At 43.3% G+C, this 72,089-nt stretch overlaps 1 long non-coding RNA gene across 2 annotated transcripts; it reads right to left on the reverse strand.

The window, feature by feature from the left end:
- Positions 1-12,385: 12,385 nt before the first annotated feature.
- Positions 12,386-50,097, reverse strand: LOC102444291 (uncharacterized). 2 transcript variants are annotated; one of them, XR_332011.4, is made up of 4 exons: positions 49,789-50,097; positions 47,145-47,195; positions 42,671-42,733; positions 12,386-12,817 (listed from the first exon to the last, which is right to left on the reverse strand). It is a non-coding gene; the product is annotated as an uncharacterized LOC102444291 (long non-coding RNA). The 2 variants fall into 2 exon arrangements; XR_012902395.1 differs by lacking the exon at positions 49,789-50,097 and adding an exon at positions 48,601-48,855.
- Positions 50,098-72,089: the final 21,992 nt, after the last annotated feature.

Consider the following 72,089-nt stretch of genomic DNA (forward strand, 5'->3'; position numbering starts at 1 on the left):
AGAGTGAGAAAAATCATTTAAAATGTGATTGTAATTATGCCTTTTTAACATATTACATTACTTTATTGCAGAATACACAGCATTCTGTGTTGCTCTAATCTGGAGGCAAATAGCATTGGATTTTAGGTAGTAAAACACATTTCATTAACTTTCTTTTATTTTTCTCTTTTATGTCAAAGTTTTACAAATTGATTTTCTAGAGAACCATTGGGTTGTAGGACAAAGAAACCATGCTAATAAATGACCTCATAATGCTTTGGGGTTTTTTTTCCATTGGGCTTGTAACACATTTGTGTTTTTTCTGCTTTGCATACAAAATCTGTTGATCGCAAAATGAAAAATAGTGATAATAGCGTGATGAACTTAGCAATCCTATTTAGCTCTGTAAGTAGGCTGTTAAAATATTGTTTCTAAAGTACAGATGAGCTTTCATCTTTCAATTCCACTTATATAAAACCGATGGAGTTTCACTCTAAGACATAATGAAAATTAAATAAATTTGAATTTGATGTACACCTTATTGATTCCAGACCCCGTTCAGTAGATGGTGACACTTCGGTGACCTGAACATTATAATCTATATTTTTCACAAATGTTTTGTACCCAAGACGTGAACTAATGCCTTCATTGGCAACATCCCACAGAAAGATACAGGCAGAAGACTAAAGCAATGAGTGAAAGAAGAGATATTTTCCAGATGATTGTAATGGCCATATTAAGGAAAAATAATACTTTCATTTAGGGTTGCCAACTGTCTAATCACACAAACCCAAATACTTTTGCCCTGCCCCCTACCCAGTTTCTTCACTAAGGCTATGCCCCTTCCCTGCTCCTTCCTTGAGACCCCCTCCTGCTCACCCACCCTCCTCCCTCCTTCATTTACTCTCCCCCTTCCTCACTCAGGGTATGTCTACACTACAGCACTAATTCGAACTGACTTAATTTGAATTAGTTAATTTGAACTAAGCTAATTCGAATTAGTGCATCTAGACCTAAAAACTAATTCGAATTAGAGTTTTGCTAATTCGAAATAGCATGACCACATTGAGTGGACTCTGAACCAAAGTTAAGGCTGGCTGGAACCAATGCCGGCAGGGCATCATGTTAGGACTTAGAGTGTGTAGCTGCTGCCTCAGGCTAGCCGAGGGCTGTGCTTAAAGGGACCTGACTCCCATCCCGGACAGACAGTTCTCAGGGTTCCCCGCTTGCTTGTCTAACTCAATGAGGGACAGCAAAGCAGTCCTGAGTGCCCACACTCGGCACATCACAGCACTCGGCCACCAGCCCGGCTGCACTTGCTGCAGGCTGCCATCCAGGAGGGCCAATCAGGGGACTGTCAGGATCCAGGAGGCCCTACAGGAGAGCTTCCACCCCGTGGAGCCCGCAGAGCCACCTCAGTCCTCCTCATCGGGGAACCCTAACCCCATTCCTCCCTCACCTCCTTCCACTTACCCTTCCCTAGCCCTCCTTCCTGATGTAAAAAATAAAGACATGTGTTCAAAAATAGAAACTCTCTTTATTTAACACAACTGGGGGGGGGGGGGAATTAACCTCTGGGGAGACTGGGAAAAGGAGGTGGGAGAGGGGAGGTGGAAACCTGGGAAGAGGGAGCTGGAAGGGGGAAGCCAGGGGAAAAAGGAAGAGGGGAAGTATAAAACTACGGTACGCCATATCTTCAGTACTGTGTACAGATTTGGTCTCCTCATCTCAAAAAAGATATTTTGGCCTTGGAAAGGGTTCAGAAAAGAGCAACTAAAATGATTAGGGGTTTGGAACAGGTCCCATATGAAGAGAGGCTAAAGAGACTGGGACTTTTCAGCTTAGAAAAGAGGAGACTGAGGGGGGGATATGATAGAGGTATATAAAATCATGAGTGGTGTGGAGAGGGTGAATAAAGAAAAGTTCTTAAGTAGTTCCCATAATATAAGGACTAGAGGACACCAAATGAAATTAATGGACAGCAGGTTTAAAACTAATAAAAGAAAGTTCTTCTTTACACAACACATAGTCAACCTGTGGAACTCCTTGCCACAGGTGGCTGTGAAGGCTAGAACTATAACAGAGTTTAAAGAGAAGTTAGATAAATTCATGGAGATTGGGTCCATGGAGTGTTATTAGCCGGGGGTAGGAATGGTGTCCCTGGCCAAAGTTTGTGGAAGGCTGGAGATGGATGGCACGAGACAAATCACTTGGTCATTGTCTTCAGTCCATCCCCTCTGGGGCACCTGGTGCTGGCCACTGTCGGCAGACAGGCTACTGGGCTAGATGGACCTTTGGTCTGACCCAATACGGCCATTCTTATGTTCTTATGTTCTAAGCTCAAGGCTCAGGGTGGGGGTTCTCACTGGACCAACTTGATTTTCATGCAAACCTGCTCCTCGGTTCGCATGTGGCCTTTGGTGTCCAGGCTGGCAGCTATCCTGCCCTAGACGGCCGCATTCCTGTGCCTAGTGCAGAGGTCGTGGATGTTGGAGGCCTCCCCCCAAACCTCGATGAGGTCCACGATCTCTGCACTAGACCAGGTGGGTGCCCGCCTCTTGCGGCCCCAGGCAGGCTCCTGGGAGCCACCAGCCTGGTTCTGGGAAGAGGCGGAGGGCTGGGTGGCAGCGGGTGGCTGGCTCATGCTGTGCCAGGTGCAGGATCTGCTGGCTGGGTGCTGGCAGGCTTGCAACTGGCACAAGCACTGTAGCCAGACTGTGCCCCATTGAGGGCTCTGGAGCCGGGAGGGGGGCAGAAGAGTTTCCTTGGTTTGGCCCAGAGTGGCCACCAGGGCAACCTGGGAAGGGCTAGCCTCCAACTAGTTCAAATTAAGTGGCTACACAGCCCTTAATTCAAACTACTTAATTCGAATTAGGCGTTAGTCCTCGTAGAATGAGGTTTACCTAGTTCGAATTAAGCGCTCCGCTAGTATAAATTTAAATATGTAGTCCCTATTGAAGTTAATTCGAACTAACAGCTGTTAGTTCGAATTAACTTTGTAGTGTAGACATACCCTCACTCTCACCAGGACAGGGCAAGGGATTGGGATGTGAGCTCTGGGCTGGGCCTGAGAGGTTCAGGGTGTGGGCTGAGCCTGAGGTAAGTGGTTGGGCTGTAGGAGGGGGTATGGAGTGCAGAATCTGGGAGGGAGTTTGAGTGCAGGAGGAGCATTGGGACAGGGGGATTTGGTGAAGGAGGGCATTCAGGGGATGGGGGAGTGCAGACTACAGAAGGGGGCTCAAGGCCGGGACAGTGGGTTGGGATGCAGGAGCAGGTGTGAGTACAGGCACTAGTAGGGTTATCATATTTGAACTTTCAAAAAAGAGGACTCCCCTGAGAGGAAGTGGATTTGTATTAATATCTACCAACTCACGTTGTATTAATATATAATGTATACTATATAACACATGAATACAGTGTGAGTTGGTAGATACTGATACAGACACACTCCCTCTCAGGAGTGTCCTCTTTTTTGAAAGTTCAGATATGGTAACCCTAGGCTCAGGACTGGGGTAGGGAATTAGGGGGCAGGAGGGGATGAATTGTATTGGCTCTGTCTGAACGGTATTTACCTTAGGTGGCTCCTGGGTGGCCAATGGGAGTTACAGAATCAGGGCTTAGAGTGGAGGCAGCACACAGAGACCACCTCCTTCCACCCTCTCCTCTACACTGGGCCACAGGGAACTGCACAGAGCTAGGGTTTGCAGGGAATCTGCGTTAGCCCCTCTGTGCTGCTGGACTGTTAACAATTAAAAATCTCCAGGATATGAGTAGCCTCTGGGAGATTAAGCCCGATTTTAGGAGACTCCCGATGAACCACGAAAGTTGGCAACCCTACTTTCATTCTCAAGAACAATCTAATGGGAATTACACGGGATATGGAATATACTTTTTGAGTAAATAGATTTTAGGGGGACAATAAAGATCTCAGGATATATATGAATCAATAATAGCTTTTAGTGCCACTGCAAAAACATAAGTATAGTAGCCTTGTCTCAGTGAGCTTATTAGTATAATAGAGGCCTTATATCTACTTTTGGTCTCTTTTCAAATCCTACTCATCTGAATAGCTCCATTGTCATCAATAGGACTAAGCATGTACATCTCAACTACCTGCAGGATCAAGGATTGGTGGGATTGGGCCCATTGTCTATACAGTAATTCGTCATTTAACACGGTAAATAAGTTTCAGAAAATGATCGTGCTAAGTGAAAATGTGTTATGCGGGGTCAATTTTCCCATTGAAAATAATGGAAATGGTGGGGGTTGCGTTTCAAGCCCACTTGCGCTTGCAGCTCCAGCCTGCACTTGTTAGCAGCTGGGACCAGGACATAAGGTTGGGGGAGAAAGGGGACTGGGTTATAGCAGGGAGGGGAGGGGAAGAGAAGGACAGAGGAGGGGGCTTGCAGCCGGTGGCTGGGTTTCCCCAGCTGGCCCGTCACCGGCAGCTGCGTGAGGCTTCCTCTGCCTCCTTACAAAGCGGCAGAGGTTTGCCACTCACCACGCAGTTCCCTGGTGACCCCCTCTGGCCGGACACAAGGCATCTGGCCAGAGGGGGTCACCGGGGAACGGCGCGGCGAGCAGCAAACCTCTGCCACTTTGTAAAGAGGCAGAGGAAGCCCCGGGCAGCTGCGTGAGGCTTCCCCTGCCTCCCTGCAAAGTGGCAGAGGTTTGCCGCTCACCACGCCGTTCCCTGGTGACCCCCTCTGGCCAGATTCCTTGCGTCCATCCAGAAAGGATCACTGGGGAACGGTGCTGCGAGTGGCAAATCTCTGCCGCTTTGCAGGGAGACAGGGGAAGCCTCGTGCAGCTGCCAACTACCAGCTGGCCCTAGGGGAAGTCATGTTATTGTGGGGACGGGATTGTGTTGTTTGAAAAATATTCCCTATCGCGAAAACATGTTAAGCGGGCATGAGTTAAGTGAGGAATTACTGTACTGCCAGAACTGCCATTATGAGGAGAAACTCACGCATTATTCATGACTTTCAATTTTCCATCATCCCTTAATTCTGTAATTTTGAGGGTAGCAGCTTTTTCTTAACAGCAGCGCCAGAAATAATAATCTGAAAATGCATGTTTATGAAATGAGGTCTTAGTGACTTATTAGGATCAACTGGGCTTGAATTAACATTGGCTAACATTCAAGAGGACTGAGCAGTCAGAATAAAACATCAAATATTTTGGAAACATTGAAATGGCTGTTTGCTGTGTGTCCCCAAAATATTAAAAACATATGAGCACATCAGATAATAATTTTCTCATATAGTTATATATAATGTATATACAGTAGAAAAATAAATTATTTTGCATGTTCATATTCTTCTCACATTATCTAATACCTCTTTCATTAGCTATTAAAATCACCCTCAGGTCCTGATCCTGTTCCCAATTAACCCAATGGCAGATGTTCTATTGCCTCCAGTATGCACAAGATCAGGCCCTAAATCCTGTAATGAAAAACTGAATTGTTAAACTAAAAGTCTAATCAAGCTCCAGTCAAGGCCTAGAGGAGCTTTGACATTGTCTTTAATGGGTGCGGAAGCAGACCCTAAAATGGTATAATTTGATGGGGAAAATATTCTTTATAGGATGATTGGGCACTAAAAATGGTTGGATAGGGTGGCAACACACAAAATCAATATATCATTGCATAGTTTGAAATTATAGCTAAAGACACTAGATTTTTGATACATCCCTTTTCACTGTCTCAGATTCAGCTGAGATTGTTAGACCTAGAAAGTTCTTAGTGTCTGAGGGTTCTATCATGATCTGTGAAAAATGAATTGCTGTGGACAGGTATTCATCTTTCATTCAGCAAACTAAACTGAGGCTTAAGTGGGGCTTAAATAGTGTATAAGCTACTTTGTGTTAGGCCTCTGCACACCTTCTCGGTAACTGTGTCACTTTAGTCTCTATCATCTGAGTTTAGTGGCCTCACAGTCAGTCACTTCTGTTCTATCAGTCTATTTAAATTCGCTTTGAAATAAAAGATTTGTTTCATCTGTTTACACCCTTCACAGAAAAAGCAGATGGTATTTATGATTTCAAAACTTATCTTTGTATAGACATGGTTAATTTTTGTAGGTAAGCCATAAAGAGATACATGTCTGTTTATTGTATTCAATTCATTTATTGGTCACCTCTCACAAAGTATCTAAGGACTGCACTATAAACCAAATTCTGAGATGTTTAAAGAGAATCAAAATGTACCAACTAGCCTCAATAGACAAAAGACAGAGAGAATGAAGACACCGACATGAGAAGCTCAAAGACAGTCAACACAAACAGACTCATCATAAAGGGATCGGTTCCCAATTGATAGAACAGGGAAAGGGGAGGGAATAGAAGGGAAGGAGTAGAGAGGCAAGATGGGCCAGTTAAAAGCGATGAGACATAATGCTTGCAAGTCAGGGTGGACCTCCTCCAGGAGGGAATTCCACTGCTTGAAGGCCACAGACTGAATGTTTTGCCCCATCTTTGCTACTGACCAAACCCAGAGACCAAAAAGAGACTCATTTCAGTTGATCATAACTAATATGGTGAAGCAGGGGGAGAGAATAAAAGTGTGGCAGGGGGCATTGGCTGAAAACCAAATTTTTAAAACAAAAAAACAATGGAATTCTAGTTTTGCATCATAAAAATGGAAAATCTTGACCACAACAAACTTTTCTGATCCCAGTAAAATGTTTCAACAAAATAACTGACTAGCTCTAATAAATAAGGAACCGAGGTGCAAGACAATGGTAAATTGGGCCCACAGAGTATCAATTTCACCATAGGTTAAGTTTCTCCAGGGATAGATTTAACCCATACATTACTCAGTTAGGATGTTCCAGGCTTCTCCTCACCTGCCCTTTGGCCACTCCCAAACATTCCCCACAGCTGCTGCAGAGGTATCATCTCTGAAGTTTAGCTCTGAGCCATGAAAATCATGCTTTACAGTAAACTCAGAGACATGCTAATCATAGAATGATAGAATCAAAGACAGGAAGGGACTTTGAGAGGTCATCAAGTCCAGTCCCCTGCACTCATGGCAGGTCCAAGCCCCATCTAGACCAGGGGTCTCAAAATCCCAGCCTGTGGGCCATCCCAGACCAGAACAGTTATGCAATCTGGCCCAAAAGTCCCATCGAGTTGGGGGGGGAGGGGCTGTCTTTTCCCATTCCCAAAGCACCACCCCTTCCTGACATTGTCCTGCCCTCTTCTCACCATGTTATCTGAGGGTGAGGCCTGAGGATTACTGTGGGGGAGGCCATGGAGGCAGGAGCTGCATGGAAGTGGAGCAAACGTGCTCGCCTGTTTAAACATATCACAGCTTAAACATGCAAATTTAAAGCTGTGATATTAAAGGTGCTTGCCAAATTTTCAAAGTTATTAATGCTTTTGGATGCCCTTCAACAGTCATCCAAAAGGAGGCTGATTTTAAGATGTTGGGTGCTTTTTTTCAAATAAGGTCTTTTGGAGGTACCTCCAGCTGAGTACCTTAAACTAGAGGCATGCACAATCAGTAATTCTGCCCAAATATCGTCACCACTTCATAAAATGCAATGTCATGTAACCCAGTTCATTGCAATTGTCATACATTCCACTTGATGCATTTAATGATGTACAAAACAGCACAGATAAAATGAGGAGATAAAAACAGAGATAACAGGATAAATGTAAACTAAAATTTAGAAACTATAAGAAGTACTGGTGGGAAATAAGACTCAGAAGTCATGTTTATGGAATGTTCATGAGTAAAAAATGTTCCTTTGAAAGCTATATTATCTTGTTATTTTCAGCTCACAAGTCTTAGACTGCATGAGATGAAAATGGTATTTTGGAGTAAAAAAATTGAACTGTTGGGTCCACTCATTACTCCTGCCTTTCTCAAAAGAGCTATAAGAAGAGACATTAACTGAAGGACAGAGAGAGAGGTTGCCCAAGTGGGCTGGGAAAATAGAAGAAGCACATATCAAATTATAAACGTAAAATAATTTCTCCACTCCATTTCCTAATTCAGTTCCCAAATAATCTTGAAAAAGGAGACTTAGGTCATTTGAAGTCTCCAAAGAAAATAACCAAAGAGAGAAGATGATACAAGAAGTTCAGCAACTAAAAGTCTGACATCCAAGTTATACTGGAACAACACTCACTGTGCAACATCTGAGGCCATATTTACACTATGAGATAAGGTCGAACCTTTTATGGTTGATTTCTGGTCTCCTGATTTTGCAAAATTGAAGGTCCATCTCCTCACTGCGGGAAAGAATCCAATATACTCTGCAGTAGTCTGACCCCATTAGGGAGCCTTCCGTCAACTCAGAGAGTGATGCACCATGGGTAGCTTTGCACTCTGGGCTATGCTCCTGGTTCTCGCTTGGACAAAACTGTGAGCAGGTGGTTATGGGTTCATGTCATCAGCATCCCATAATGCATTCATCTAGTCCCTCCCTCCCCTTGCTTGATATAAATGGGAAGCACTCTTCGCTCCTTTTTGCCCTGGTTGCCCATGCACACGCCATAGCAGGGCAAGCATGGATCCCGTTTTGCAGCAAACCATTGTGATGTTGATGTCTGCACCGGTGCGCCTAATGATGCAGTACTTCAAGAGCATATCCTTGTCACTCCACCAAGAAGAGGATGAAGACGAATCTCAGGTTGGCATGGAGTCACTGTTCATACAAGCCCTGGTGCTTATGTAAGCGCAGCCATGAGCCAATCCTGCAGGCACAGTGATATGCTGGTTTTGGCACTGTGAGACAATCTCCGACTCATGGGACTACATTGTGATGCAGAGACAGGACAATCAACAGTGGCTGCAAAACTTCTGAATGCACAAGGCCACTTTCTTTGAATTTTGTGAATGGCTGCAATAAGCTATTCCCCTGCCCTGAAGAGACAGAATACCCAAATGAGACTCACTCTGACTATGGAGAAGTGTGTGGCAACAGTCTGGAAGCTTTCAATGCCAGACAGCTATTGTTCACTTGGGAATCAAATCGGAGAGGGGAAATCTACAGTGGGAGCTATTGTTATACAAGAAGACAAGGTGATGATCAATACCATTCTACTACAGAGGGTCATGACTCTGGGAAATGTGGATACCATAGTGGATGGTTTGCCACAATGGGGTTCCCTAACTGTGGTGGAGCGATAGACGGAAGACCTATCTGCATCTTGGCCCCTGACTTTGCCAGGGAGTACAAAAACCACAAGGGATACTTCTCTATGGTGCTGCAGGCACTGGTGGATCACAAGAGCCATATCACCCTTCATCAACATGGGATGGTTGGGAAAGGTGCATGAAGCTTCCATCTTTAAGAACTCCTGCCTCTTCAGAAAGATGCACACTGGAACATTTTTCCCAGAAGGGAAAATCAGAATCAAAGAGGTGGAAATGCCTATTGTGATCTTTGACAACCCAACCTGCCCTTGCTTCTGTGGCTCATGAAGCCATACAGAGACAGCCTGGACCCCAGCATGGAGCAGTTCAACTACAGGCTAAGCAAATGCAGAATGGTAGTTGTATGTGCTTTTGGACATTCAAAGAGAAGGTTTAGGACCTCAATAAGTGCAACATTCTCTTTGTGATGGCAGTTTGTTGCGTATGCCATAATCTTTACGAGAGCAAGGGGGTAGGGTGGAGTGCTGAGGCAGAGCGCCTAGCCAGAAACTTTGCACCACCTGATACCAGGGCGATAAGGAAAGTAGAGCATGGGGCAGTGCAAATTTGGAGATGCTTTTATGAATGGACAGTTTTGAGACTCATGTACATTGTTCTCAACAAGTTGCCCCTTCATTCCCTGGGGGTACGTCTACACTACAATGTTAATTCGAACTAACTTAGTTCGAATTAGTTAATTCAAACTAAGCTAATTCGAACTAACGGATCCAGACTAAAAAACTAGTTTGAATTAGCTTTTTGCTACTAGCATGTCCACATTAAGTGGACCCTGAACCGGGCTTAAGAATCGCCGGAAGCAGTGCCAGCAGGGCATCAGAGGAGGACTTAGAGCGTGGAGCTGCTGTCTCAGGCTAGCCGAGGGCTGTGCTTAAAGGGACCCGACCCCCACCCCGGACAGACAGTTCTCAGGGGTGCCCCGCTTGCAAAGCAGTCCTGGCTTGGAGTGCCCGGAGTGCCCACACTCGGCACATCACAGCACTCGGACATCAGCCCGGCTGCACTTGCCACAGGCTGCCATCTGAGGAGAGGGGGCAATCGGGGGGCTGCAGGAGAGCTTCCACCCCGAGGAGCCTGAAGAGCCAGCCCAGTCCTCCCCATCGGGGGCTCATACCCCATTCCTCCCTCACCTCCTTCCACTTACCCTTCCCTAGCCCCCCTTCCTGATGTACAAAATAAAGGACACGTGTGGTCAAAAATAGAAACTCTCTTTACTGAACAAAACTGGGGGAAACTGGGAAAAGGAGGTGGGAGAGGGGAAGAGAGAGGCTGGGAGAGGGGAGGGGGAAAACTGGGAGGAGGGAGCTGGAAGGGGGAAGCAAGGGAAAGGAGGGGGTGGGGAAATTCAAGGATCAGGGGTGGGGGTCTCGCCGGGCCAACCGCCTCCCAGCACGGCGAGGGAGGGGGCCTCGGCTTCCCTGGGGGGATGGGGTGGAGGGTGCAGAGGTTGAGGTGGGGGGTGTGGACATTGAGGAAGAGGGTGTGGGGGCTGAGGAGGAAGAGGTGGGAGGGGAGCAGGAGTGGGAGGAGGGACAGCAGTTGGGGGGGCAGCAGGCGCAGGACCAGCACGGGGCACCATGCTCTGCAGCAGGAGCTGCAGGTTTGTGCTCAGCCCTCGGACTTCAGCCAGCAGCTCGTGGCGGAGCTGCAGGTCTTCCCGCATCCAGGCCTGCAGTGTGCGGTGCACGGCTCGCAGGGCCCCCTAGTGCTGGTCCCAATACTCCTGCTCCGTGGTGGTGGTCCGGAGCAGGCCACGGGTGCGGGAGCATGTCCTGGGCAGGGTGGTGCGCCCTGCATGAGCAGCTGGTGCAGCTGTAGAGAAAGAGGAGAAGTGGTCAGTTCTCCCTGGGGACGCAGAGGATGATGCCCAGCCCTCTCCCCCACCCCGCAACGTGAGGGTGACCATGTCCTGCACTGTCAGAGCCGCTGTGCTTGTACAGAGGCCATGGTCAGGATGTCTGGCTCTCCCCGGGACTGGGAGCTGCCCCAAGACCACACCCATGTCCCTGTGCCATGTATAGTGTGGCCGGGGTGGCGGGGGGGAGGGGGACATCTCCCCGCCTCCGTGTAGAGGGGACATGTGAAGGGAAAGCATCCTGCTGGGTCCCGCCCCGGGGTCGGGAGCATGTCAGGTCTCTTTGCACAAGCATGTGCCTATTGGGCCATGGTCCCTGGGTGTCACGCAGCTGGAGCCACCTGCTCAAGGGTGGCATGGCATGTGCTCGCACATGCACAGGTGTCTGCGTGATCCGTGGAAGGCATGGCCCACGCGTGTGGTCTCTGGTCTCCCTCCCGCCTCCTCCCCCCCCCCCCCGAACTACTTAATTCAAACTACTTACCCGGTACGGTCTCCCTGGACGCTGGGACATCCTGCGGTGGCCCCTCCGGTGTGCCCAGGTCAGGGCCCTCTGGTCCCGGCTCGCTGCCTCCTGGGCTGGTGCGGACCGCCCTGCCCCCCAAGAGTTGGTGGAGGGCGGGGAAGTAGGGGCAGGTGTCATCCCGTGCAGCAGCACTGCCCCTGGTGGCCCTGGCGTACCCCTGCCGCAACTGCTTAACTTTAATGCACACCTGCTCCCGGGAGCGCCTGTGTCCCTTGCGAGCCATGGCAGTCGCTATGCGGCTGTAGACAGCCACGTTCCTCCTCCTAGTGCAGAGATCTTGGAGATTGGGGACCTGCCCCCAAATCTCAATGAGGTCCATGACCTCCGCACTAGTCCAGGGGGCCGCGCGCCGTCTACGGCCCCTGGCTGGCCCCTGGGTGCTCGGGGACTGGGCAGGGGACGGCTCGCTGCCACTGGCTGCCTGGCTCATGGTGGGGCCACTCGGTCAGGGGCAGACACTGCTGGCAGGGCTGGCTGTCTCCAGTGCCGTCTGACCAGAGTCTACCCCTTTAAGGGCCCGGGGCTGGGGGAGAGGAGAAGAGTTTTCCTGGTTGTTCCCAGAGAGGCCACCAGGGGGAACCTGGGAAGGGCTAGCCTCCCACTAGTTCGAATTAAGGGTCTACACAGTCCTTAATTCGAACTAGTAAGTTCAAAGTAGGCTTGATCCTCGTAAAATGAGGTTTACCTAGTTCGAACTAAGCGCTCCGTTAGTTCGAATTAAATTCGAACTAACGGTGCGCTAGTGTAGCGCCTATGAAAGTTAGTTCGAACTAACTTTGTAGCGTAGACATACCCTGGGTTTGCCTTTAATTCCCCACTCCACCCCAGCAATACAATACAGACACTGTTGTTCAGAGAACATGCATTTTTATTTAGGGAAAACAGCAGTGAAGTAAATGGGAATTCAAAGTGGGGAGGGAGTCTCAGAAACACGTGAAGGACAACCTTTTGTATCCCGAGGTCCTAGAGGATAAGGCTGCCCCTGAGTTCACCCCACCACCACCCCGGGGTCCTGGGGCCTCAGCACTTCAGGGGTGAAAGCAATGCAGCTGGAGGAGAAAGAACAGGTATTTTGATCCAGGCAGACAGGGTTCTGGGAGAAGGCCATATTTAGGCATGCAGTCAAGCACTCCATAACTGTCATCAGGGAGGCAGAGATGCTCTACTGTTGCCTTGCCTGCAGCTCGCTCCTTGAATATATCGTCCCTTGTCCATTTTCACTTGTGTATTTGCACCAGGCGGACAAATGCTGGAGCCAAGGAAGTACACAGCAAGCTGGCTTCTGTTCCCACTATAAGGAAAAGTTACAAGGGCACAGATTACAGGAGATACATTGTGTTAAGACTAGCCCATATCTGCTATCACATAGTGAAGGTCTTTGTAAAGACAATCGAGATGTGTTCTATGCAAGGCCACATGTTTGCTTTAAAGCAGCCACTTTGCAGTAGGTGCTCAGAGTTCTCAGAGAAGCATGTGGACTCATACAGTTAGAAGGCAGGCAGGTATGCATGGTAAGGGCAGATTCAAAGGCAGGCAGGAGAGGACGGGACAGGGCAGCTTCTCTCTGTGTCTGGCACACATTGTGTCTGGCACACGTGGCTTCCCAGGGCAGTGCTACTTTCCCAGACCACAGGAACCTGCAGGTGGGAGAGGGATCTTCACATGCAGTTTCCTGGGACGGTGCTATTTTCACAGCCCGCAGGAGCTTGCAGGTAGAGGTGGGGAATGGGACAGGGCAGCTTCCCTCTGTCTGGCTAAGATGGAGTATTGTGTCCAGTTCTGGGCACCACATTTCAGGAAAGATATGGAGAAATTGGACAAGGTCCAGAGAAGAGCGACAAAAATGATTCAAGGTCTAGAAAAAACATGACCTATGAAGGAAGACTGAAAGATTCAGTTTGCTTAGTTTAAAAGAGAGAAGACTAAGGGTATGTCTACACTACGGCGCTAGTTCGAACTAGCGGGGTAATGTAGGCATACCGCACTTGCAAATGAAGCCCGGGATTTGAATTTCCAAGGGCTTCATTTGCATAAGCGGGGAGCCACCATTTTTAAAACCCCGCTGGTTCGAACCCCGTGCAGCGCAGCTACACGGGGCTCGAACTAGGTAGTTCGAACTAGGATTCCTATTCCTACACCTCGTTCCACGGAATAGGAATCCTAGTTCGAACTACCTAGTTCGTGCCCCGTGTAGCCGCACTGCACGGGGTTCGAACCAGCGGGGTTTTAAAAATGGCGGCTCCCCGCTTATGCAAATGAAGCCCGAGAAATTCAAATCCGGGGCTTCATTTGCAAGTGCGGTATGCCTACATTACCCCGCTAGTTCGAACTAGGAGGGTAGTGTAGACATACCCTTAGAGAGGACATGATAGCAGCTTTCAAATACCTAAAAGGGTGTTATGAGGAGGAGGGAGAAAAATAGTCTCCTTTGCCTTTGATGATAGGTCAAGAAGCAATGGGCTTAAATTTGAGCAAGGGAGGTTTAGGTTGGACATTAGGAAAAACTTCCTAGCTGTCAGGGTTGAATAAATTGCTTAGAGAGGTTGTGGAATCTCCATCACTTAAGAGCATTTTGGACAGACATCTATCAGGGCTGATCTAGATGGTGCTTGGTCCTGCCATGAGGGCAGGGGACTGGGTCTGATGACCTCTCAAGGTCCCTCCCGGTTCTAGTGTTCTGTGATTCTATGATTCTATATGTGGATTTAGTCCAGAATATTTAATTTTTGACTCACTCACAAGTTTCCCTTTTGAGATGCCATGATTTATAGTTACCAGAAAGAGGAAGGTATCTTAAATGAAGGTCATATACACATTCTTCATATTTCAAATATGATTCAGTTGCTTAAGAAAAAATGGTATGGGATACTTAGTTTGAGGTTTGCAAAATCATCAGTTCAGTTCTGGGCTGACTTTAATATGTCTCCATGGGACATTTTTCCCTTCAGAAGCCCTCCCTGTCCTCATTAGTTCCAGATTGCTTTCAGACAGGCACAGAATTCATAAAAAAATATAAGCATTACACAGCAAATCACAGGCACCAACTTTCTTTCCCTTGCAGATAAATACACCATTCCATAGACTAAAGCCCAACGGAAGTCTCCCATGGAAGGCTGCAAAACTTCAATTGAACTCTGCAGGAGTAGACCCAAAAGAAGTCTTGTCTCTCTTAATAGGGGCAAAAGCTGGCAAGTTTTCTGCCATAAGCCATGACAAGTGGTGCTCACATGCTCTCTCTTTCTCCCTACCTCCCACTTTCTGACTATTTTCACTTGCAATCACTTAAATCCTACTTTTTATACTTAATAAAAATGCTTTTGTTTATTATAATTGTTTATAATTTAGATACGTTTATAATTTATATATTTGTTTACAATAATTGTTACCTGGGGGGAAGAAACTACTGTGCATATATCTCTTTCATTGATAAGGGTGTTGATCTTATGAGCTTTCACTGTGTAAAACTTTTAAGGTATGTCTACATTGCAATAAAAAACAAAAACAAAAAAAACCATGGAGTGATTCTCAAAGCCTCGGAAACTGACTAGGCTTATGGGGCTCAGATTCCAAGCCTAAACATAGCAGTGTAGACATTCAGGACTCTGAAACCCTTCCCCCCCCCCATAGAGTTTCAGACCCCAAATCCAAAAGTCCACACTGCTATTTTTAATGCCACAGCTTGAGCCCACATCAGTGATCAAGGCTCTGACAGCCACTGCTATTGGACTTTTATTACAGTCTAAACACACCCTTAGACTTAGTTTTAGCTGTGCACGTATAGAGTCACTAATTCAGGATGACTGTTAGGGCACAAATAGCAAGGAGGAGAAACAGGAAATAAAGACAGTCTTGCATTATCCCAACCCTGGGTGCTGTGTTTCTATAATCACTACACAGTGTAAGAACAGGATTCAAAAAGACCCAACAGATAATAGAATGCCCCTGGAAAAAGGAAAACAGAAAAGCGAGTCCTTTAGCTCAGTCAAAACAACCTAAAAGCTGCACAGAGTGTGAAGCAAAAAAGTGAGGAGGCCTAAAAGCGTAGAAGGTCCAAAGAAATTTTAAAAAAACCAAGACGTTACTACTCTATGTGAAGTCTGATGGTTACAGAGATACCAAGATGAATTTGAGAAATTTAAGGTTTTATAAAAATCTACATTTAAAAAAAATTCAAAGGCTATACTGTGCCAGAGAGGGATAGGCCCATGCTGGATTATGGCACAATCTCTCCTCTTCCACAGCATAACGGTAAAGTGCACACACACACCAAGAAGCACATCTCACTGAGGTAATGACAATCTAACCCTTTTCTTACTTTCTTGCCTGCCTAAAGCTGAAGACGGCCTAAAACAATAGCACTAAAAATGTGAACTGTCTATTCTTCTCTGTCAAGGGCACTGTGATCCCACAGTCACAGAACTGAGCTTTTTTTCTGATATTTCACAGTATTCTGCATTTTTATCATTGCATTTGCCATTTTCTGCAGTCAAATACCCAATATTTTACTTTTTGTCTTCCTTGCCACACTGGGACCTGCCAAAAGCTGTCTCTTGTTCCCAAGTTTTCTACTCGAGGGGAAGTTAAGTCCATTGGCAGTGATGCTGATACTGTTCCATGGAGATAGGACATAGGTTAATCACAACTACCCTCCCCTTTTTATCCTCTCTTCTGTCCATTGCTTACAGCCCAACTTTCTTCTCTGGCAAACTCAGGACAAAACATGTACCAGAAAGTTTGTTAGCTATCACAGTACTTCAAAGGTTACGGTAACTGGCTAAACAGTCTGGACGTTGTTGTTTGGTTGTTTTTTAATGAAAACAAAGATATTCAGGCAACAACCAGATTCCAGCAGCCAAAGCTTTTAGAAGACCATCAAATATCGTGAGACTATCAATAAAACTATGAAAGTTGTCAACATTGTGCACCTTCTGCCCAACTTCATTGTAATGAAAACTGAATTTCTCACTCAATCCCTTACTCAGACCACTAGATTGCTGTGGTGTTTGACCACCACTGGTAATAGCAGTTCTACTGAAAAACATCAACTGGGCCATGAAATAGATTCTGTGGCATGTTGATGAATAGCTCTTTAAGCTGAAATTGAAGAAGAGTTCACTTCAGAATAATGACTTACGCAATTTTTCATTAAATCAAAAGTGCCACTGGGGAATAAATACCAAACGTTTTTATGTCTCAAACATACTGGAGTAAAATGCGAGTAATAGCAACAATTTTGCCATCACTACTAGTTTTTTCACATTGCAAAAAGTTCCAGTTAAGGACAATACCAAACAATTTTTTTATCCAGACAATTATTCAGCCTTTTCATTAATACTCAAAGAGAACAATGACTGTCCCAGGACAGAAAGTGCTCTTTGCATGAGATAATGAAAATGGAGGCACAAAATTATGGAAAGTATTTGTCTGTCACAGAACATAGCTGCCTGGTTGCTAGGTACTCTCCATGACAGGGATCCTATTACCACAGTTCTCTGAAGGCTTTTCCAATAGCTTCTCTGTGTAATTTGAGGTGTTGCCTTTGCTCTCTAAGGCTTGATATGGATTAGGCTCTGGCTAGAGCTGGTGACATAATGCAAGAAATTATTGGCAAATATTTTTGTAATTGATATGATGAGATCAATCTGTTATTCATGAGGTGACATCTTCAGTTGTTCTCAAGTGTTCAGATAAGCATCAAATGCCACCCAATTTGAGGACTTTTCATAAGTTTTGCACCAGGGATTTTTATCTGGAAATTCATAATGGGCAGAGTTTTATTTGTTACTCAACATTCATCCTTTCTTATTCTCGTGATTAAGAAGTTTCAGTTAGGGAACAGAAATAATATGATGGACACAAGTCTAAAAAATTATGTCAGAAGTTAGACTTTAATATTCAGACTTAAGCACTTAAATGAGTGTTATGACTTTCAGACACGTTAAAACAATGACCAACTCATTGCCTCAAGACAAGAGATTAACGTCAGCTGACCTTTGACATAAGGTTTCCCCATTTTTCTCCTGCTCCTCTTTCTTTCCAGCAGTCCACACTGAACACATTTGCAACATCACAGTCATTCTCATGTAACTGACTGTGAAATAATTAACAGAAGATTTTGATCACTACTCTTAGATTTCAATTGGAAAAGAAACAAGGTTGTGACCTGAGGGAGAATTATATGATTCAGAAATAAATAACAGCAACAAGGCAATGCGGAACCATGGTGTTGTATTAAGTTACTTTGGGGATAAACTGGACCAAAGCCATGCCGTTTATATGCAGCATTAGATCTGGAGCTCAGCTTCCCCAAAGTTGCTAGTGTTTGAATTCAGTATTCAAGTTCAGCCACTCATTAAGTGCCCTGCACTGTGACATTCAAATCCAAACTAGGAAAGATGTGTATTATATTCAAAAGTCTGGTTTTACCCAATGCGGGCTGTGTCTACACTTGCATTTGCTCAACAAACTTTTGTCATTCACAGATGCACAATGAATGATAAGGTTTTGTTACGGCAAGGGCACATGTGAATGCTGCTTTGTTGGCAAGAGCGCTCTCCTGCCGACAAAGCGAAACCTGATCATTGGGGGTAGAAGGATTTTATCGGCAAAAGTGCGTTCCAAAAGAATTAAGCTAGGCTGACTTTTTGCAACAGTGCCATGTTGATACAGCCTCGTACTTAAAAGTGGTGTAGTATAAACATACCCACAGACACATGTCCAAGCCAGGATGTTCTGATCCAGTGCTACAGGTGAATGCCTTCAGAATTCAGAAAAGTTGGATCCAGTTAATTGGGCTCAGTCCATCTGAGTAAATGTTCTCTCAGTTGAATTTCCTCTCGGAGAAAGATCTTCTTTTGATGGAATGCGAGATTGTTCATTCTTATGTTTTCGCTCTCCTGAATGTTTTCATTTGCACCAATAATTACATCAGCTGACTGCACAGAGTTTTTCTCTCTGTGAGAGATAAAGCCACATCACTGCTATAATATGCTACTGCTGATGGGACTGTGCTTTTAACTAAACATCTTGTGTTAAGAACAAAATACATTACTTGTCCCACTTGAAAACTTCTCCCCTTACACAAATACATTTGCTTAAAAAATAAGTCATAACCAAGATGCGGATGGCAATGTGCATTGTTAATGTAAGGAACTTGCATGAGACAGAGGCAGCAAAGATGTACTCGGACAAGCTGAAAATTAGTCAGACAGTGAATATCTGAACCAGTTAATTTTATAGTTATATCTCAAGTTCAGGTTAAGAGTACAATCTGTGGGAAACCCCCCAAAGCAATCTTTGATCATAAAATATTTGGTATACCATATCCTTGGAATAAGCATAATTCCTCTGATTTAGATCTTCTTGGACCTTGTGTATAGTAGCTAATCTTCTTTGGTTTGCTATATAAACACAGTTGTGCATACCAGGTTAAGTGTTTCTAGAAGGCATTCCTACATCCTGCTGCTATGGACATTTTGACTAACCTATTACTGCTGCCTGACTTGTATACATGAACTTATTCAGTACTTTATTACATTAGTTTTATTAGGAGGGAAGATGGGTTCCTCTATGAACAGGATATCATGGCAGCAGAACCAGTAGCATTTTGTTCAAACAGAGGTGATATACTTTTGAGAATTGCTGTTTGCAGTGTACAGGTAGATGCATAGTTCAGATATGTAAACGATCAGTTGCAGTCCCTAGGGATTCATGAAAACCATCCCTTAAGGCCTTGTCCTTGTGCATTCATACCCATGGATTTCAGGGCTAAACAAACTCATATGCAGTAAAAGTGAAATGCAGGCAAAATCTCCAAATTCGTGAACTCCCGCAAAATTGAGTTGCCCCATACAGTACCCATTCAAAACTGTAAATGAGTCCAGATTTGATTGCAAGTCCTGTTAAAAGATTTACAAACAAGTTTAGTCCAAAGTTTCACCCAACACTGATATTGCTACAGAAGTTTAACATGACTAAAGGACCATATTTTCAAGCACCCGGAACTCCCATTTTGAGCACTTTTAAGGAAGAGGCTACATTTCCAAAAGTGTTTGGTGCCCAGCAGCACTCACTGAAAGGGGCCACTGAGAGCAATATAAAATTACCGAGAGGTGATCATTTATGAAACTCCAGTCACTAATTTAGGTCCCTAAATGAGAGCTGCTTGTTTCTAAGGGTATATCTACACTACAGCGTTATTTTGAAATAGCTTATTTCAAAATAGTTATTTCAAAATAAATTATTTTATGCAACTACACACAAAATGCATTTCAAAATAGCATTTTGCTATTTTGAAATAGGGCGTCCACACTGAGTGGACGCTGAATCGCATTTAAGGCGAGCCGGAACCAGGTCCAGCAGGGCATCAGGTCAGGAGTTACTTTGTGTGACTGCTGCCTGAGGCTATCTGAGGCCTGTGCTTAAAGGGACACCCCCTGGACAGCCATTTCTCAGCTTTCCCTTCTTGCTTGCCTACCTCGATGAGGGACAGCAAAGCATTTTGTCTCTGCGTGCTCTGGTTGCCCTCACTCGGGACACCACAGCACTCTGCAGCATGGAGCCAGAGCTGCCCCTGGACACTCTGGTGCTTCTCGTGGACGCGTTGCTGAGAGCCTGGCTGCACTTTCTGCAGGCTGCCATCCGGGAGGTCTATCAGGGGATTGTCAGTATCCAGGAGGCCCTGCGGGAGAGCTTCCACCCCAAGGAGCACTAACAGCCTCCCTGGTCTGCCCCACTGGGGGCTTGTACCTCATTCCTCCCTCACGTCCTTCCACTTACCCCTCCCTAACCCCCCTTCCTGATGAAAATATGTGTATTTTATTTGACATGAACACAAACTCTCTTTATTTAACAAAATTGGGGGCAGGGGGAATGAAACTCTGGTGAGACTGGGGAAAGGAGGCAGGAAGAGAGAGAGTGGGAGAGGGGAGGGGGAAACCTGGGAGGAGGGAGCTGGATGGGGGAAGCAAGGCAAAGAATTGGGAGGGGAAGGTCAGGGCTCAGGGTTGGGGGTCTTGACGGACCAACTTGATTTTCATGCAGACCTGCTCCTGAGTTCACATGTGGCCTTTAGTGGACAGATTAATCTTGAGACCTCCCACAAGAAACATAATGCATTCCTCCCAGTGCTCTCTTTGGTGACACATCAGTAACACAACAACATAGGCCCAAAAGTCAACTATCTCCATGTAGTAGCTGACTTTGATGGATTTGAAGCTACAATCATCCATAATAAAGTCCCAAAAGTTGGATATTTCTCCAAGGATGGTGGAACATTTCTCAATCTTTCCATGATGGTGACCCCTTCATCCAAGTCAAAACTTTTCATGACTTCCTCACATTTCTTGTAAAGGTAAAACATGTATCAGAGATAACAGTGTTAAGCCTATATAATTTATGTTGGTGTATGTTTCAAGACATTGACAGAGAATTCTTGACCTTCAAGGGTATGGGTGTGCAGGACTTGAAGGATCAATAATTCCTTTGCTTCAGGTTGTAATACAGTTTTCAACACATTGCAACTCCCCTTGTTATTTTTTAATGAGCCCTCTAGAAGGGTCATACCTATCATTTGAGAACTACTGGTCTTATAGTTAAGATACTGACCACAGAGATCGGGGTTCCATTCCTGGCTCTGTCTTAGACTTCTTGTGAGATCCTGGGCAAGTGACAACTCCTATGGGTGAAATCCTGGCTGCACAGAAGTCAATGGCAAGTTTTACCAGGATGATATCACCTGTGTACCTCAGCTCATCCATCTTCATAAAAGGGATTATAAATTCCTTCCCTAATTCACAGGGGTATTGGAAGAATAAATCTATAAATAAATGAGTCACTCGGATCCTACATTGATGAGGCTATACAAATAGAATTACGGTATCAGTTCTGGGAGAATTCTGCAATTTTACTTTATTTCAGGTTTTTGGGTTGTTGGTTTTTTTTTCATTGCTTTGTTTACTATTCTTCAGTAACAAAGGGTACATCTACACAGCGGGGCTACATCAAGATACCGGAAGTATCCCATAATAGCTACCCTGTGTCTTTTGAATGCACCTGCTATTTCAAGACCTATTTCAGCATCCCTGTAACCCTCGATCCACTTATTATTGTTCTACATGCTTATCTCAAAATAGCATGTTATTTTGAAATTTGGCGGTGTGTAGACATACCAAATTTCTAAATACACTATTTTGAAATTCAATCGAAAGAAGATACACAATTTGCGCTACGCAAACTGTGTATCTTATTTCGAGTTTAGGGTGCTGTGTAGATAGATGCACCCTTAATGTCCTTGTATTAGTCGTTTCCCAGTGAAGAAAGAAACAGGTATCAAGAGAGGCACTGTCAGGTTAAAAAAATCATAGATTATATATGGATTTCTCTTTCTGCCTAAATCCTCTTGCAAAGATAGTGAGTAACAAATGAGATGGATAGCAGCTGGAACAGCAGTATTGCATGAAATGTATGGCTATACATATTTGGTACATTTGTATTTCATTTTCTATTTGGTTAATGCTCAGCAGGAAGCAGAAATTCTCAGGGATGGGGGTGGGGGAGGGTGGAATCATCCGTGGCAAAGATAAAGAGAGAGCAAAACATTAAAAATCTTCTTCTTTATGAGCCTGCCTCCCACTGATTTCAACTGGCGCTAAACTGGCCCTAATAGAGACTGGTGAAACTTAACATGCTCAGAGTTCAGATTCAGTTCAGATAAACATTCAAAAGTTCATAGGTTTATCCAAACTATCTGATCCTCTAGAGCCCAAAATTGCACTGGAAATCTCCAGAGCACCCTTTCTTGAGAGACTTCCTGTACTTCCACTTTTGGACAGTAATCAGAATTGGGGGGGGGGGGAACAAAATGTATTCAAGCATTTCAGAAACACAACCCAGAATTACTGCAAATTAATAATTTGAAGTTATGCTCAATTTGAGCAACGTCCGAGTACTTTTTTCTACCCAAATGATTTTTGTCGCCCCTTCTTTAGAACAACTTCTGAGCTGGAATCAGAGCATATATACTTCATCACCTGAATTCACTCTTTCACTATTAGATTCTTACCCTTTTTCATAAGTAGCATTTTGTGGCTAGAACCAAGGAGAGGTAAAACTCTATGCCTCCACACACTGGTCTTGGTAACCTTGCAGTACATTTCTCTGTCTAAAATATTTATGAAAGAGAAGGCAAGGAGGGAAAATGAGTAGGGTGGGATTGTTGACAACCTATTGACACTGCAGATACATTTTTCTTTATCATGATAGATGTCGGTTTGGCTCTTTGATACAAGAGCTACAGTAGCAGCAATGTTATATCAGCAACAACATGATCCTCTACTAAGATTTCATTGGCTTCCCAAAACCTTGCAATCACGAGAGTCTCATCTGCAGTCTAATTAACTGGGATCATTTTTTCACTATTACAAATGGTATTTTTAATTATGTTTGAGATTGAGAGGTACCTTAGTTCCAGTACAGATAAAAGCTCAGGTTGCTCAATAATATGCAACTGTGCAGGCCCTTTTCTTCATCCATAGAAGTATTTAGTCAGAAAGAGGTGGGGCCAGTTTCATCTTTGCTGTGGCTCCATAGAAGCTATAACCTGGAGCCAACTACCAGGCAACTTTCCAAAACCAAAAGCATCCCTTTCTGTTATTGGTACTGTGCATGTACAATAGCATTCCTTTCCCTTTCTGGTACTGTGCATATACAATAGTAGCACCATATGTCAAGGCATAAGTGAGTATTTCCAATGTCTGACTGGAGATATATAGACTCCTTCTACTCTCCTCCTGACAACTGAAAAGAAACACATAGATTTCTATTATGCCACTGCAACTGTCTAATTAAATAGGAGGCAGAAAAAAACAATTACTCTATGGCAAGACTTCCTGTACTGTCCACACCTTTCCTAAAGCTGTGTACACGGGTGTTGGTGTTTAACGGATCTACCACCTCTTAAATGGTGTCCATCACAAGAGAATAAAGCTTTCTGAACTCTGTGATGGTTCTCATGCTTTCCTACTTCCCTCTCCTTCTCTCACCAGTGCAATCTGGTCTCAGACGTGACTCCCATCATCAGTTGGCTCAAACCCTGGAAGCCCTTTGAATTTCCCAATAGCCCTATATAATGCATTTTACAGCAGAATTTTTATTCTTGCCCCTCCCTCTTCACTGGAAGTTCAAAATGTATGATTTCAGGCTCATCATGAAGTCTTACAGTCAAATGGCGGCAGAAACTCATGTCTCTGGGAAACCGTTTGCTGCCATCTTACGGAGAAGCTTATTCTGTGAGATCAACTCAGCTACTGATCAGAGGAGGGCATAGGCATGAAACTAGCAGGGATTCCAATGGAAGTTCTGTGCATTGGTAACCAGGGGCATGTGTTTGCATAAACATATATAGCTCTCTGTACATAGCTTATCTTCTTACCAGATGGTACATCAATCCCTTTGGAGGCTCTGGCCAGGTTTTCTTTTTAATGAAACTGAGTACTATGGGCCACATTCAGGCACGGTGGCAGTTTACTAATAACAGATATATCCTTGACACAGCATTCATGAGAGTCTAAATCAAGACTTCTGATGGCTCCACACACAGTCCTCTATATAGACCCTTCCTGCCAGAACACAGACCCTACACATCCAAAAAGCTGAAAATTCCCTTTTGCAGCAGCCACAGCCCCATGTGAACTCCATAAATCCTAGTGAAGCCAGAAACAGAGACATGGCTCCCTTCCTCCCTGTAAGCCTAGCGCTAGTGTTCTTTAAACGCCTGAATAGGACTGTATAGAGAAGAGGTCCACAAGGCTCCAAAGAAGTAATAACTCTTTAATTTATTTATATAAAACTCGGAGCAGCAGCCTACCCGTAATGTTATTTCCCAAGCCCTGGTGAAAGACCAGCACTGATTTTATACCCTGGGCTTAGATTCTGTCAAATATCTCATTTTAAAAAAAAGTAAGAAAAATATAAAGTAGTCGATCCCAGAACTGGCAGTGCTTGTACTCAGAGATTCAATCATTCCCTTACCCCCCTTCCCAGTCCACCTTTCATCCACTCCTCCTCTTCCTCTGTCCCTCTCACTGGCTCACTTGGAAGATGTTATTGTTTAATATGGCACATTCCCAAGCTGCTAGAACAGGACAGTAAAATTATTCACTGACTTTACTGTAGTCTTCTGCCAGTCAGTCATTTGTTAAGCTTTCAGCCTCCTCCCCCCCACCATTCCTCACCCTCCCCAATGAAATTCTCTGTGAGGTTTCTCTCCACCGCCCCCGACATCCCCAGCTTTCCCGTCACTAGGCAGGATCTGGAAAAAAGAACTCAAGGCCAAGCTCAACAAAACCACTGCTGCGCAGTAGCGGTCCTTTTTCACACAGATGGTCAGCCAGAAGAATGAGAGCTTTATAAGACAGACACCATGCTGGCCCTTAGAAGCCTGGTCTCCCAGACCTCGCCAGGAGTTTTTCATCACCAAAGTGGGTAATAAGTCTGTCAGGCACCTTATACAGATCAAACAGTTATTAATAAAAACCATTTAAAAGGAAAACGCCATAGTGACTGAATTCACAAGAAACTGAGAATCTTAATGTGCGAGTTAAAAATGCAGATTATGGTTATGCATGACCAATATTTATGTCATCGGAGGCTTATGGCAGGTAGCTAACAAGCAGGGAATGCACTTGTGTATATATGTAAGATTTGCTCTTTAATGGCAACATGTGCAGTATCCAAAGTTGTGTATTCACATGCATTAACTAATTGTATTTCCATATGACCAGTAAGGTGTATATATGCAATTGCACAATTTGCATGTGCAGTGGAGGGAGTGGGAGGAAGAAGGAAGTAGCTCCAGGCCCTTTAAATCACCACCAGAGCAACACACTGCACACTCCGGTCAGCCCCAAGGGGTGCCAGTGGCCTGTATGATAGCTATACAAAGGTTTGTAAGTGTCAATAAAAGCATGTAAAGAGAATATAGGCAGACATGTGTAACACCAGCGTTTGCCTCATTTTTTGAGATTACAGGATCTTTCGAAAAAGGCTTCTATTTTCGAAAGAACCGCGTCTAGACTGAAGTTTTACTTTCGAACTAGCGATTTTTGAAAGAGCACCATGAAGCAAATATGCAAATGAAGCATAGGAAATTCAAATCCCCACTTCATTTGCAATTTTGAAGTGTCTAATTTACATCCCTCTGTCGAAAGAGGGATATAGTCTAGATGTACTCTTTGTGGTTACTCAGCCCTCTGGCTGTCACACTCCTTTGTAAGTCACTCAGAATCCCTTCCAGGGTTTACACTTAACAGGGGCCCATCTCAGTGCCCTCTGTTAGGGTCTCTCTTAGTCTGTTCCCCACTCAGAGAGAGTGGTACCTCCAGGGCTTCCCCTCCTGGGCTGTGTCCAGACTCAGGGGTTTTTTCGGGAAAAGTAGCCTTTTCCCGAAAAAACTTCCCCTGCGTCCAGACTCAAGCCGCGTTCTTTCGAAATTATTTCGAAAGAACACGGCTTTTCTTTCGATGGCGGTAAACCTCGTTTCACGAGGAAGAACGCCTTCTTTCGAAAGTTCCTCTTTCGAAAGAAGGCGTTCTTCAATGTAAATAGGGCTTCCTCAAAAGAGAGCATCCAGACTCGCTGGGTGCTCTCTTTCGAAAAAGCGGATTGCTCTTTCGAAAGATCCGCCTGCAGTCTAGACGCAATCTTTCGAAAGAGGCTCTTTCGAAAGATGCTTTCGAAAGAGCTTCTTTCGAAAGAAGCCTGCAGTCTAGACATAGCCCTGGAGACAACTCCTTGCCCCTAGCTCAGGACTTTATCACAGTTCATCGGTCTTTATCCAGCTCTCCACTTGGAGCTAGTTTCCCCACAGTCTCTTTCCCCACCCAAAAAGAGAGGGGCCTTCAGAGCTTCCCCTCCTGGAGACAACTTCTTCAGCCAGTCTCACCGCTTGCTCTCCTTGAGCTCTGCTTTACACCGACTGCTGCTCTGTTTTGCAGTTCCTTTCGTAGGCCTTCCTGACTCCTGATTAGCTGGTTCCTTCACTGTCACCCTTGCCTGCTTGGAGGACCTCTCTTTGGTTTCTCTGGGGCAAGGTGTGGCTGGACCACCCAATGACATTCACCCACCAACATAGTGCTCTCTACAAAGGAGATTAGCTCTGTATAACTACAGTAGAATCTCAGAGTTACAGACATCTTGAGAATGGAGGTTGTTGGTACAAAACATTAAGGTTGTTCTTTCAAAAGTTTACACCTAAACACTGATTTAATACAGCTTTAAAACTTTACTATGCAGAAGAAAAAGTCTACTTTTAACCTTCTTAATTTAAATGAAACAAGCATAGAAACACTTTCCTTACCTTGCTCAATCTTTTTTAAGCTTTTTAAAATTATTTTAAAAAAATTACATTTGAGACAGCACCGTACTGTATTTGTGATTTTGTTTGTTTGTTTGGACTCTGCTGATTATTAATCGCTTACTTCCAGTTCCAAATGAAGTGTGTTTGACCTTTCAGTTCATAACTCTGAGGTTCTATTATATATTACTTAGGGGAGTGGATTTTTCACATGCCTAAGCAACATAGTTATACTGGTATAGGTCTGCAGGGTAGACCTGGCCTGAGAAATGAAAAGCCCCAAGAGGATGTCTCACTGGGATCAGTACACTGGCTTTTCAATCAGTTCTGGGTACAATTTCAGATCTTAGCTCAGAAACTACCAATGAGGATCATGTTACAATTCATGAAGGAGATACAAGGGCAGAGCTGTCAAAACAGTCAGAGAACTTGGCTTCCATATGCCTCCCTCAAGCTGGTGCTGTCAACTCTTCAATAGCATTAAGCTGGCCCTTCTGGCATTTCTATTATTCACAATACATTTAATTTTAGGGGCATTTTTCCATTAATTCAATTGTATTGATGGATTCTCTATGCTTCTCCTTTGCCCCAGTTTGTGCCACAAAATTAACAATGATTGTGCAGAAGATAGAGAGGCATAGCTCTGTGAAGCACGGATCCCAATACACAGAATTTGGAGACAAATTATCACTAAAAAAACAGACTTAACATTTTCAGTGCTTTGCATCTGAAACTAAGGCACAGAAGCCATAAGCCCAGACTCTCACAGTTATTTTGCTCCTAACTTCCACTGAAATCAATGGAAGTTAGGAGCCTAAATACTTTTGAGGCTCTAGGCCCTATTTACTTGAAAAATAACCACATCCCTTTAAATATGTAATATCAGAGATAGTTCAACCATCAGAGTCACATTCAACCATTCTTTTATCAAAGACTTGTATATAGTATTTAAACATCCATTAATACTGTTAGCAGCAAACTCATTTAATGCACATTCAGAGGAAATGTACCCTATGGAGAGGTTAGCCCATAACTGTCCTTGAATCTTCTCCTAAAGCAGGCTATCAGACTAAATGGACCTCACACCTGACCTTGCTGAGCAAATCCTGTGTTCCTATGGCCTTGTGTAAACTAACCCCCCCCCCCCCCCCCGCTGAAACGGACATACTTACCCAGTGTCTTCCACATGGTAAGGTCAGCGGGGGCTGCTCTCCCATCAACTCCGGCTACTCTTCTCATCCTGGTGGAGTACCGGAGTCGATGGGAGAGTGCTTGGAATTGATCATTGTGGTGTTGATCCACTATGTAGTGGAGACAAGGCCTATCTGTTATGTAATTTTTTATCTAATAGTCAAACTACTTAAAAAGCGATAGCTGGCGTTGGGGAAAATGTTTAGATTAGAAAAGATCCTGCAAACCAAAGTGCACTATTTGTAGGTTTCAGTGTATATCTACTATTAATTTCTCTCAAAAACTAAAGTAATTATCATGCTGGTCTGACACAAGGTGTTGTCCATTCTGAGGTGTGACAGCTGCAGCACTACTCAGAATTTTTTATTTTGCCCTCTCATTTCAGAATGCAGTACCAGTCAATTAGTTAATAGTAGTCCACCACCAACCAACCATACATGAGGGTAAGCCTCTTCGTAGCCATAGCAGCACACTTATTATTATTTAGTATGTGAAATCAGCACAATCAAGACCACCAGCTCCTCTGTCTGCACCAAGTTCTCACACTTTTTGCTATCTCAGGGTAGTTATTAATTTTTCAAGAATAAATTTCATAAACTGGTTTTGATTTCATCACGAAAAAATGTGACAGAAGGTCTTCTGGATTAAATGAGCCAACCCTGGTGAACTTTCACTATTGTGCACACAATGCAAAAAGATTTAAATGTAACTTTCCCATTTTTACTCAGCGTTTCCTTTCTGCCACATCAGGTTTGAATAAACCTATATCTTAGCATGAAACCCAGAGGTGTGAGACACAACACTGGATCTCAGGAGTGACTGCCTGAAAGTCTAAGTATGTATGAGAACAAACCCGGCCCTAAGAGACTTGGGATGAAATACTATCCCCATTCAAATCACTGACAAAACTCCCACTGACTTAGATGGGGACAGGATTTCACACTCTCATTGTCAGCGCTGTATGTCGACTCACGTCTGTAAGGCAGTCAGTAAACATCAGCTGGATTTTTAATCTAAGCAAACTCATAACATTGTAATAGCTCTACCATCTTCTTACTCTCCTCTCTCCCTGATTAGTTCCCTCTAGTGTTCTCTCTATCTCCTGCCATCAGCTCCCTCCATTGTCTTCAAGAACATATTGCATGTACTTATTCTTTCCCTACCTGGGCCCCAATCATGTAATTCACCCCATGTGGCATCCCTGAACTTTGTGGAACCCCACTGAAGGTCATGGGGCTTGGCACAGCCATCCTCTAGCACAGAACAATTTACCATTAGAGACATCACACACAGTTTCTTGCCTTAACTGACAGGTTTTCGCTCCACTTTCCTTCTGACAATCAGAACATTTTCCGCTTTATGCCTTTAATATTATTGCATGTACATGCCACTGATTTTATATGATGTAGAATGAAGCGAACGTAAAGATAACAGTTACATTACACATTTTAAGTGACCGTGAATTTTTATGATTTCAAATTATTCCCCACCTCCCACAGGGGTCTGTACAAACACAAGAACGTGCTTATTTGGCCAGAACTACAGACAAGAATTTTTCTTCTTCAACCTTCTTCCTCTGCACCAAGCACAAAAATATTTAATAGAAGACTTTGGGCCAACGTCCCACTTCTTTTTTTCCCCCTGCTGTAGATAGAGGTATTTTAATAGCATTCTCTACTAACTTTAATGCTAAAAATAGAATTATAGGGTTAGAGTGAGGGGTTTTATAGTAGTCAAATGGTAGAGGAGATAACTTTTCTGACACTGAAATGACTGTCCTTAATTTTGTTTTTATTTTAAACCTGATATCCCTTCCACCTTTCTCAAAACACAAAACTCCCTTTGTCCTGGAATGTCCCCTAATTAGTGTTAGGGCCAAGGAAATGTTTTGGATGTGCTAGTCTGGAGTGATTGGTGTGTAGCATGTTATGTTTTGTTGTTGTTTAATTGTTTGTGTCTGGATTTTGGGGATGGATTTGAATCCCTGTTTTGGAAGAGGACCCAAACCATTTTTTAGTCCAATCAGTTTAAACAGATCCTATGTGACAGTCCTTGGGGAGCGTTCCGGGGAGCTATGGGTCTGAAGAAGTACAACTACTCTCCCTCAACTAGCCACCCCCTGGCCATCTGTAGATCTCAAGGGGCCCTCTGGTGGAGTGGAACGATGGGCACCTATGTTGTTGCTACCCACCATTAGGTACCTCTCAGAGTGCACCAGCATGGCCTATATGGGGCATTTACACTGCAGCACATTAGCGCATTCTACAAATCACAACCCTCTTGTGTACTTCGCCGCACCATGTTAACAAGCCCTTCATCCTCCTCCAAGTTATGGTGAATAAAGGCCATTTCATTCTTGAATGAGCATATTCACACAAGGACTGGCTGCCACCTCTGAGGTACCAAACAAACTGGAACACCCTTGAGCTCCCACCCCTGTGGGAACAGAAGATGGTTCCCTGAACAGGAGGCAGGGCCCTGCTGAGCAGCTGCCACCATGGTGAGGAGCCAGGTGCTCTGGAGCTGCTGCTTTGAGCTCTCTTTGCTGACCTCAAAGAGACTCATTGGTCAGGCAGAAAGCAGCAGCTGCTGCTGCAGAACAGTCCCTGCTGGTGAGCCATGGAGCACCCAGGAGGGAGAAGGAGCAGCACCACTGGGGAGGAGAAGGATGAGACATAAACTCTCAGCAGTAGCCCAGAAGGTGACTTAGCTGATAGATTTCCTGGAACAGTCAGCTCAAAAAAGTATAATACAGTAGACTTCCAATAATCCAGAACCTTTGGGACCTAGGTGGTGCCGGATTATCGGATATGCCGGACTATCAGGAGGTACTATAAACTGGCTATAAATATATGTGCAGTATATAAGCTATATAAAGTGTTTTTAACCCTTTTTATTGTAGCACAAGCACTGTCCAGCATCACACAATGCCAGTGGCAGACTGATTCTGTCCCATCCAGTTTCGCTTGGTTCAGCTGCTAGCACTGTTGCCTTGTGACTCATTTTTTGCTGAAGCTCACTCACTAGGCTCTTGCCATTTTGATACCAAACTATTGGAGTTTTACTGTACTGGGAAATTCTGGGCAGACGGCAACTCTAACAGAGTTAGTGGGCTTTTTAACTCAAGCCATGTCTACACTACTACTTATATTGGCAAAACTTACATTGCTCTGCGGTGTGACTATTCCACCCTATGAGAGTGACACAAGCTATGCGGAGGCATAAGCACTAGTGCCCACAGCATGAGGTGGGCAGGAGAGCTTCTGCTGACACAGCTTCTGCCGCTTGCAGGGATTTTGGTTTTTTTATGTCAATGGGTAACTTCTGTCTGGTTGACATAGATAATCTTCATCACAGTGCTGTCAGTGTGCCCTTACCACACATTGACTTCATGCCTTTAGTTACTTCTCTTTAACTTTCCTGATTGGCCCACTGTAGATTTAGCCTAAGATACATGTTCTCTACCTTTCTACCATGAATCTTTGAGAAGGGGTAAGAAGAACTAAGGAACATACCCAGAACTTCTGGATTGAAATCCTACTCCATGAAGGAAGGGAGTTTCACCAATTGTCACTGGTGCCAAGATGTCACCTTATTTTATATACACATCTAGCCTTATTAGAACAAGTTTGCCTCTGTACTCAGTAGGGAGCTCATTAAATTTACAATAATACATCATAACACAGTATCTAAACTGACTGTGGCTGCATATGTGTAACTAATAAACCTCAAACAAATATGTTTTCCCTTAAAGTTCAGCCCTTGCTCGGTTGTTTGTTATGCTGGAGTACATTATGCGACACTGTTCTGTATTATGCAACACTTTAGCATGGCATGTCAAAAATGCACACTGAAAAGTAAAGTGATTTCATCTCCAAAACAAGTACAGGCAGTCCCCGACTTACGCAGATCCGACTTATGTCGGATCCACAGTTACGAACGCGGCTTTTCTCACCCTGGAGGACACGGTCCCGCCGCCCGTGTACTCCGGGGCGAGAAAAGCTGCTCCGTGTCTCCCTGGCCTGCAGACCAGGTAGACTGGGAGCAAAGCCACGGAGCACGCCCGCAGGGGGACAGCTCAAGCACGCCCGGGCTGTCCCGCTGCGGGCGTGCTCCAAGGCTTTGCTCCCCGTCTGCCTGGTCTGACCAGCAGACCAGGGAGATGGGGAGCAAAGCCTCGGAGCACGCCAGCAGTGGGACAGCGCGGCACGCCTGGACTGTCCCGCTGCCCACATGCTCTGCGGCTTTGCTCCGTGTCTCCCGGGTCAGCAGACCAGGGAGACGGAGCAAAGCCGTGGAGGACTTGGGCATCCCCACCCCCGTCTCCCTGGTCTGCTGGGGAGGGGGTGCAGCTAGTGCCCCCCCCCAGCAGACCAGGCTTTTCTTGCCTACCCCTGGGGTAGAGCAGCTGGGGGCTGCCGGGTTGGTCCCGCAGCGCTGCTCCGGACCAACCCGGCAGCACCCCAGCTGCTCTGCCCCAGGAGTCCTGATTCAGCCGCTGCTGGTCAGTTTCAGCAGCGGCTGAATCAGGACACCTGAGGCAGAGCAGCTGGGGTGCTGCTGGGTTGCTCCAGTAGCGCCGAGGAGCCGCGCTACTGGAGCAACCCAGCAGCACCCCAGCTGCTCTACCCCAGGCGTCCCCAAGTCAGCCGCTGCTGAAACTGACAAGCGCTGACTACAGGAAGCCCGAGGCAGAGTTGCTCTGCCCCAGGCTTCCTGGAATCAGCCGCCGGTCAGTTTCAGCAGCAGCTGACTTGGGGACTCCTGGGTTTCTTAATTTGAGTCTGTATGTAAGTCAGAACTGACGTCCAGATTCAGCCGCGGTTGAAACTGATCAGTTTCAGCAGCAGCTGACACCAGTTCCGACTTGCATACAGATTCAACTTAAGAACAAACCTACAGTCCCTATCTTGTACGTAACCCGGGGACTGCCTGTATGTGCATTTGGTAAATACTAGTACACAAAAGGCAGGTATTTTGAATTAAGGAATCTGCAGGGAATTGGCTCATCACAAAGCTCCAATTAGCTTTCAAATTATCTCCCACACAATGTGTACAAATATTCCTAACCAAACTTCACTGGAAAATGGATTCTCAATGCTTCTATTTCTATAATAGTTAACACAAGGATAACAACATACATACAAGTTTAAAATAAAAACACATGTGTTTTTCCCCCAAATAAGAATTTGCAACAGATGTGCTCTTTTAACATTATTTCTTCATCCAATGCTTTTCTCTTAAGGATCTGTAATTTCTAAAGAAATTATTTGTATAAAAGGACAAATAGTTATCTTAATAAATCATTCATTCTTTTATTTGACAAGTGTGGTTTCTAAATAAAATATTCCATTCTTATTTCTTGCTCAGAAACCCCTCATTGGGACTTTTGCACAGAGAGAATAGAATATAGTCCAAATACAAATGTAGATGTGATTTTCATATGGAGTGTATCTAAAGACCAACATGATTAGATTTTCCCATTAATGAAATGAACATTAAAATATTCACTTTGAGTGAGAGTCAGTATTGTATTCTCATTTCTTCAACAAACAGATGCCTCACAGGGGCCTCTAAGGTCTTTGTATAAATCACAGCAATGCTGTCTGATGTTTAGAGCAAGGGACTACCTATTACAACTTTTTGGTCCAAGTCCCAGTCCCATCTGCTGTCAACAGATTAACCTCCAGCAAAATGCTTGATTGCTCTTTGCCTCGGTTTCCCCATCTGTCAAAATAAGAACAGTACTTTCCTCTACTATGTTTATCCTTTGCAGCTGTCCATCAGAAAGAAATAGTGCAACAAAATTCTATAAACAAACTGAACAACAGAGCTATTCGCAAATCAGCACAACTTAACCAAATCCAAACAAATTCAGAGACATTCCGCTTTCAACAAGTAATGGGATGCCTATGTTAATTTATGCCGCTCTGAGTAGAAAATGTCAGTTCTGCAACCTGAATCCTTATAACACAAAGTGTTGGTTTTATTCTTGTCTACATATTTTCACGAACAGTAAATCATGTTCTGCTGCCTTATGACTCATCCAGTTATGTGGTGGTGTGCTCTGAATGTCAGAATACAACATTTGCTGCACAAAATAATCACTTGACTATAAACATTCTTTGAAAAATTCCTATGATATAATACTTTACAATATTGTATAATTCCTTTATTTTAGACACACAAAAATTTGGCAAAGTTATAAACAACTGAAAACTCAGTCTTCTGAGGGAAAATGTCAGGCAACCTTAATAATAGGCAGTGTTGCTTGCCCTACCCATAATATGTAGGTTGAGCAACCTCCTGGCATTCTGAAAGAAGTCTGGTTTCACACCAGCCACACACAGGGAGAGGAAGACAATGGGTAGATTTTGCAATCTTAGCAAAATTACCAATAAATTGCATCAGAAAAATAAAGCGTCACTGAGGTAGGCTTCTTTTGCAATGTAGAAAAGATATTCATGAACAGGGCTGCAAAAAAGTGATGTAAAAAGTTAATTAGAGTTTCATACTGAGTGAATTAAATGATGGTCTTCAAGCAGTAAATCAATATCAGCTGCAGAGAGAGCCAAGAAGTAACTTACCACTGGAAAGTAACTGATTGGCAGCTGCAATTCACTATGATTTTTAATTTTGCATTGAAACCAAAGTCAAGTCAAAGTTAGTAAAGCTGAGTAATCCTAACAACCTGATTTAATATATAGAGACAATATATAGAGAATAACCTTTAAAAAGTTAAACATTCATTGCCATGAAGCAGGTTTTGTACTTGGTTTGCACTACCCAATTTCACATTAAGGCAAAAAAATCAGAAAGCAGATGAATGTTTATTTTTCTTTTGATAAAAGGAGATAGATTGGCTTTGGGCAGCTTGCCACCAATTTGACCCCCAATACTGTAAATTAATCTTACACTGGATGGGGAAAAAATCTGAATATCCTCCAGGATTTAAGTCCTTTGGCTGAACCTCTCAGGGGTGAATCCCTTGGTGATGTTCCTTGATCCTGACTCTTTCAGTAGGGCCTCTTCCCTGAAACCAGCCACACTGACTTCTTTTTTAGATTTCACTTCTTCTCTCTCTTGACCTGACAATGTGACCGTGACACTTTCCTCATTTAAATTGCTACCACCAATACCATCATTACTCACAGCTACAGGATGAGATTTTGTTCTCATTTTACACTAATGTAATTCCAGGATAATGCTGTTGAGCTGAGTGAAGTAAATCTGGATTTACATTGTGATAACTTCAGAGGAAATACAGCCTCTAAATAATTTGTGCCCCAAGAGACCAACGAAAATCAGCAATGATGATGGAAAAAAGAATTGTAGATTATTTTGATGTTGTCGTTAATTAAAAAAAGATTTTTCTAACTTGTTTGTACAGACAGTGCTCATTAATGAACAATGATAATACAGGGGATGATTTCCAACTATACTTAGAGTTATGCATATTTCTATGTTATCTTTTGCTAAGCTTCCATGTCCCCTTATGAAAATACTGACACTGAGATCGGCTTTAAAACATAAGCTTTTCCCCCATCATGCCATTTGTAAATGGTTTGCTCCTGCATAATCCTAAATGCCAGGTATCACACACAGATATTCAAAATACAGTGTAACAGTGCACTAATCTAGACATTCTGGTTATCACATAAACCAACATGAGCATGTGGACTTCGTGGTCAATCCAATGTAGAGAGGTTAGGATAACCTTGCCACTGACAGAGCCGGGAACACAACCCATGTTTCCCGACACCTAGTTCTGAGAGTGTGCCATCTCTTAAAAAAAAAAAAAAGGAAAGGAAAGGGGAAAATCTAACAAGAGTTAAGAATGCCTGTAAGCTAGAACAACAAGAGCTGCAACAAGCAGAAGGCAAATACAAAATGGCCACCGTAGAGCTGTAGCTTCTTCAGTCTGCCAATTTTAAAGTATAAGTGGCAGAAATGCATGCTGAAAAAAAGTTCCTGCAGCTTGTTGCATGGGAACACGTGTTTGTGTGGAGAGCCACTTAAGTCAATAGTGTTCTATGCGGATGGAGTGGTCTGCCCATATGCAACAGCACAGGTATAACATGATCGGAGGGTTGGAAGTTGATGCTAGACAAATTTAGACTGAAAATAAGGCACCTACACTTAATACTGAGAGTAATTTACCATTGGAACAATTTAGTAAGGGTCATGGTGGATCCTTTACGTCTGACCATTTTTAAACTAAGATTGGATATTTTTCTGAGAGATAGTCTATGAATTACTTTGCGAAAGTTCTGTGGCCTGTGTCATACAAAAGGTCGGACTAGAGAATCACAGTTGTCCCTTTATGATCTCGGGATCTATGGGGTTTTACTGTTTAACCAGGTATCACTTGATCCTTGGCAGCTTGGAAGATTTTTCAGGCCAGACAGTTTGCAGGAGGAGAGTTTGGGGTTTTTAATCAATTTGAATTTTGTGAAACAAGAAACTGGCTGTTACGTCACCATGTAAAATTATATTTACATTGGCTACCTCTCTAAGCCAACATTTCTTGGTCCTTTGAAATGGCAGGAAATATCTGGAATCCAATCAAGAGGCAGTGAGAAAGGCTTGTTAAATGTTAAGAAAACAAAAAGACGCAACTCAGGAAATGAGCTTTGCAACTGTCCACTGTACTACAGTCAGGTATCAGCAAAATGTTAGTTTATAATTGTAACCTCCAAGCTGGAAAGAAAACAGTACATCTCAAATTTAGTTTAAGGGTACATTTCAAAAGTGCCTAACTCCCATTTTCAAATATGCCTTAGGAGCCTGAATGCAGTGGAGTTGAGCCAGTTGTGCCTCAGATATTAGAGAGACAGGGTGGGTGAGGTATTTCTTTTATTACACCAAGTTCTGTTGGTGAGACAGACACGCCATCCAGATTGTTACAGCTTGTATTAACTCTGTTACAACAATCTGCAACCCACTCATCCCCCTTTTAGTCCTATGACTTCAAGGGAATGGTCCTTTACAATATGTGCTAACTACTTATGCTAAACCATCCCTTTGACCTTGTATTTAGCTGTAACCCACTGAGTCTCTTTCCCAGACTAGTTGAAGCTCAAAAGCTTGACTTTCTTGTCTCCAAATTTGGTTCAGTAGAAGATATTACCTCACCCACCTTCTCTCTCCCTAATATCTCAAAAACCAACAAATGGTCTAGTAGCACTTTATAGACTAACAAAACATGGGAATAGCCCACTTCTTCAGATGACTGGAGTTTTGAGTTTAGGATGTGCAGACCCAAAATAAATAGGGGAGAAAGGAGAAGGGGGAAGGAAAAAAATGGAATGGGGTGGGAAACAAGGAGCAGAGGGTATGAAAATATCAAAGGTGGTTTTCCCTTTGATATTTTCATATCCTCTGCTCCTTGTTTCCCACCCCCTTCCATTTTTTCTCTTCTCCCCTATTTATTTTGGGTCTGCACATCCTAAACTCAAAACTCCGGTCATCTGAAGAAGTGGGCTGTGCCCATGAAAGCTTGTGATAGCATATACATGTTTTGTTAGTCTATAAAGTGCTACCAGACCATTTGCGGGTTTTTCAGTTTATCCTATACAGACTAACTCAGCTACCCCCTGAAGCTTCTAATATCTCACTAAGCAGAGTCACTCTTACTATAATATGAAAGAGGGGTTGCTCCATTTATCCCTATGGAAAACCCAGAAGAAGCAGCCACAGTATCTGTCATGAGCTATTGAATCCCATAGTAGTCCAAGCTAAGCTACTGTTACCCTCAGGTAGTTCCTAGTCCAGTCCTAAGCTTTATTGCTTACACCTTGTAGCTGTATCTCTTACACATTTGTTAGTGCGTAATATACACATCTAGGTGACACTTTTCTCCTTTCCTCCATTTAATTATCTGTCCAAGTTCTTGCATGAGTAGTGTAGCATCTGAGCACAGCTGCCGAGTAAAAGACACCAACCTCTCTCTTCCATCCCTCCCTACCACTGAAGGCGGGTTTAAGAGAGTTTGCATAATTGTTTTAACTACTGTTGATGATATAAAAATGGGATTTATTCAAGGTGAGTTGGGGGAAAGCTAGGGCTAGGTGGGTAAATGTATGGAGGGAATGGAGTGAAGTTAATGGCTGTTGTGATTTTGTCTTTCAGTGCTCTTTGTAGTCTGGATCTGGCTTCTGTGAGGGTTTTGTTTTCCATGACCACACATCTTCCCATAATAACCAACAATTGAATTCTCCGTGTTATGGGAGGTTGTGGTCACAGTGAGAAAGAGATCTCTCAGGCAGCCAGATCTTTGAAATTCACACCATCAACCTTGAACCGTATTCTGTGTTTAGTTGCCCTCTATATTCTACTAGAATAAGTAACTAATCAGACTTCCTGAGACTAATGAACCATGGCCAATAAGGAGCATGTGCTTATAAGTTACAAGACAGGCAGCTAAACTTCCTTTGTGCCATGCACTTTAATTCTAGTGACAATACCAAAGATTTTTTTTAATAAAATAAAATAAAATAAAATAAAATAAAATAAAATAAAATAAACTTTAAACAACAACAGGCAGTTGAATGTTGTAAAATGATTCGTTCCACTTTAAGTAACAGGTCATTTTACCCAATCACTAAAATCCTACCTTCCTTTTGTTTCTAGCAGTGGAAAAGAACAGAGAAAACTATTGAGTAGCTTGGACTGTCAGTGAAAACAAATACTTGGTTTACTCTTACTTTCCGCTCTTCCTGACTGAATTAATGAAACTGGTGATCTTTGGCCTCTTCTTTAGGCTAGAGAGGCAGTGAGAGTGGCAGAGCTAATATCCCCCACAGCCCACAGCAATGCTGACGAAACATTTTAATGTGAGAACACAGTGTGCTAGTCAGGCACTGCATTCCCTCAAGAGAATACAGTAGACATTGTATGGATTACATTTAACGAGACTCGGACATTAAGAACTTCAGTCCTCTTGTTTGATGGTAAAGGTCAAGAGAAGTCATTCTAAACTCAGTTTTCTTTCTAGGTTTATTATGCCTTTCTCAGTCCTTCTTTCTTTTGGTCAGTTTTTTTTTTTTTTTTTTTTTTGTTACATAGCAGGCAACCTTTTATTTATTTATTATTAATTTTTTATTATTATTATTAGCTTTGTTTAGTAACTCTAACAACATTATACAGTAAGTTTCACCAGGAAAAATTATCAGAATACCACAAAGCATCTCTACAGTCCCTTCAATAAACCCTTCTGGAGTACAAGGATCTAGTGGAAATTTACAGACCTTCACTTCAGAAAATAATCTTGGTCAATCTTCAAATTCAGAGGAAGAGAAGGATCAAAATGTTAGCTTTGAGCTGAAGACAGGGGGTCTTTTGTTTGTTTTTTATCTGTTAAACACAAGTTCTCACAGGAATCATCCACACTGTGCAGCAGTTAAAAACAATAGATGGATAGTAACTCCATGATTGAAAGCTTGGATCATGCAAGACAGGGATAGAAAGGGGCTGGAGTGAATGAGCTGCTCCTGGGCCACAAAAGCTAGTCATGTTGGCAAGACATAGGAGGGGAGTAATGTTCACCTGAAAAGAGGTGGTACAAATTACTTCCTCTCACCTGCAGCACCAAGAGAGTTGTTTCCAGGACTCCTCTTGGGATGGTGCAGCTTTCTGCTGCCCATACTCAGGGGCTACATCTATATTGGCAAGATTTTGTGCAAATACTTTTAACACAGGAGTTTTTGCGTTAAAGTATTTGCGCAAGAGAGCATCTACACTGGCATGTGCCTTTGCGCAAGAGATGTGCTTTTGTGCAAAAGTATCTGTGCCAGTGTAGACGCTCTCTTGCGCAAGAAAGCTCTCATGGCCATTTTAGCCATCGGGCTTTCTTGCGCAAGAAATTTATATTGCCTGTCTACACTGGCCTCTTGCGCAAGAACAGTTGTGAAAGAGGACTTATCCCTGAGCGGGAGCATCATAGTTCTTGCACAAGAAGCACTGATTTCATACATTAGAACATGAGTGTTCTTGCGCAAAAACTCCCCGTCAGTGTAGACAGGCAGCATGTTTTTGCGCAAAAGCAACTGCTTTTGCGCAAAATCATGCCAATGTAGACACAGCCAGAGGGTGTCCCAATGGCTCAGTCATACCTGGGACTGATTTCTCTGGGCCCTGGGTAATGTGGGAGGGTCTTGGCTCCAGGGCACTAGAAGGGGCAGTGCCTCAAGCAGAAGGAGTAGGGCTAGGGGCAGCCAGCCCTAAGCGCCACCTGCTCCACATTGCGCCCCACCCCCCACCATCACCCCAAACAGCCCTTGGCACTGCCCAGAGCATGCCAAGCAGGGTTCCAGCAGTGATTGAAAGGGCCCAGAGCTCCACTGGACAGTGGTAGCCTACAGCTCAAAGCCCTTCTATATCAAGGAGCCCTGAGGCAACTACCCCTTTCCACCCCCACCCTCCCATCAGCAGCCCTAGGCTCAGTCTAGCCCTTTGGGAGCACAACATCTCTAGAAGAACAAAGATGAGCTTCCCACCTTGAGATTAGTTTGAAGAACGGCAAGGAAAATCCAGTGCAAGAGCCTTTTGTCTTGTTTCATTTGGGGAATCTTGCCAATGCATGATACCAAAGCCATGTGCAATTTGTAAATACTTAGCAGATCATATCATCCGCGCATAAACTGAAAAGCCAAAACATGACAGAGACAATTTTAACTTTGGCATAAGTCAACACCACTGTTGATTTCAATAGACATTGCACCTGCTTGCTTTAGGGATTCCTTTAAAAGGATCATTTACAGGGGAGCAAACACAGGGAAAATATTTATACAAAGAGGAAATCTAATAGCATTCCCTTGTTTATTATTTCATGTATTTGCTTCTGAATGAGATTCTCCTCATCACTTCAGCAATGAATGGAGTGCATCTCATGTCAGCAATTCAGCCTTATGAGTGGAACTCTGGCCCAGCTGAAATCAATGGCACAGCTCCGGTTGATGTCAGTAGAGCCAAGATGTCATCCTATATCTTAGGCTACGTCTAGACTACATTCCTCCATCGGCAGAGGAATGTAAATGAAGCACTTCGAAAGTGCAAATGAAGCCGGGATTGAAATATCCCGCGCTTCATTTGCATAGTCACGTAATGGCACTCTTTCGAAAAAGCACTATTTCGAAATTGAAACCGCAGTCTAGATGCGGTTCTTTCAAAAACAGGATGCTTTTTTGAAAGATCCCGCTTTCGAAAGAACCACGTCTAGACTGCGGTTTCAATTTCAAAATAGCACTTTTTTGAAAGAGTGCCATTATGTGATTATGCAAATGAAGTGCGGGATATTTATATTCTAGGTTCATTTTCACTCTTGAAGTGTTTCATTTACATCCCTCTGACGACAGAGGGATGTAGTCTAGACGTAGCCTTAGTGGCAGGAAATAAAGAGAAAATGGGTTGAAAAGGAACTTACAATGAGATCTTCATTGGGGTAGATTATCCAACATCTTCCTCTAAAACCTCTGGCTCTGACACTGTCTGAACTAGGATTATGGACTAGAGAGGCCACAGCTCTGCTCCAGAATGGCAAGTTGTAGGTTGCTATGAGATGTACGGGATACTTCATCATGGAAATGAACTCAGACTAGAAACCTGGATCCAAGGGATTTCCCAATGTGGGGCTCTTTCTGACAGCTTCATTTCTATATCTGGGAAGAGTGAACGTTTTCCCTAATGTCAACGTCCCTCTGCAAAAGGCAAATGTATGAGAAGGAAGCGATGTAGCCCATTTGCAAAAATGGTGCGCCAGAATGCTAGACAAAGGCCTGAGTTTGTTCTTTGGTCTCAGGCACAGTGTCCTAGCAGAGGGTATGGAGATGTGATGGGGCAGTGTGCAAAACCCTCAGCGGGAAGATAGCGCTTCCTATCACTCAGCTGCATCCCTACAGGGCAGTTGTAGGGAAAGCACTGACAGGCTCAAGAGGGAATCCTGTCCTCTCCTCTTCAAGGGGAGTGATGTTGATTTTAACATGAATCATCTAGGGTAAATGGGAGGACTTAAAGTGGAGAAAGGCTTGGTGGGCTCCAACAAGATTTGGCAGGCCCTTCCTCCGCCTCATGGAGAGAGGGCTGAATGCTGTTTTGCACTTCTCTCGTTCTCCGATGTTAAAAGTTAAAGCCATTGACGCTGCCCAGTGTTCCACTGAAAGAGCAAACAGAAATAATAGTGTCCATCCTCAATGCAATGCTGCAGGTTTGTGTCCTTTCACCTGTCGCATCACAGTGTGTTCCATGGTGGGGTATAGATCAGAAAATACAAATATTTTATATCTATCAGTCAGAACTTTTCCGATGACTTTTCAAATGACCATTCCTCACAAAAATCTCTGAAGCCATGAGACCTGAAGTCAGTGAGGTATGTACCATTTAAAAATGGACCTTGAAAGGAAAACAATTGTTAATTAGCTAAGCAAACAGTTTCAATCTAGTGCAGACAGCTAAAGATGGAGAGTTTATTGCCTAAACACCTAACCTCCAAAGGGAGGAAAAGGAAAAGAATTTAAGGAGTTTTGTAGAAGAAGAAAATAAGGAAGTTAACCAGCTGAGGAAATATGTTCTATAATTTTTAAACATGTTTACATTTTTACTTACTTCATTTCCACATGGGTTGAAACACACCAGAGGCTTCTAATTAGCCCCAATAAGGAAGCAGCCCTAACAAGAAAAAAAAACAATGGTTACTCATCATCTAGGCATAAAAAATGTGTGTCTTACTATGTTAAGTCTTTAATTTTAAATCCATCTCTTGAAACAACTCTTCCTATTTCATGATTAAAGACAAGAGGCCTGCGCTTTTGTGGTCAACATAACTTGATTATAAATCATTGTTCTGGCTGATGGAGTCAGCATTGAAGCAAGAGAGCCAGAGTGGTGAAATCAGAATGCCACAGGACATTACTGTGTTCATGTATCATTGAAAATCTGTTTTAAGACTTAAAACTGAAGTTAAAAATACAACAAAGACAGAAATTCATATTAATCTGAAACTTTCTCTTTCTCGCCTTGTCATAAAAGCTCATTGTTCCTGCAACCACTCTCTCTTATCTATCCACAGGAGTTTGCCAAAAGGAAATGGACACCTCATTTGAAGAGAGGAAAGTGTGGTACTATTTGAATCCTGTTTAAATCTTCAGATGTAGTATTTTTCTCTTCTACTGAGGGCAAACTATTTCTTTAGAGAGAAAAATCACTGGAAATGTAACTGAACTAGCCATACACAAGGCATCTTTATTGTAAGCAGTAGTTGAGTTGTTCCATTTGTGCTCTTGTTTTTAAAAATTCAATTATAGCAGGGAATTGGTTTCTATCTGAGGCTATGTCTGCTCTACCAGGTTATTTCAAAATAATAACTCCCGAAAAAACTATTTCAAAATAGCGCATCCACACTACAGGGAATCCTCAAAACTACTCTGAGGTGTCTTCCCTTAATGTGGATGTGCTACCTTGACTTAGAGCCCCAGGAAGCATTGGGAAAATTACTTTGATTCTGGGGAGTAGTTATTTCAAAATAATGGCAGCTGAGCGTCCACAATAACCCTACTTTGAAATAGCAATTTCAAAACAGGAAGAACTTAAAAAACAACAAATAGTCTAGTAGCACTTTATAGACTAACAAAACAAGTAGAGGGTATCATAAGCTTTCGTGGGCACAACCCACTTCTCAGATGAGTGGAGTATTAGAAGTCCAGATCCAGGAATAAATAAGGGAAGGGGGTGGAGGGAAGGAGGAAAAAAGAGTGGAAAAAGGAGGGGAAAAATAGAGAGACACAGTGAATAGATGGTGCAAGTAGTTACAAGATGCTGATAAGAACAATTAACCAACGAACCAACCAACTGAGGTGCTAAGTCATTAGGATGTGGAAGGTAGTGTATGAGCCAGCCAATGTCCTTGTTCATACTATTTGCATAAGAATTAAATGTGTAAATGTTCATTTACAAGTTATACACTAGCTTGGCTACCCATCTTAAAATTTTGAAATAGGCATTACAGGCAGTCCCTGGGTTACATACAAGATAGAAACTGTAGGTTTGTTCTTAAGTTGAATCTGTATGTAAGTCGGAACTGGCGTCAGCCGCTGCTGAAACTGATCAGTTTCAACCGCGGCTGAATCTGGACGCCACTTCTGACTTACATACAGATTCAACTTAAGAAACCCAGGTGTCCCCAAGTCAGCTGCTGCTGAAACTGATCAGCGGCTGATTCCAGGAAGCCTGGGGCAGAGCAACTCTGCCTCGGGCTTCCTGTAGTCAGCGCTGGTCAGTTTCAGCAGCGGCTGACTTGGGGACGCCTGGGGCAGAGCAGCTGGGGTGCTGCTGGGTTGCTCCAGTAGCGCGGCTCCTCAGCACTACTGGAGCAACCCAGCAGCACCCCAGCTGCTCTGCCTCAGGTGTCCTGATTCAGCCGCTGCTGAAACTGACCAGCAGCGGCTGAATCAGGACTCCTGGGGCAGAGCAGCTGGGGTGCTGCCGGGTTGGTCCGGAGCAGCGCTGCGGGACCAACCTGGCTGCCCCCAGCTGCTCTACCCCAGGGGTAGGCAAGAAAAGCCTGGTCTGCTGGGGGGGGGCACTAGCTGCACCCCCTCCCCAGCAGATCAGGGAGATGGGGGCGGGGACGCCCAAGTCCTCCACGGCTTTGCTCCGTCTCCCTGGTCTGCTGACCTGGAAGACACGGAGCAAAGCCACAGAGCACGCGGGCAGCGGGACAGTCCAGGTGCGCCGCGCTGTCCCACTGCTGGCATGCTCCGAGGCTTTGCTCCCCATCTCCCTGGTCTGCTGGTCAGACCAGGGAGACGGGGAGCAAAGCCTTGGAGCACGCCCGCAGCGGGACAGCCCGGGCGCGCTTGAGCTGTCTCCCTGCGGGCGTGCTCCCTGGCTTTGCTCCCCGTCTCCCTGGTCTGCAGGGAGACGGGGAGCAAAGCCTTGGAGCACGCCTGCAGCGGGACAGCCCAGGTGCACCTGGGCTGCCCCGCAGCCGCAGCCCCTCCGCGGCTTTGCAAAGCCGCGGGGGAAGCCGGTGGTGGGACAGGCGCACCTGGGCTGCCTGGCTGCCCGAGCCCCTCCGCGGCTTTGCTCCGCGTCTTCCTGGTCTGCAGACCAGGGAGACGCGGAGCAGCTTTTCTCGCCCCGGAGTACACGGGCGGTGGGACCGCGAGGTCCCGCAGTCCGTTTCCTCCGGGGTGAGAAAAGCCGCATTCGTAACTGCGGATCCGACATATGTCGGATCCGCGTAAGTCGGGGACTGCCTGTATTCCTCATAGAATGAGGGGTTATTATTTTGAAATAACCAGCCCGTTATTTCAAAATAATTTTGAAATAACGGGCTTGCTGCGTGGATGCTCAACTTGTTATTTCAAAATAACTCTGTAGTGTAGGCATGCCCTACACTACACATTAATATCCTATCATCCAACTTGTGCCACTGAATTTTTAGTTTTAGAATTGGTTGCACTAATTATTGCAAATAATTGATCTGCTGTGGTTAGGTTTTGTCTTGGTCACCCAAAATGTATGTTTGTAGCTCAGGGCAATACAGCATTAGCTTTCTTGCTGTAAAGATCTTGTGGAGACAATACACTATGGTTTTACTATGAGATAAACTAGGAAAAGGGAGGTAAATATGTGGGATATAATACCGATCTCATCTCGCTACCTTGCAGTAAAACCTACAAGTGCCTTCTCTTCACTGCGGGTTTACAGCAAGATGGCTAATGCATGTTAACTATCCTATCAAAAACCATGACGTTCAGATGACTCCGGTCATCTGAAGAAGTGGGTTGTTCCCACAAAAGCTCATGGTTTGTTAATCTTTAAGGTGCTACTAGACTATTTGTTGTTTTTTAAGTATTTTCTGTTACAGACTAACTCAGCTACACCTCAGAAGCTTTCGTAACATTTTGTGGCAGTGAAGATAGAGCCTTAGTATTTTTTTCCTGTTTCAGAAATATTCACTAACCAATTCTAGTTTCTTGAAAATATTCCATTTTAATAAGTATTCATTTAATAGTTTACACAAAAATATTTCAGGCTATTCGGAAGTTTACACATTTATTTAATTCTCCCAATCCAGTGCTTTTGGTTCATGATTATTTACTAAAGTCCCTTGATACTGTTCTGCTCCAAGAAAAATATTCAAACAGGAGAATAATGAATAAAAATTCACAAAAACCTAATAGCAAACAATGAATGCTTTTGTTCACTCAAGACTTAAAACAACATCTGTGGAACAGCTTTTCCTAAAAAATTATTGGTAACTAAGGTCCTGATCTAGCAAAACACTTAAGCACATGCTTAACTTCACCCTTGTAAAGAGTCCTATTTATTTTAAAAGGACTGCTAACATGCTTGGAGTTAAGCACATGTTTAAGAGCTTGGTGGATCACCGTACTTGCATTACAGTTTGTTAGTAGCTAGTGATAAGAGTTATTAACATGGTCAAATTGAACAATCATTCAGAATCTGTGCATTGTTTCTATGAATAATGCCAATATTGGCTCTTCTCAGAATGCACTGGTCTCAGTGTTCAGGACAGAAAAACCACAGACTATGGACTCGTTTTGGGATGATACTTTAGGAGTGAGTGGCACTAGTTTTACAAACCTTTTAATCCCTAATACACAGCCACTTTCCTTTTTACAAATATCCTGCTGTGAAACTATAATGTACTTTCTAGACACTGGGAATCATGGAGCTGCCTGCTTTATAAAATGTCCATCAGCCCAGAAAGGAGGCAGCTCATAAGAATAACAAAACTGAGACATTGCAATGCTTTCATCTTTTTGTTAAGGGTTTGCAGTGTCAAAAACAACAGGGTCCTGATCTATGATTGGGGAGCCTGGGGTCTATTGCATACAAGCGATAATAATAATTAATAATAAATATTCAATTACCCCCTCCTGGCAGCAAAGCATAAAGTGCATAATCTCCATCATCTCTGTTTGCCATGAAAATGGGAATCCCTGAGGTTGTTTTCAAACATGAATTTCCCATATGCTAACACAAAGCACTGCAGCACTAAAACCAAGCCAACCACAGCTTTTAAAATAAAATAAAACACACAACAACATACCGGTTTGAAAGCAGCAACAGTCAATTTGTGGGCTGACAGGCTCCCTTTGAGCTATGGGGGGGAAATGGACACAGCATTTGTTACAGACTAACAGTACAGATTAAGAAAGAAACTTCTGGATCTGGCCAAGACAGACAGGAGGAAGGAATGGCTACAGCCCATGTTCCTGCTTCCCTGTTCTTGGGAACAATGTAGCAGTGCTTAAAATGGTCAAAGCATGATCTGCTAAAATGATCCCCCTTTTGAAAATCCTACAGTTCTAAGAGAAGCCTCAGCAATCTCATTTATTTTAAATTAACTTAATTGGATGTAATTTCTGTATTGCACAAAGCTCTTTCAGAAAAGTCTAAACTGATTAGTATTGTGGAGAAGTGGAGCTAATTCCTGTATTAATATAGTAACAATCAAAGCTGGAAAGTAAAGACATCCATTCTTGTAAAATCCATGGCCGATGGCCATATTCTTGAAACTCACACATAATGTATGTACAGCCATTAACATAGGCAAATCAGATAACTGCATGTCTATCTACTTAATTTGAGAATGCAAATGCCTATTTGCAAAAATGCAGGTTTTCTAGGTGCCCTGAGGTGCATGTGTAACCCACACACCTGGTGGTGGTTACACATGCACAAAAGTTGCAGCTACTTAAAAACTTGTCAGAAGAGTTTGTCTATTCCAGTAGTCTCCAACCTTTTTAAGTATGTGATCGCTTTTTTAATTTAAATGCAATCCAGATCTCTCTCAAACCCAAATACCTCGTTCCTGCCCATTTTCGTTATTTGCCTTATACAGTTAGAAACTTTGGAGTTCATGTTTTCAAGCTACCCTCTTAAATTATCTGTCATGCAAACATTCTTTTAAAAAATGAATTCAGAGATATTAGGTACTATTATCATTTCAGTCAGCAGCTCTGAGAATCCCTGCATATCATGAGACTTGTGATAAAATCACAAGTGTTGGCAACACTGAAATTAACTATTAAATTAAACTGTATGGGCCAAGTTATCTGTTTCCTGGTCTAAATTCTGCATATTGCTTTTGCAAATTAAGTCTTCTAAATGTTCAACAATGTAGCATGCACAGGGGGAAATTTTTCAAATCTGCCTAAAAATCAAATTGGTTTTCAATGAGACTCATGCGTCTAAATCTCTTAGGTGCTTTTGAAAATAAATTACAGAAATAATGTTGTGAGATTTTAGAGTTTCCTTTCCCTTTTCTGGCTGTTATTTATTATTCCTTCCTAGGTATTTTAATTGATTTCTTTTTAAAATTAGGTCAATTCAGTTTTAAATAAAGGAGAAGGAATGCTAGCTCTTAAAATGAAGGGTGTGCCTTCACCATTAGCTCAGGGAGAAGAGAGCTATGACACAGCCACCTATTTACGTTATTACAGTATCTCAAAAGTTCAAGTTTCCAGACAGGAAAGAGGCATTCCATAATTTAAAGCTCCTACCCTGGAAACTCCTTGAGGTGGCCTGTGTTCTTGTAATAATAGGCCAGATCCTCCATAGATCTTTCACCAACATCGATAGATGACACCAGATCTGTGCCGATTTACACTGGCTGCGAATCTTGCCCTGCATTGGAAAGACGTGATCCTGAACCCTAAAGGCTTCTTCTGATTCAGCTGCCTTTCTCTTTTAGACTCTGGCTCTGCTCTTGGGTTTGATGCCAGCTGGAAGATCAGTAGGGGCGGGTGGGGTGGAAACAAGGAAAAAACACTGCTCAATCACTACAGAGCATCAAACACAAAAGCAGAAGAGGGTAGTGGTATTGTTTTTTCCATTGAAGAGTGGAAAGGTTATATTGCTTTTGTTCTTGTTTGCACTGCTCACAACATCATGGGTTCCTGGTCTGAGACTGGGGCTTCTAGGTGTCCCTGTGATCCAATAATAAATTAATTAATTAATTATTTTTTAAACCTGGAGGCTTTTAAAATGAAGCCTTCCCACAACAATTCACTCACATCATTGTACAGTAGACTTCCGATAATCCGGAACCTATGGGACCTAGGTGGTGCCGGATTATCAGATATGCCGGAGTATCAGAAGGTACTATAAACTGGTTGGCTACGTCTAGACTGGCCACAAATTCCGGAAAAGGGATGCAAATCAGGTAAGTCAGTATAGGGAAATCCGCGGGGGATTTAAATATCCCCCGCAGATTTAAATAAACATGTCCGCCGCTTTTTTTCCGGCTTGGGGAAAAGCCGAAAAAAAGCGTCTAGACTGGCGCGATCCTCCGGAATAAAGCCCTTTTCTGGAGGATCTCTTATTCCTACCTTCAGGGCTTTATTCCGGAAAAGGACTTTATTCCGGAGGATCGCGCCAGTCTAGACGCTTTTTTTCCGGCTTTTCCCCAAGCTGGAAAAAAAGTGGCGGACATGTTTATTTAAATCCACGAGGGATATTTAAATCCCCCGCGGATTTCCCTATGCTGACTTACCTGATTTGCATCCCTTTTCCAGAATTTGTGGCCGGTCTAGACGTAGCCGTTATGTATATACTGTATACAGCCGTGGTCACCAACCGGTCGCTCGCGCGCTACTGGTTGATCTTGAGGCCTCGACCAGTCGCTCGCGAGGCATCCTGTCAGCCCCGTCCCCATTTCCCACCCAACCCCCAGAAGCCCCACTACTTACCTCCAGAGAAGACGGAGGTAGTGTCTGCTTCCGGTGCGCGGGGGTTTGGCCCCAGGGCTTCCCGGCATGAGGAGGGGGTTGGCGCCGGGATAAGCCGCGGGGTCGGCCCCCTGGGCAGGCGCACGCAAGGCTTTCCTGCATGGGGGGAGTTGGCCCCGGGGCAGGGGAGCGCGCATGCGCGCGGGGCTTCCCTGCGTGGAGGGGGGAGTTGGCCCCGGGGCAGGTGAGCACGCGCGCGCATGCGTGCGCTGGGCTTCCTTGCGCGGGTGAGGGGGTCGGCCCCTTGGGCAGGCGCGCGCCCATGCAAGGCTTTCCTGCACGGGGGGGGGTTGGCCCCGGGGCAGGTGAGCGCGCACGCGCAGGGCTTCCCTGCGTGGGTGAGGGGGTCGGCCTCCTGGGCAGGCGCACACGCAGGGCTTCCCTGGGGGGGAGTTGGCCCCGGGGCAGGCACGCGCCGGTTTCCAGGGGGGGAGGGGAATGCTGGGAGGAGGGAGATGCAGGGGACTCTCTGCCTCCACTGGCATCCCACTCACCTGTCCCCACTCCCCTGTCCTCAACTACAGAATGCTGTCCCCAGTCCTGTCCCCACTCCCCGAACTCTGTCCCCAGCTACAGAACTGTCCCCACTCCTCTGTCCCCAACTACAGAACTCTGTCCCCACTCCTGTCCCCACTCCCCGAATTCTGTCCCCACTCCCCGAACTCTGTCCCCACTGGCACTCTGGCCCCTGCTGCAGAATCCTGTCCTCTGCCCTCTCAGCACTCTGTTCCCTCTCCCCTGCCCCCAGCCACAGTACTCTGTCCCCAAAAAATGTATAATTATAAATGCTTCATTTTAGATTTAAATAGCATGAATAAAAAACAGACCATTTATTTCATAACTATAAACACGTGATTTTAATTGTATGTATCGCATAATTTAAAAATAAACTTTATCAGAGTAAGTAAGGGCTGGGGATAGCAAGTGATGGACAGGAGGAGAATAGAGAGGGCGGGGCTTCAAGGAAGGGGAGGGGCGGTAGATCTTCGCCTGTTCTGAGATTTAAAAAGTGATCTTGGGTGTAAAAAGGTTGGAGACCACTGGTATACAGTATATACTGTATATAAAGTGTTCTTAATTAACCCTTTTTATTGTACATACTGTATACAGTATACTGTAATGTTTTAGCTTTTTTAATCTTTTACCCTTTTCATTCAGTTCAGCTGCTGCTACCTTGTGACTCATTTTTTGCCGAAGCTCACTCACTAGGCTCTTGCCATTTTGATGCTGGACTATCAGTAGTGCCGGACTATTGGATGCCGGACTATTGGAGTTTTACTGTACATGCAAAATACAATGATGGGGTGGTTTCATAAGCATGTAATTGTCACCACTGTAGCAATCAAGATTAACACTGGCATATTAAACAACAATAACAGTATTTCTATCACCCAGGAGAGTTTGAGGCTACTCATAAAAAGGCAGAGGCGCAAACTCAAAATCACTGCTACTTGGATTATTAGAAACTTGCTTGCAACGTGCATCTTTCTCCAGTGCAATGTCACTGAGTAAAAATCACCAAACGGTATGAGAGGCAAAAATTGCGGATGGGCCCAAACCAATGTTCTCTCTAATTTTTTTCCATTCCTGTGAGGTATAAATTTTGTTATGTGCACCAAACATTGTAGATATGCACCACCAAGAGAAACACATGCTGCCAGCTATAGATGGCCGTGGGTGCTCTGCTAATCAGCTGGGTGGCATTTGAATCTCTTCTGCATGGTTGCCTGTGAGCACAGTTTATAGGGAACACTGGCCCAAACTGCACACTTAGGATCTGGATTTGGGTATTTGCAAAGTTTGTAGCCATTGGTTCTGGACCATCCCTGATAAACATATAGAGAAAATTATGTCAGGCTGAACACTCGTGTAATTGATGATGGGAAAACTGGATGTGCTTGATACATGGGTGGAAAGAGAGATTTGAATTAAAATAAAAAAGCCATAAAATATTAGTAATTATTACGATGAAAGTCAAATAATTGTAGCTAAGCCAAGGACAGTGCATGACAAGTCCATTGGCCTTGCTCATGCTTTCAATTTTAAACTGCTATTTCAGTAAGAGTGGCAAACAGCAGAGTTGAGAGGTCAAACTAAAAGGATAAGTATCAATAGGAAGCCCTGTGGTGTGACACAAGTGCATAGTAGTATATTGCCCTTAGCACATGAAGAACTTGTCAGCAGCTCGGTGCAACTTCCTAGAAGAAGGGTCTACTGTTTCAGTGCATTCCTCTCCCTGGAGGCTGCCACATACACATGTTAAGGAACAAACTGGCCCTCTGTTATTTTAACTATCTCCATTTTTTGTGTAGAAATTGTCAACAAACAGGTTATCGATGGAAGAGGTTCCCAAGCTACTGAAAAATTGAATGCAAGCTAGAAATAGTACAAACAATGACAGCGATGCAGTATGCGGTGATAGATGACAGAAATAAATACTGAGAGTCATTCATTATGTCGACTCAACTATAGCTAAATCTCTGCAAAACCTTTCTGCTACATCCCATTGATCAATGTTTCAATCTCCTATAAAATCTGAACCTATCTAAGCACCAAACCAGGCTAGATAGACAAGAATTCTCTCTAGGAGAAATATTTGTGTTACAGGGTCATTTTCATGAAAAATAAATGATCAAATTACCAGCTAAAATGTATCACATTCAGTAGTTGGGCTCTCATTTATTTGACTGTAAACAGCCCAGAAGACATATACTGGCTAGTCACATTGATTCAAGAGTATATATTTATATTAAAAGAGTCAAGAAAATACAAATTAATCTCTGGTGTAAAGCAAATGGAGTTCTACACCAAGGAAGAATTTGGGTCAGAATGAAAATTAAGGGTAACTTTTGATTTGACTGGTCTTTCTAGCATAACCAATGCAAATTCAAACAAAATATCATCTTCTTGTTCTGTGTTTGCCCAGCACCTAGCATAGTGGGGTCCTGCTGTGTGGCTAAGGCTCCTAGGTACTGTGAAAATACAACAAATAAATAATCATTGTCTATTTTGAATTATGAGAGAGGTAGAGAAGAGAAAGGAGAACGTAAGACAAAGATCCCTGAAATTTCTATGTAATAATATAAACAATGGCAGGGTTCATTTGAATACAAGAAAGGCCATACTGGGTTCCACCAAAGGACCATCCAGCCCAGTATCCTGTCTTCCAGCAATGGCCAATGCCAGGTGCCCCAGAGAGAATGAACAGAATAAGTAATCACCAAGTGATCCCATCCCTGTCACCCATTCCCAGCCTCTGATACACAGAGGCTAAGGACACCATTCCTACCCATCCTGGCTAATAAGTATTGATGGACCTAACCTCCATGAGATTATCTAGTTCTTTTTTGAACCCTGTTAAAGTCCTAGTCTTCAAAACGCCCTCTGGCAAGGAGTTTCACATATTGATTGTGTGTTGCATGAATAAAACACTTCTTTTGTTTGTTTTAAACCTGCTACCTATTAATTTCATTTGGTGCTCCCTGGTTCTTATGTCATGGGATCAAGTAAATAACTTTTCCTTATTCACTTTCTCTATGCCAGTCATGATTTTATAGGCCTCCATCATATCCCCTCTTAATTTCCTCTTTTCTAAACTGAAAAGTCCCAGTCTCTTTAATATCTCTTCGTAAGAAGCAACATTGTGGTATCTGGATATGATCAGTCAAGAGGAAAAAATTGCATTGATATAGGGGCCAATTGTGTCACCCTTACACTGAAATCCTTGGGACTAATCACAGGGAAATATAAATAACAGTGGTAGAATGAGGACCTTACTGTTTCTATTTTGATATCCTATTGGCAGGGCTGAATTAACCATTAGGCTAATAAGGCTATAGTCTTAGGCCCTCCCATTGTTTAGGCAGGAGAGGGGAACCTATAGCCCAGGGGCCAGATGAGCCCCTCGCTTGCCTGGATCTGGCCCCCATGGCTTGGGGCTCCCCCTCCCCCAGTATTAGGGAGTCCATGCTGGTGGTCTGGCCCCCCGCCTACCCACAATGCACTAGAGTACGCAAAATCTACTAGCCTGGGCCCTCCAAAGCTCTGGTGTGTGAGGGGAATGTAGAGAATGTCTTTCCCCATCTCAGTTGGAGGCTGCCTCAGAGGGGGGTTTATTTTGGTTTTGGATTTTTTGCTTCTCACTTATGTGCAGCCACTGATTGATTTTTCTGTGGATCAGCAGCCCCCAACCCAAAAAAGGTTCCCCACCCCTGGGGTAGGCCCTCTTGCTCAGGCAGGAGGCAGGGCCAGCCGGGTGAGGGAGGGGGAGTGAGCTTGCTCACATAGCCCTGCTGGAGCCTGGAGTGCTCCTGCCAGCAAGAAAGACAAGGCAAAGCAGCCCCCTGTGGCTTAGAAGGAACTTCCATTCACTCCCTGAGAGTGATGGAAGGGGAACATCAAGCAACAAGCAGCATTGATAGGAATTGGAGGGAGGCCTCAAGCCCGTCTGCCCTTCCTAAATGAGTCAGGCATTCCTGGACCGGTGTGGGGCACACCCTCAGCCAGTCTATTTCACCTGCCTTCTGCTTAGCACAGCAGCCTTCAGGAGAGCTCCAGGAGCCCAGCTGGGAGCCTGCCTACCTCCTCTTGCAGCAGAGTGCCCCAGCCGGCTCTGACTGCATCGGTTAGGATTGCCAGGTGTCCAGTATTGACCCAGACAGTCCAGTATTTTTGCCTCCTGTCTGGTAAAAAAATTCAAAACGTAGCAGACACCTAAAATGTCTGGTATTTTCTGGGGGGTTTTCCCCGGCCAGGAGGTGAAAATACCGGACACCTGGCAACCCTACAACACACTCAACAACTGGGCCTGTCCCCGCTTACCTGGTTCTGCATGGGCTTGTCTTGTGGCTGAAACAGAAAAACAAAATGGCCACTGGCAAAAAAAAGCCTCTTCTTAAAGGGCCCATGCTGATTTATTTATTTATTTATTTTTTCTTAACTGCTGTCGGGGTCTTTTTTTTTTTTTTTTTTTTTGGCTCAACAACTTTGGTCTCCCCCTTTTTTTCTGCAACAGAATTTTTGTACTGGTGGGGGTTTTTTCAGGGGGTGTGTGTGTTCAGTATTTTTGGTTAAGCCATCTGGCAACCCTAGCAGAAGGGACGAGGAGTCCTGTGGCACCTTATAGACTAACTGAAGTGTAGGAGCATGCTACACTAAGTCTATGCTCCTACACTTCAGTTAGTCTATAAGGTGCCACAGGACTCCTCATCGCTTTTGCAGATTCAGACTAACACGGCTACCCCTCTGATACCTAGCAGAAGGGTACACCACCTTACTTTCACCTCTGGTTTCATTACAAAAGCTGAAAGCTAAATAAAGCTGGAGTTAATCTTTTTTCCTGCCCCGACTCAAACTAACTTCTTTCCCAAATGGAAAATGTTGGGTGAGCATAGAAAGACTATGGTTTGAGGAGAGAATGAGAACAAAGGCCAATTCCTGGGGACAGTCACACTTTTGTAGCCTTATTGACTTCAGGCCAGGGTCCAGGAGAACAGGTTTTTGCACAAGAATAGATTTAGGTGTCTTCTTCTTTTTCACACCTGGATAAGCAGAATCTCATTCGTCTGGGTGAACACTTTAAAAGGGGGATAGGGGAGAAGCAAGATCTGTCTGCTTGATCCTTCATTCTACACCAGCCTAATAAACAAACCCCATCCAGAATTGATAGTTCTTTTGAGATGTTGAGTTTCAATGAACTCTTTTTGTTAAGGGGGCAAAGAACACAACAAGGAGTAGCTCTGTTTTGTCTTACTCGTTCAAAAGCTGAAAGTGCAGGAGACTGGACTAGACGACCTTTATAGGTATCTTTTAGTCTTATGATTCTATTATTCTTACTGTGGGGGAGCTAATGAATACAGAGGAAACGCATTTAGGCTGCTTGTTACAGATAGGACACTGCAGCAGATCCCCCTGGCTCTGTAGCTCTCACATTAACCAAAATCCACCTGGCTGTAGTCATAGCCCCCCCCACAGAGCTCTGGGTCTTGAAGTACCGAGATGTCTGTGTCTGACAATGTCTGTGTCAGAAGTACCGAGATGATCTCCCAGTTAGATTTTACTAAAGAATGTCTTCAGTTTATTGGATTCATATCACTCTCAGCTATAGAGAGAAAAGATGGCAAAAGCTTATCTATTTGAATGTACTGAGTTATCATTGAATCTAATGTGACAGAAAGTTTCTCAAATGTTGAAACTGCATTACAGATGTATTTGTCACTAATAATCATTAACTAAAGAGGAGAACGTTCTTTTTCTCTTCTAACAAGGGTCAAAAATGTCCTCCGATCCACCATGATTCAACACCATCTCAGTGCTTTGTCCCTCCTGAGTACTGAGAATGAAATTGTCTGGTCTTAAAGCTATGATGACATCATTCCTGATCTTGCCACAGCTAAAGTGGGGGGGAGGGAGTTCAGTGTAGCAAGAGTGGAACAAATGTGTTAATTACACAAATTTTACATATAGATAAATGCTTACTTTTTTTTTTTTTCAACAAGTAATTTATACTTAGGCCCTTCCCTCATACTAGCTTTAGGCCCCTCATAACCTTAGTCTGGCTCTGCCTATTGGGAAGCTTTGAAGGAAGTGATGTTCCTTGGCCCCTGAGAGGAATTAAATTATTTCTTTCCTATATATTCAGGTTCAAATCTTGTTTTAATTAATCTTTTCCTCTGTTTAATTAACTCAGTTGTTGTATGCCTTTTAGCCTGCTTCCAGATTATTCTTCTACTTCCCCTTACTCCATAATCTGGGGTCAGGTGGTCATGCCAGCATTCACCCTCTGCGTCTGTCTGAGGCAGCACTAAGGTCCACCTGCTTACCTTCTTCTTTGATGCAATCCAACTATCACTTCCTCAGGATCTATTTTCTACCACCTTCTCCTGCCATGCTGTTTTTGTCCTGTTGGTACATTCTCTATGCATGTCCAAACCATCCAATCACACTTCCTGGATTTTGTCAGCCACATCACAGATTTTGGTTTCCATCCTAAAGCTTTCATTTCACAATCTGTCCCATTCTTGTACTGTGCAATGACATCTCATCTCACAGACCTATAAGCACTGGCTCTGCTTTTCCCTTCAGTGTTCATGCTTGTGCATCACATAGCATGAGAGGTGCACCACTGTTGTACACAATCAGGCTTTCAGTCTCACTGGCATGTGCTTGTCATGCATCACACTGGAAATGGTGTTCCACCCGCCTTTAGCACTCCCCAGTCCAGAATGACTCTCCTATTCAGGCTCACCATTATCTGAGTAAAAGCCACCCACCTATTTGAACAAGTCAGCCTGGTTGAGTCACATTCCATTAATCTCCATAGCCAGTGTCCCGGTGGCACCACTACTGACCCATGTGACCTCAGTCTCAGTCATGTTCCTTTTTCACACCATCCCTACTCAGCTGGTCATATTACTGTTAAGCTTTTAGACTCTTCCTTAAGTGTAACTGAAACACAGCAAAATGTATAAATATTTAATGCACCCATATGAATTCCAGGCTTTTTATCCATCTGACCTGAGCCATCATTGTGTAACTCCAGTTTTGTACCAATGGAGCTATACTGAAATAAATGAAGTTACAATGGCATAAACTGAACACTGAGGTGAATTAGCCCATGTATTTTGAAGTCATTTATGTAAGATGTTATCACACTTTGGGTACGTCTACACTTCACGGCTATTTCGGGATACCAGAGGTATCCCAAAATAGCTACCACAAGCTGCCCGTTATTTTGAAATATTTTTCGAAATAACTGGTGCATCCCCGTAATTCTCATTCCACAAAGGTTAAGGGATGTCTCGAAATAGCACATGTAGACGCACCAAATTTCAAAATAAGCTATAGAAATAGAATCAAAATAAGTTACACAATTTGCATAGCGCAAATTGCTTATCTTATTTCAAGTTTAGGGTGCTGTCTAGATGCACCCTTTGAGTGCTATGAGCCATGTGTTGGAGCAAGGGTTATTACTTACTCACTGAGAGGAGTTCAAACATGACCATGCTTTTACTATGGAGATTGTCAGGAAACCATGCATTAGTGATCAGCTGGTCTGAACAATACATAGTCCAAAAAGACAATAATAACAATTAATCATAATAATTAATATGCACTTGTACAACTGCTTGAAAAAAATCTCAAAATGATTTATGGACATGGATCAATTAAGCTTCCCAATCCTGTACAGGATAAAGCAGGAAAACAAGCACAAAAAGATTAAGCTGACAGTTTTCAAGGATGTCTTCTAGTTTTTGGTGTCCAGTTTGAGACGACGAGGGCTTGATATCTAGAAGTGCTTGATATCAGTGTGGCTGATGAAGACCTTTAAAGTTTAGGTTCTAGGTGTATTATTTTGAATACCAAAAAAACCAAGGCACACTAAATTTGAAAACTATTTTGATCCAAGTGGTTTATCTTAGGTCACATAATATATCAGTGTTACAGTGGGTAGCAGCACACACAAGTCATGCCTCCTACACTGATGTGCTGCTCACCAAACCAGCCGTTCTCAGATTTTAGGATCTAATATATCCACATTTCTAACTGGGAAGCACTTGAAGAACATCTCTGTACTTTACTCGGTGTAGTTATAATAAACTCTTATTCCTTCTTCTTTCCACAAGCATGGTGAGTCTGGCTGTGTGCAAGGGAAGCTTGACCATCTTTGTGGACAGGAGGAAGCATAGGTTTTGCTGTACATGAACTGTAGTCACATCATTTAGCCCAAAGCCCTCCTACAATCAATTTCCTTTAGAAACCTGGGCTGTTGGGTGTTGCTTTTGACTATCTCATTTAAAACGCTCACAGTAGGCAGCCTTTTTTCTGTTTGTCTGGAATGACCAGGCTCCAGGAAGCTTGGCTACATGGCACGATAAAATCCCAGGCCCCAGAAAATTACAACCACATCTGATCTCACATACCTACTACAGCCAGTTCCCGAGTTGCAAACGGTCGACTTACGACCGTTCGCATTTACGACCGAAGCTATCATAAATGGTGGACCCCAAGTTACGAACACGATCCGCACTTACGAACAGCGCGGTCACGTGCAACTCTATGGGGTCCGACTTAAGAACAAACCGAGTCCATAACCGGTTCGTAAGTCAGGGAGAGGCTGTACTGGTCTCGATCTGCACACACAACTCCCACTGACATCAGCAACTCTGCATGGAAACTGCACACTGGCATGTGGCAGTAAATATTTTAATAGTACCATTTCTAAACTGCAAGAGAACATACTTCTGTGATCCCCAAATGCAGGCTCCTAAGATCTCCTATTGAGGAGAGCCCCAAGCGAGGTCTTCAAAGCTACATTAATGACCTTAGGCCTGTTCCTACTCCCATGGAAGTCAATGGGAGCTTTCTCATTGACTTCAGTGGGACTAGAAACAGGCTTTTTCTCTCTAGTAACTTCTATGCACACGAAAGGTGTAAGGGGGAGTGTCTTTTAATCTAAAAGGCAACCTTTTAATCATGTCATATTCCTATTATATAGTACATCAGTCAGTCTGATAGCTACCTTGTCTGATACAGACTCACTGTGAATGTTTCAGCTGAGAGATTATATTTCCTTTTACATGTTATTTTCCTTTGAGAGATCACTCTTTCAGAGAAGAGCTCTAACAATATAAAGCCAAGGCTTCTTGTTTCACTTTATGGCACTCAATACTGGATCTGCAATTATATATTGTTCCAAATGCCTGCAGAACCGTGCCACTGCATAACGTTATCAGACTTCAGTCATGCAGGGTTGATTCATATCCCTTATAAAACAGCACAATTTCCCATGGTTACTCTTCACCTGTACACACCAATGCTCTATCACTTATTTATGACTTTGAACACATATGCAATAATTTCTTGGAATGTTAAGCATTTTAATTGCTCCATAAATAAAAATAGAAAACAAATTGTATTTCTAACAATCCCACAAAATATTACACGCCATTCTTGCAAGAGGTATATCTGTTTCCAAATCTCAGGAACTGTCTAGAGATTAGTATACAGAAATAATAAACTCTCCAGGTTCTGGATGGAAAACTAGGATAGCAAGACTTTTGAACAAAAACTGAAAGATCATTGTATTCCCTGGACACAGAGGATGGGATGTGCTACAGTAAACTGTAAAGAACTTTCATCTGGTAAAGCTGTTTGCCCCGTCTATCACTAGCCTTCCTTTTTCCACAAACTCCAGACAGTGAGCTCAGTCCTGCACCACTCAAGTGACTTTTGACATTGACTTCTGTTCGCAGCTCTGCTAGTGGGTAATGCTGGGCAAGACATATTACCTTCCTGTGCTGCAATTTTCACAGCTGTAAAATAGGGATAATGATGCTTACCTCTCTCTGCAAAACACTTTGAAAGCTAATGATGATACCAGCCTTCTTTAGGGGAAAAAACTACATCTTGCCTTGCCTTCCTTCTGTGGCACTACTTCAGTGATGAAGAAGAAACTGTGTGATAAAGCATTTGCAATCTCAGTCCCTAACTTTTCATCCTTTAATAAGAAAACATACAAAATTAACAACCTGGGGCAGAAAATTAAATCCCTAGAATTGGATCGTATTCAGAATAAATCTAAAGAGGTTCTTTAAATCTAATCTCTCTGAAGTCTCAATATAACATGATACTCTCTCAAAGTGCAGGTTCTCTAGCTTGCTTCTTAAAAGTGCTTTGCATTGCAGAGTTTGACAATTCAGGCTACTTTTTAATTCCATTCAAAGGTGACAAATTAAATCATAAAAGAACAGAAACAAGATATTGGCACTTGACTTTGGAAGTAATTTGGAATTAGATTCTTAGGTTAACACAAAGATATTGTCACTTTGTTTACTGGTTTGTAATGTATTTGATTCTCATTCCACAAAACAGCCTTTTCAATTTCTTTTTCCAAGTATGACTGGAAAAATATACACAAACACTCAGAGCAATCCATTTAATAAAAGAAATTAATGTAGCCATTAAACTGGCATGTAAAGAGGCCTGAGAGCAAATGGTGTCCCATACAGCTGCTCTCTAATGAAGCTGGATCTAGCTTTAATTTTCCTGCTACATTTTCTGAAGTCATGAATTCAAGAATCTCACAATAACTTTACAGAGATGCTGATAAAATAAGCCTCATAACACCCAGGTATTATTATAGTCGCTTTATAGATGGGCAAACTGAATATCCTCCCCACAAGAGCCACATGCAGAGGGGACCCCTCCCCTCCAGGACAAAAGAGTTGGCAATCTTCATGTAAGAGTGGGCAGGGGTGAAGCAGAGAGACGAGTGAGCTATATGCATCATCCGCAGCCAACCCCCCAGATAATCTATTTAAAAGTTAGTATAACTGGGAGAAGGAGCCCTTCCAAGTTGTGGATAGTGAGGCTACATCTAGACTGCAGGCTTCTTTTGGAAGAAGCTTTTCTGGAAGAGATCTTCTGAAAAAACTCCTTCCAAAAGAGAGCATCTACACTGCCAAGATGCATTGAAAAAGCTATTTGCTTTTTCAAAAGATAGTGTCCACACTGAATGGACACTATCTCGCATTTAAGCTGTGATTATTATGGATGGGGCGGCCACCAGGACACCTGTGCTTTTTCCTCTTTTTTCGAAAGAACTTCCCTGTCCTCACACGCCTTTTCCCGAAAGAGCTCTTTTGGGAAAAGGCTTTGTCCTTGTAGAAAAAGGTTTACCAGTGTTGGAAAGCCCCCTCTGACCTTTCAATTTTCTTTCAAAAGAACATGATTGTGGTGTGGACATAAGTGAAGTTTTATTGGAAAAATGGATGTTTTTCCGAAAAAAAACCTCTGTAATGTAGACTTAGCCTGTGTGTGAGAGTCCATGACAGCCCCAGCAAAGAGAGCTGTAGGGCCAGCATTGATTGCAGAGGCCACCAGAGGTTCACCAGATATCTACACTGAGCTCAGGGAATGCGAGGTTTCTGGGGACCAAGCTGCCCACTCATTTCAGCAGAGAGAAGGGAGAAATCCTTAACTCCCCAATGGAATTGTTTGGTGGAATCTCTGCAAAGTCAGCTTCAAGGAGCATGTCTTCCCCCTGCTAAGCTTTCCTTTGTGGGAGAGAACAAATTGCCCCTTGCTCAGGTCCTACACTGTGTCAGTGGCAGATTCAGATAGGGTATGTCTACACTACCACCCTAGTTCGAACTAGCGAGGTAATGTAGGCAACCGGAGTTGCAAATGAAGCCCGGGATTTGAATTTCCCGGGCTTCATTTGCATAAAGCCGGGCGCCGCCATTTTTAAATGTCCGCTAGTGCGGACTCCGTGCCGTGTGTAGCCGCGCGGCACGGACTAGGTAGTTCGGACTAGCGGACATTTAAAAATGGCGGCGCCCGGCTTTATGCAAATGAAGCCCGGGAAATTCAAATCCCGGGCTTCATTTGCAACTCCGGTTGCCTACATTACCACCCTAGTTCGAACTAGGGTGGTAGTGTAGACATACCCATACAGATTCCAGGAGTACTGTCTCCCTATCCTCTGCTCTAGCTAGAAGATGTAATTTCCTTCTGTGTCCATATTATTGGGAAAGCTGGACAGGGTAACTACAGCAATCACCATCCCACAGAAATGATTAACTGACCTTCAACTATTTGCTAAAACGACTGCCCAACGCCTTGAAAAGACCCATACTCATCTTTGCATAGTTTGTACAGAACCTGGCACGAGGGGGCCTAGATCGGCGCCTCAGTCTGGGCAGAACTGACAAAGAATGTTAAATAAAGGCAGGAAGTTGGTTGTATCCAGATTTAATATGGCACTGGCAATGACAGAAATGTGCATAACATCAGCATGGAAAGTAAAACCTCTGACTCCATCACACTATCCCCTTGCTGGACGTTACTGCTTTGGAGCGTTTAAATACATTTGAAAATTACCTCAATAGCTCAATAAAATACACTTAAACAATCGCTTATCTTGCCCCTCCCACTGTCCTTTGGCTGTCATCACTTGCTGCTCTATGTCTTATTTAGGACTCAACCCTATACCTTACTGTATTTACGGGCCAGCTGATGGGGGAGGAGTAAAGGGGGCAATTTCCCTGGGGCCCAGAAAGTGTAAAGGTCCTGGGACTCTCAGTTGCTGCCACAGGAGCCCTGGGCAGCATTCTCCAACTGACTATAAGGGTCAATATGCCCCGGGGTTGTGGGTGCCATCTGGGCATTGCTGGGGGCTGGGTGTACTGGCCCCACCCCTTCTACCCAATGCCCTGCCCCTTCCAGGAGCACGGAGCTGCCCCCTAGCTCCCACATATCCTAAGGGTCCAGTTACACTGTCAGCTTTACCGTATATTTATTAAATCTTTTAATCTCAGACCAGGCATTCATTGATTACAAGGGCTGTCACAGACACCTTCTTATTCCAGATCAACATACTAAAACCAAGCTGCAGCTCTTGACTGCTTATATGCATTTCCTCTTGTTTCTCTATCTCCAGACTTAAACAATCATCTCCCTGAATAAGGGTCATGATGACCGAGACTTTCAGAAGCTCTTGATGATATAATTGATTCCCAGATGAGATGTTCTTTATGAGCTTCTTTATGGAACTATCCCTATTTCTGGATCAGTGGGGAAGACTCGTTTACACAAGGTCTCCAGGGGCATCAGGTCACATACATGGGTGATAATTATTCCAGGTGCTCAGTCATATTCAGTTAGGGAAATGCAATGACATTTAATTTAGCAGGTCAACACTAAATATTTACAGATGAGAAATATGCATCTGAAACATCCTCAACTTTCCCTTCCACTGAATCTACAAACAACATGAGGGCATATAAAATAACGGAATCTTAATAGAGCAACATCTCAAGTGGCTTGCTCAATTTCCAAAACAGAGTTAACTATTAGCCAAAGCAGGGATCACAATAGCTGCAGGAACTGGATACCTGGCTTTTTCTCTTGGAAAAGTGCTCTGCCTTGGTCAACCGCCACTATAAGCAGTAGGTTTCAAAGAGGAAGCTGTCAGGATGCTAGGGGTCTGATGACTCTGCCATCAATGTTTCTTAGCCAGACGTCCACTGCTGCAATGCCTACCCTGGTTCTTCATCACATTTGCCAAATCTTAAGGTAGAAAGGCTCAATCTTCAACCTACCAATGTCTGTAGGAATTGACTTGTTTGACTAATGTATTTATTAGTAATAAACATGCATCATCCAAAGTCATTTCTAAAATATCAACACAACAAACACTGGATTTAAAAAGAGCAAATTTTTTCACTTTTTATAGAAATAAAGGTGCATATACACTCTGTAAAAACAAATACAAAATCCAGGGTAATCTGAGCAATTATCTGTAATGTCTATTCAAAAATCCTGAATGTGTCAGGCTGCTAGTCCACTTCCTATGTTTTTTCTATCTGGAAGATCTGCAAGTAATTTAGTCTTATTTTCCCAGAGTGCATAGACATTCTGTTTGTTTACACTGGAGACAAAATGTTACTCAATTGATGCAATTCTATTGATTAAATAATGGCTTTCTTCCTCATATATAGGCAATTTCAGCCTTATATCATAAAAGTAGTAAGTGATTGTCATCTGTATGCATGTTATGTGACAGGCAGATTATCAGGTATAAGTCTTAGTACCTAATGACAGGACCTTTTCAGTGAGTGAATCAGGTCTGCATACTTATAATCTGTTATAGAGACAGGGTAGATGATTAAGTAAGTCCACAAAAGGTAAACTATAGGCCAACTATAGCTTGTCTAAATGGTCAGACCTTGACTAGGTGAAAAGAAAGAGACATTTTGTCCTATTAATGCATTAAAATGGTGTGAGACAGCTTGTGTTTCTCAATAACTTTTTATATTAATTTATATCCCTTTTCTTTAACAATATTAGGGGGCTGCACCCGCTGCTCACTATGCTTGCCAACCCCCCCTCTCTCTGGTGGCTTTCGTGGCCAGAGAGCATGAGAACAGGATGATGTCATTCTGTCACCCAGCAGGAAAAACTTTTTTATAGAGAAAGAGAGATTATTTAATATATAGTATCTTTTCCCAGTCACTTTGAAAGGAAAATAATCTTACAAAAGTCATTTCTCACAAAGAAATGAAACTACAATATGAAGAATGAATTGTTCCATTTAAAAGAAAAGCCAATCAGAGTTTCAAAGTCTTTATACTATAAGGAACTGGTCCAAAGCTCCTGGAAAAAAACTGACCCTTAAAGAAACAATCCCATTGGCATTAGTGGGTTTGGCTCAGGTTCTATGGGACAGATTTTCAAAAATATTTAGGCACCAGAAGATGCAGATAGGTGCCTGCTGGGATTTTCAAAAGCACCTAAACAGGTTTAGGCACCTGACTTCCATTTACTTCAATGGGAATTAGGCATCAAGAGGAACTTACAAAAATCTCTGTGTAGGTCGGATATCTATGTGCCCTTTAAGCACCTACATGCTTTTGAAAATCTGTCCCTAAGTCAGGCGTGGGCAATAAAATGGTGGCTGGCCATCACCACTATATTTACATGCGCCTCCACAGGTATGGGCAATTGCAGCTCCCATTCGCTGCAGATCGCCATTCCAAGCCAATGGGACCTGCAGGAAACAATATGGACCAAACAGCCACTATTTTATTGCCCACCCCAATGTAACTGCACAACCCACCTTTCCATCCTGGTGAAATTCTCTGATTTCAAGTGCATGATAAATTCTTTCAGAACAGTACTGTGACATCAAATCAGGCCACATGGGAAGAGAAGCTTCACTGCACCAAATTGCTGCATACAAATAATGAAAAGATTACTCTGAAAATCCCTTTTATATGTATTTAACTGTTACTTGAAATATTGCAACTAAGCACTGCAGCACCCTCCCACCTTATGCTGGTATTCCACAAAGTGGAATCACCTTTGCTTAGCTGATGTGGCTCAGAAATTAGACGGGGAATTGGAGAAATAGCAAAGGTGTTTCAGACCCTCATGTTGATGACTCAGTAGATAAAGACAGCTCCCCTGACCTGGAAGCCCTCTGAAATAATAGGAGTCTTTACATTAATTTCAGCGGACTTTGGATCAAGCCACTAACCAACACCCAAACAATGTGCCAGCACTGAATTGTGGAAAGTGTTGGCTCACAAATAAGACTTAAAATAGAAATTCTTACTGCTGGTGATAAATTCATAGAGACCATGGCACTTTTTGTAAAAATAGCAATATTAGCCCTAATTTACCTCTACCTTACAAAGTTCCAGCTAAGTACCCACATTCTCCCGGTCATTTATTTTAATATTTCATATAAAATAGTATTCACTCCCTGTCCTAAATCTCTGTGTAGTGATAGTGTGCTGTTGCTGCACATAAGACCAATGGTGGTTGCATTTCAGTGATAAAATGATCTCCGTATACTATAGCCTTAAAAATGGAAGATGGAAGGCAAATAGAAGAGAAGCTGGCAAGGATGAAAACATAGCTTTACCGGTATCAGTCACCTATGTCCTTCCCCAATTTCTCTGTTTGGATCTCCTGCTTCACTACCTGAAAAGTCTGTTTTCAATCATATTTCTGTAAAGCAATAGTGACATCTAGTGATCAATTAGTCTAATGTATGCTTTTAATCTAATTTATGTTCTTGTGTCCTGAACTGTGGCACCTTCAGGCTTTCCTGGAGGGAAACTGCAGTGAGGCATGCACAAGACTAGCCTTGAACTAGTTGAAACAGCAACAAACAAAAACATAATAATTGATGAATAGGTGGCTTAGGTATGTTAGTTAGCTGCCAAACTAACAAGTTTTACTGAGCATGAGCAAACTGAAATTTTTGAGAAACTAAGAACTTGACCATATTTAAGTGGATTTTCCTGGAGATGGCAAAAGGCATATCCCTGACACCAGGACAACCGCCCTAAAATGCAAGTCCGTGCTCCAAACCAAGGAGGCACTGGAGCTTCTTAAATAAACAGTTGTATGAATTTTGACATGGTCAAAACAGCAAATGTTTCCCTTACTCTCATTCTCAAAATGGCCATACCACTTTGGTTGCAATATTTAAAAAAAAATTCAGGCTGAAGCTGATACCCAGCATGAAAAAAAGTTGGCCCCAATGGTTATGGTTTTGTAAAGATATAAGCGATCCAAAATAAGGTCTTATAATGGGAAATGTCCAGCAATCTTATCTATAGGCATCGCTACCTGCACTGCCTATGCTTTCTTGAATAGCAGTCAATGTTCTCCTGAAAGACTATTTCACAAAGATACATTCAATAATGCTTCAGTAATGCAAATTATAAAGGGTCTAAAATCTTTAAAAACAGTGCTGATCTATTTTCACTATAAGATCCTACCTTAAATATTTTATAGAAGCTTGAGAATTTTGCCTAAAAACACAACTCTTTCCAAAACCAGTATGCAGACTGTAGTGGTTTGTGTTGCTGGGTGTGCTTCATACCACACAGCAACATCTGCTAGCAGTTAATTTGAAAAATGGGAGGCTGTCACCACAAAATGTAGCCATTTTAAAATAAACACAAGAAAAATATTACCCAAGCAAAAATAAAGCTCACAATAAATGTAAGTGGACGGTAGAGCTACACTAGCATAATGAATTTTATAACGGATCAAACAACTCACCATACTGAAGCTGACCACCAAAGTGACACTTTTAAGTGACTGCAGTTGTCAAGTTGATAAAATCAGGCTCCCCCATTCCTATTGCTTTCCCCCCTCCCCCATAAAAATAGCTTAATTACCTATTTATTTTCCTAGGTAGTAATATTTTAAAACTACAAACCCATAATCCAGTCTTTCAAAGAGATTTGTCAGCAGAAAAGCTTTGGGCTTTCCTCTTTTAAGGCTGTAACTACAAAGACCATATTTCTCTGACCATCACAGTAAATACAGTATGAAAGCAAAACCCAGAAAACAGTCACTGTTCAACAGTGGTAGAGTTGTTTACTGACTGACCAGATCATTAGACAGAGAGAAAGGAAAAATAAGTTATTATCTACCATATGTACTAGATTTATTTTTGATACTTCTTAACCTAAAAGGAATCATTTAGAAAAAAAAACAGCCAACAAAAGAAAAACGTATCAAATAAGTGAGGTTTTGCCAGTCCTCTACCTGCAGAAAACAGCTGTGACAGTCACTGGCCCATACAGAGGATCAAAAGCTACAAAATGAGTGCAAAATGAAATGAAATGCTCATTAATTGAGCACCACCTTCCTGTACACCGAACAGCTGGTAGAGGGGATGGGAGGAAGGCATACGGAGGAACTTTGGGACTGATGTTTTCTAGGAGCTCTGCCAACTACTGCAGGGGCACCATTTAGGGTGGGCATGGGGGACAGTAGCCCCCCTCCTGAGTTTGAATCCCTGGATTTCATGCTTGAGGACTGCTTAAAGCCCATGCCCTGATTCCAGAGGCAGTTCTTAAATGCAATTGTTTGGGCTGTTTGCAGGTTAGCCTTTGGGCAGGGAGTCTGTTATAAAAAGAGGGAGGGGCAGGGTGATTAATAACAACAAAAGGCTGGTTATTCAGGTAGTTGAAGTCTGGAAGTCACTGGATTATCATGAAAACATTGCCCGGAGTACTCCACTTAAAAGATAGGGGGGGAATTACAGGAATTAATGTTGTTCTGCAGGGATTTGCATTTGGAGCACTGCTGTTAAACTTCTCATAAATGTTCTTGAAAAAGGGGTAAACAGTGATTGATCCAAAGCTCACTGCAAAGAGTTATAAAGAGATCTCACAAAACTGGGTTACTGGGCAACACAAAGGCAGATGGAATTCAGTGTGATAAGTGCAATGTAATGCACATGGGAAAATATAGTCCTAACTATAGATACAAAAATGATGGAGTCTAAAACAGCTGTTACCTCTCTAGAAAGAGATCTTGGAATCCTTGTGGATAGTTCCGTTAAAACAGATGCTCAATGTGCAGTGGTAGTTTAAAAATTAATAAGCTAACCGAATATTGGGAATCATTAGGAAAGGACTAGATAATAAGACAAAATACCATACTGCCTCAATATAAAATTATTATATTCCACATCTTGAATATTGTATGCAGATCTGGTCACCCCATCTAAAAAGAAAAGATGTATTACATTTGGAAAAGGTACAGAAAGAGCAACAAAAATGATTAGGGGATAAGGAACAGCTTACATACGAGGAGAGATTAACAAGTCTGGGACTTCTCAGCTTGGAAAAGAAATTATTAAAGGATGGGGAGATATGTTAGAGGTCTAGAAAATCATTACAGATATGGAAAAATAGAATAAGGAAATGTTATTATTCATTCCTTCACTAGCATAACACAGGATGATGAGCCAATGACATTTATAGACAGCACATTTAAAACAAACAAAACAAGCAACAGGGGATGCAGGATGAGTGCCTCTTCTGTTTATTCCTTCTGAAGCACCTGGGACTGGCCACTGGTCAGAAGACAGGATACAGCGATAGAAGGACTGTTGGAGATATTTTAGACATATAGAAAATCATGAATAGTGTGCAAAAATAGAATAAGGAAATGTTATTAATTCCTTCACTAACACAACACAAGAAACTGACCCACTTAAATTTATAGGCAGCAGATTAAAACAAACAAAATAAATCCTTTTTTCACGGTCAACTTGTAGAATTCTTTGCCAGGAGATGATGGAAAGGCTCAAACTATAACAGGGCTCCAATACGGACAAAATAAGTCCAAGGAGGATAGGTCCATCAATGGCTACTAGCCAGAATGGGCAGGGAAGGTGTCCTCCTTTCACTCACATAACACAAGAAGATGACTCAATTACATTTATAGACAGCAGATTTAAAACAAATAAAATATGTGACAGGGGATGGATCAGGACGATTGCCTCTTCCATTTATTCTTCCTGATGTACCTGGCATTGGCCACTGTTGGAAGACAGAATACTAGGCTAGAAGGACCTTTAGTCTGACCCAGTATGGCCATTCTGGTTTTCTTATATAGAGCTGAAATGTAGCTGCCCCTTGCTGTAACCCACCCCACTTCCCTTCCAGAGCTGAGAGAGAGCCCAGGAGTCCTTACCGAGTTATTAACAAAGTAAGAATACACATTCACATTTTAAGGCTAACTAGTGTCCCTTAAGTGACTTGCCACAGGATGTCAGAATGTTAGTATTAGAGCTGAGTGGGTTGATTACATATTTAATTTTCTTTCTTTTATATCATTAGACACAGAGTCTCTGCTAACTGCTAAGTTGTCTGCCAAAAAAAGCTGAGTTTTCCAGTGCCTGAGATAGAGATGATGTCAGGGAGGGGTGGGAAAGGGTGGGAGGAATTGGTTCTGTCATTTAGTGCTTGGCTTGTACTGAGCATGCTCAGTAACACTGCTGTCCCCAGTCTGCCTCCCATGCTGTCACTCTCTTCTCCCCCCTCCCTCCATCATGGGATGCACAGGTTTCCCCTCCCCCTCCCTCCCCCCCACCTCCAAAATCTGAAATGGCGCCCCGTCCATAGACCTCGAACTACTGCCCTTATTGTGGACTGCAAGATACCACATTTAGGGACAAATGTTTTTTGGGAGCAGGAGGTGTAAAGGGTTTCCCCTGCCTTGCTAGCAGGGGAGGAGGAAGTGTGTGATTTGACAGCAAGCCTGAGCAACCAGAATTGATACAAAGTGTTCTTTGGAGGCTGAGGGTGGAGGCAACTGTTCTCCGCTCTAGGGGAGGTAGAGACTGTTCTGCCAGGGTGCTGGCCATGTGAAAGGTTATGCAATTTGTTAGATAATGTGGTCTCTTTTCATTAACTTGGATATCCTCAAGCTATATTTTTAATGAATGGAGATGCCTATCTCCTAGAACTGGAAGGGACCTTGAAAGGTCATCAAGTCCAGTCCCCTGCCTACACAGCAGGACCAAGTACCCAGGGGCAGATGAGGATTTTGTGGGACCCAGTGCAGCACAATTTCGTGGGGCCCCCCTTTGACACATTTGCGGTGGCACCACGGCGCATGCACGAGGCTTCTTGAAGCACGGGACCGGGGGCGGCCGCCCCACTCGCCCTGCCCTATATCTGCCCCTGCAAGTACCATCCCTGACAGATTTTGCCCCAGATCCCTAAATGGCCTCCTCAAGGATTGCAACCCTTCGTTTAGCAGGCCAATGCTCAAAACACTGAGCTATCCATCCTGCCCCCCCCCGCCCCCGCTTCCATTCTTTGCACTGAAGAACAGGCAAAGGTCCCTGTGTTAAAAAGAGCATGAGATCATGTCATTAAAACCAAAGTTATAATGCAGTCAAACAAGGAGCTGAATTAAGATGAACAAGCAACATTGATTGTTGGCATTTCCTAATTACAGAATGTTTGAATTTGACTTTCAAAATGTATGCTCTTTAAATGTCTTTTTTGTATGTGATATGCAAAACAGACTGTATTGCTGTTCTGTAACTGAAGATTATTTTGTTCCCTAGCTTCCCAGAACTGAATTAGCTTTGCTTTTGTTTCAGTTTCCACAAGTGCCAATCAAATTAATAAGACTGAATTTGTACATCACCTTCCAGCTGCAAATATCAAAGTAGCACACAAAAAAACATTAAACAGCTAAATTATGTTTTCACTTACGCTCATGTGGATCTAGACTAACTCCATTGACTTTGGAGTATGTTTCTCTCCAAGTTGGCCCTACATTATTAGCTCTATAGACCTCCACAAAGTACTGTATGTATGGTGAGTGATAGTATTCTCATTTTACAAGTGTGGAAACAGGCAATCAGACGTTTGTTTTTTAAGGGCTGGATTTTGCCTTACTCTTCCACAGGTTCTGAATGGATGGGAATGCTTTTGTGAAGAAGTACAATAAGCTCCTCCTGCATCCAGGTAGTTCTGGGAGAAATTCAGATGCGTTCTCGTGCTCTATGGGCTTGTGGTTGTTGCATAAATTGCTAGTTTCGTCCCCTGGAGGCTAGTTCAATTTGCCTCAAGAAGAGAGTTACACTTTCAGGCTGGGTCCAACTCTATTTTATTGTTTGCAAACAAGGACAGCCAAGGAGCTCAGTGCTCAAATCAGGGTCGACCTTGAGCATCGCCTGAGCTGAAACTTTTATAGATTTCACATTCCTTCTGGTCAGCGTGTCGCAACATGATTGGTCACTGCAAGTTTACTCAGTTCCCTTGCAGAAAGTTTAGCAGCTTCTAAGACATGCGCAATCAGCTAAATGATACGTGCTGTTTCTAGCTTAAGCAATGGAGGGGAAGAAGCACACTTAGTTTTTACTACATGGTGACTCTACAGAGAGGTGTCAAAATACCTGGTCAACTATCATATACTAAGCAAGA

Source organism: Pelodiscus sinensis, chromosome 3 (assembly GCF_049634645.1).
Source record: "Pelodiscus sinensis isolate JC-2024 chromosome 3, ASM4963464v1, whole genome shotgun sequence".
Taxonomy (NCBI): domain Eukaryota; kingdom Metazoa; phylum Chordata; order Testudines; family Trionychidae; genus Pelodiscus; species Pelodiscus sinensis.